Source organism: Micromys minutus, assembly GCF_963924665.1.
Source record: "Micromys minutus genome assembly, chromosome: 5".
NCBI lineage: Eukaryota > Metazoa > Chordata > Mammalia > Rodentia > Muridae > Micromys > Micromys minutus.
The window spans coordinates 84,704,928-84,777,016 of record NC_137974.1 but is presented as its reverse complement, the minus strand read 5'-3'; positions in this window follow the sequence as shown (position 1 = coordinate 84,777,016).

Sequence of the window (72,089 nt, the reverse complement as noted above, 5' to 3'; positions counted from 1 at the left end):
CTGCTGCTCTTCCGGTGAACCTCATTCTGTTCCTAGCACCCCATGGTGGTTCACAACCATCTATAACTCTAGTTCCAAGAAGATTGATGCTTTCTACTGGTCTCTGACTGCTTCTGCACAGGTGTGGTGCACATACATTCACACACATTAACATAAAAATAATTGTTTTAAAAGTAAAAGAAACGCTTTAGTGCTGACAAAATGGCTCAGCAGTTAGGAGTGTTTGCCCCACACAAGCCTGACAACCTGACTTTGGTGCTCAGAACTCACAGTGGAGAGAGAGAAGTGATTCCCACACATTGTCCTGTGTCTTTCACACGTGCATGGTTACACATGGACACACACACACACACACACACACACACACACACACACACACACACGTATGCATAAAGTAATGACAAATACAATGTTAATTTAAAACCTTATAAGAATCATTACACTTACAGGTGCAATGACAGAAACACCATGACAAGGACATGAGGATCAGTTTTCCCAGCGTCCACCGGACTGAATGCCCCAGACAAGGCAGCATGAAGAACAGCAAATATCACCGTGAGAAAAGTCAAAGTCACCATATATATGCTGTGTGAAAATCTATGTAGGAAAAAGAATACATCAAAGTTGTCTAAGATAAGATACACACATGTTAAAAATATTTTACTGCTATGTGACCAGCAAGTAGAGAAAATATTATTTAGTAAGAACTCAGTCTTAAGAAGCAAAATATTAACAGAGCTTGAGTCAAAAAGTATCACAGGAAGAACGAAAACGATATCTTATGGAAAGATTTTACAGAAACCCACTGAGCTGTGTCACACTTCCCTCAGGTCCCTGCGGTGTTGTGGGCATTCATCTGTGGAGGGAGACACAGGGCAGAAACCACTGGCTGAAACTATAACTGAATGACTATTACCAAGTATGTCTCTGAGAAATTGTCCTGCTCACAGGAGTGTGTGGAGGAAGGAATGTCACAGCTGCATTCTGGGAACAAGATCGACCTCACAGATGCTAGAGTCAGGACTGAGAGAGGAAGGGGAAGGGGAAGGACAGACTGTGCCAAGAAGGCCCCGAGGCAGAGAGGGCCATGTCACACTGAGAGGGTTTTAAACTCTTTTTTTTTTTTTTTTTTTTTTTTTTTTGTAAAATGAATAAATGACAGCATTCCTCCTACTGACAAATGTTATTTTTATCATCATTTTAAGAGGAGGATGTGTTCCTCATAATTCACTGCACCAGTGTCTTCTTGCACGTTTGTCAAGGCAGGCATCTCCAAGTGAACTTTGATTTGTTTCCTCAGAATACATTCTTAAAATGGAAGTATTGTGACAGAGAGGGCTCAGATTGAGCGCGTTGACTCCTGCAATCTTCCCCCCCCCCCACCTCTTCTACAGGATTGCTGAAGCCCTAAGGGGAAGGAGGTAATGGAGACGTACATTTTAGACTCCTTCTCTGCATAATGTCTGGTTGTGGGTCTCTCGACCTCTTCCCATCTACTGCTGGAGGGAGCCTCTCTGGTGATGACTGGACAAGAAACCTATCTATAACAGAATCCCATCAGGAATCATCTCCTTGGTTTTCTCCCCCAGTCATGTTTGATTTCACCCTAGGTCTCTTTGCTAAATAGTCTCCCGCCATCCTGACTACCCACATAATTCAGAGTATAGATTCCCTCTCAAGTTAAACCAAACAGTGGTTAGCCACTCCCACAAGAAGTCAGCGTGGACAGAAGGCACCAGGAGAACAAGGCCCACTGAATCAACTAAGCAGGGCTCACATGGGCTCACAGAGACAGAGCAGCAAGCATGGGGTCTGCATACCATATCCTCTGTGTATGTTACAGCTTTTAGATTGGTGTTTTCAGGGACTCCAAACAGTAGGAGCAAGTTTTTCTGACCCTTTTGCCTGCTGGCAGGATTCTTTAACTCCTGTTTGGTGCCTTGTCCAGTCTTGACATGAGGATTGGTTGTCCTCTCTTGGAGGCCTGCTCTTTTCTGAAGAGGAAAGGAAGGGGAGTGGGTTTGAAGGAGAGAGGAAGTGGGGGGAACTAGGAGTTGTGTGTGGGGGGGGCTGATTGGGATGTATTGTCTGAGGGAAGAATCTGTTTTCAATAAAAAATAAGATAAAATCTGCATTTTTTAAAAAAGTGAGTATGTTTGAGGCTCATTGCTGAAATAAGATCTAGAATCTTTACACAGTTTGTATTTTAATCAGAACATCATTCCTTGTGTCTAACACGATCACTGTCTTTGAAAGTTTTGCTGATTTGAGAACGGATAATTTCTGGGTAATACTTTTCTCTGGTACCCCGTAGTGCCTGTGAAGTAGCTTGTCCACACATCTCCACACATGGCAGTTAGCCACATTTCTTCTCCACTCACCCAGTGCACGTGTTCTGATGAAGCGTGTTTTCTTGAGCTAGAAGTATGCGCATGTGAAAGGTGTCTGTCTTTCCTCTGATGATCTTTGTATTATCTTTCCGGTATTTGTCCCCACATATAGAAGTAAATCAAATCTTTCCACACACAGTGTATACACACATACACACAGACACACAGACACACACACAGACATATGTCATGCAAAGTTCTGTAGATATCTGTAGTTAACCAGAATTACATATGAATTATGTATGGAGATATGTGTATATTCTATGTGAATACTAATGTATGGATTATGTGTAGAAATCACATATGTATGAATTAAGTGCACTGCATATAGCAAAGAAGAATGAACTGTATCGTGAAAATGTCTTAATGAAATCTATTGTTTCATATGCTAATTAAAAAGTTAACCACAAGACATGATGATAGGGATTATTAACTATATGTATTTTCATATCCAATTTTCAGCTGGCAACAGTGTAGGGGGATCGCTCCTGCTATCACCTCTATATAGATGATGAAGCCAAGGCTATGGTGGGCAGTCTCACGGCACTCAGCTAGCACAGGGCTCAGTCAGGTCAGACTCTGGCCATGGCAAATAGTTCATACTGCATGGACAAAAATCCAAAACAAAACAAAAAATAAAACAACCGATAAACCTCCATTTGCAACATGCAATACTCTTCCTTAGCTGGCAAACAGCCTTGTGGAGATCAAATAAGACAGTTTGTGGTAAAGCAACATCAAAAGAAGTCTTGGATCGAGTCCGGGAAAGGAAACAGGTTGAAAGCTGCCATAGCTCCTGCTGCAGCCAGGGCAGTGTTCCTGAGCGTAGGCCGCCAGCCAGCTCTGTTTGTAGGGGATGCTCCCTGTGTGTTAGATCGGAAAAAACACATCCCATCTCTTAGAGGGCTTTGTGTGTGTGCATGCATGCGTGAGTTTGTGCTTGCATGTTGGGAGGTATGTTAGTATCAGTGGGAAGTCACACAGGGAAAAAATACGGGTATTGAAAACAAATTTTATATTCTGCATACGAAGAAACTCTGTATGAGAATGAGCAAGCCTAAGTAAATCTGAGCTTGTGGGCAGCACAATGTAGGCGTATTATTACTTATTACTCCTCTTTAACTGAGAAACAACGTGGCATCTGGAAATCAGCAGCACCGTGACCTTGTCTTTCACTGTCTGTAGCTTTAACTTTCATCTCAGAAGTCACTGAGAGTCTCAGATGTTGCCAACAAACCTGACCATTTCAAACGCAACACCTTCCAACCTATGCCACAACCATATGCCATCAAGGCTTCTGGGTTGATGAGAACTTGCATCTTGAAGGATAGTGCGATCATTCAAACAAGTATAATGGCTACACAACAAAGAAATGATATCACTGTTGCCAATAAGGATCATTTCCTTGGTGCCCAGTCCCATAGGGCAGCATGGTGGCCAGAGAGGACCAGTGGGTGTCACATCTCATAAAACCAAAGGACACATGGTTTTGTATATGGACAATGCTGGTGTGGCGACACACATTACAACCGATGTCACCATCCACAGGGCAGCAGGGCGCAGTTTACCAGAGGTTTTCCTTCTGTTCTTCTCTCTCTCTTAACGATGCAGAAAATGGTAGCATGCCTTCCAACTTCTGATGCCCAGTGCAATGAAGGGTGAAGCCGTGTGAGGTATGAGCAAAGCAGAGGCTATGGGGGAGGAGACAGCGTGCCTCGTTTCTGTACCTATCAGTTCGTTTTGGTTAAAGGATGAGAGCCTAGCATGCAGGCTTTGAAGCCAGCCTAACCAGATTTTAAATTCGGGGGTGAGAAAGAAGCTGGGGCTGCTCGACTCACAGGTGAACGTAGGGGAGTGACAGCTCTAGACATTGTCATATCACGTGGTTTCTGAAAATCAACGGGACGGTATTTCTAAACACTGACATTCCTGAGCATCTGCCTTATGGCCGAAACCAGGGCTTTGATGGAAAGTATTGGATTGTTTTGGACACAACATTTGTATCTATTGATTGTGATTTGTAACAATGTAACAGCTAAACAGAATACTTCTGCCCCAAAACATGATTCTAGGATTGATTTTCTACCAAACATTTAAAGTGATGTGAGCTACAGAGACGTCAGGAGAGAAGCTTTGGCATCTGGAGTGGAATAGGTACCAGAGGTTTTCATTCTGAAAAGGGACAGAGGCTCCCACCATGATGGCATTAAAGACGCTGGACCAGTGTCACCCATGCCTGGGTGTCCTGCTTCCTATGTGACTTGGGACGTTACAGGAGAGGCAGATGGAGTCTGGCACGGCCATTTCTCAGTTACATCACCTGACTTCACTTAGGTGAGGATGAAGAGAGAAGATGGCTACCGAGTGACAGTTGTCTGCAAGAGACTGAGATCCATCCCTGGGCGGGTTAGGGAAGGGGATGGTCCATAAACTCTAAGCTGAGACTCATGAGGAGGTGATAAAATGAAGCTAAAGTGTATTCCACAGAGCAGGACAATTTTGCTAAGGCAAACTGGCAGGAAAGGTGGTGTTTGGGACAGTGGCATTTAGCTGTGGCTGAATATTACCTGGGAACTTTGGGGACAGCAGTGTCTAGGCTCAGGCTTCCTACCCAGTTAGAAACCTATGTGGAATCAGCATCATGTTCCTCCCACAGGGCTCAGTGTGTGGGGCCCACACGGTGATGTGTAAACTTTTGTTCAATGATTTTGATGAGCAGGACTCTTAGATTTCACTGAAGTTCAAGGGCAGAGAGAGGAATTAGAAGATGGCATTACTGCCTGGAAGGAAACAGAATCCCAGTCACCTGGCCTAGAACCTCTGATGACTCAGAGACTGACTGGCTCTGGAGAACTCATCAGGAGGCTCTAAAGCTATGGTACAGTAAATACACCGTTTTCTTCATCCCAGGTCTGTGAAAAGGAGGATCAAAGGAAAGACTTGGGGATGGGGATGGAGTCTCAGCAATACAAACACTGCCAGAAGCACAGCTCCGAGCACAGGAAGGTTAAAAAAAAAGCATGCCCCTCCCCCAACAAAGAATAAACCTACTGTGTGACCCCACCAGCAAACGTCTTTGCATCTCCTCTTATTGGTTCAACCTAGCCCAAGTCACAGTATGAGGAACTCCAAATCTGACACGACTAGCTTCCCAGAGAGCAGAGTCAGGAATGAGGTGGGGAAGGAACATTTGGAAATGGCAGTGGGGTACTGGGTCTATGGATGCAGTCCTAGGTAACCGCAGAGATTGAATCCAGGTCTCCAAGGGTACTGACAGATGTCCTAGCCCTGTGTTCATGAGGTTTTTACTCAAGTGTGAGGACATCAACGGCAGAGCAGGGGGAAATGGTTTCTTTTCTTCATGCTTTCAGGGGTCTCAGTCTGTTGCCTTGGGGCCTATGGCAAGGCAGTATGTTTTGATGGAAAACATGTGACCAACAAGCCATGTTCTTTATGGTGGCTAGGAAGCAAAGAGAAAGAAAGGAGGGGTAAGGTCATTGTGTCCTCGTGAAGCATATGATTCCAGTAATACCAGTCTGGCGAAAAGCCCTTAACATATGATCCTTGGGGTTCAAACCACAAGAGCCGGCCTGTGACTTGCGAAGAACTAAAGTACAGTATCCCGCAGTCCTCAGCCACCGTGGATCGTTCACAGTGGACAATGCGATGTAAGCAGCTGTTGGATGCTTGCTCAGAGAATTGGGACGAAAAGGAAGTCTTCACATGGTCAGAGCACATGCTATATTTTTATGTCATGGGGCAGTGGATGTGTAAGCAACCGTGCAAAGACCCTGTGAGAAGTATAGCCTGGCTTCAGGGTGCAGTAGGGAACCCTGGAATGTTTTAAGTTTTGTTAAATTAAAATATAGTTACATAACTTCCCCTTCTCTTTCATCCTATAAACCTACTCCTCTCTCCTAATTTCTCTAGAAAACATGGTGTCCCTCCCTCTCTTCCCCCCATCTCTGTCTGTCTCTCTGTCTGTCTCTCTGTCTGTCTGTCTGTCTGTCTCTCTCTCTCTCACACACACACACACTCACACACAATTTGCCTAAATATATAAGTACAATCTGCTGAGTCTGTTTAGTTTTATGTGTATCTGTATGATTTCAGGTCTGACCACTTGGTATTAGATAGCAAATTAGGGGGCATACATTCCTAGGGGAGACTATTTTGCCCTCCTGCAACAGTCTTTGGTTGCCTGTTTATCTTTGGGTGGGACCCTAAGACAGTTTTTCCACCTCCTCTTCCACAATGTTCCATGAGCCTTCGTACGGATGTTGTGTCGTAGATTCATCAAGTGGGGCTGGACCCTCACTGCCACTGGCTCTTCACACTTTGACTGCTGTGGTCTGAGTGATGGTCTCCTTTGCAAAACACTTTTCCCTGTTAAGGGTAAAAGCTACACATATCTGTGGCTTAAGGACAAACATTTGAATGCAGCAAGGAATTTTTGCTGGCTTAGTTTACTAAAGAGATAAGTGTAGTTTCTCTTCTAAGATTAATAACGTCAGGAGTCCCGGGTAGTTGCCTAGGTTTTCAGTACCAAGCGTGATTTCTTTCTGTAGATTATGCCTTACGTCCATTTAGACAGCTGTTGGCCAAGTCCAAGACAGGACCCACTGTTATATATATATATATATTATATTATATATAATGCCCTTAGCGTTATCCTGCTGTGCAGTCATTCTGTGGTTCATGGTACCTTAACCTCGCAGGACTATTGGTTGCTTCCTTCTTTAGAAGTTTGAATGTTGCCTTCTGCTATCGTGAATGACATATTTTTCAGTAAGAATGCTTTTTAAGTCCAATCTAGCTTGGGTCTTCCATTAAAAAAAAATGTCTAACTGTCATGATATAAAGAGTTAATGTCTGTGAAGGGAATTTTGATGTGAAGTGAATCGAGACCATCTTAACCATATTCTCTGCATGATTGTAGCCATGAAGATTGGGGTTGAGGGATTCCCTAATCATGATACTGACTTTGAATTGCACTATGTGAGCTCATTACTAATGTTCCATACTTAAGAACGCAGTCTTGTCTGAGAGTAATTTGTTACATGGCTGAGGAAGAAGACCAACTTTTTGGGACGGATTCAGCCTGGGTCAGTGTTAAAGCCCCCATTAAACTGTAGGGTGGTGGAGACGTTTTTGTGTGGGATTGGGAACAGGCTACATTTCCACAGTGGATGTGTGAGAGGTCAAAGGCCAACAGCAGCCACCCTGGCAGGAACAGAGGAGTGGGGGAGTCTCCTCTTCCTGTAACCAGCTGCTCTGTCCTGTGTGGGAAAGACTTCACAGGCTGTTCTGTGCTGGGCGCTCGTGAATTGGGGCCTATAGTTACCAGACTGTAGCAGTCTCAGTTGGAGATGTTTGCACAGTGTCTCTGATGAGAAATAAAGAACATCACATGCACAGTGGACCAGGCAAAGGGGAATATGATGATAGGCACATTTCATTTAACTCGACATAAATAAGCAAAACCTTTCCCAACAAAGGAACAGGACCTTGTGAAAGGCAAGCTCTCTGTTGTTACATGAACCCATGTCTGCTGGCTTCCTTTTAAGGCTAATGTTTAGAAGGAATTCCCATGCAGAGAGTAGGACAGAAGGTGGATTTGGTTATAGGAAAAATTGTCCCTTACAAGGATTGCAATTCATATCAAAGTCCACAGAAGCTTTAGTACCTCAGCATTACTTTATTTGGAGGTAGTGGGTCAATGGAATAAAATTTGGGGATTTGTTTTCTGTTGTGTTCTGTTGGAATACATTTTCACCCTGTAGCTCTGGATGGCCCAAAACCTCACTAGATAAACCAGGCTGGCCTCCAACTCACAGAGCCCAGCCTTCCTCTGCCTCATAAGCACTGGGATTAAAAGTGGGCACCACCATGTTTAGCCTAAGTTGTGTTATTTAAGGCAAATCCCAATACAATGTGACTGGTGTCTTTGTAGGATGAGGACACTGAAGTACAGACAGTCACAGGGAGAGGATGGCCACCAAACTCTAGGGTAGAGGCTGCTGTGATGGTTAATCTTGACTGTCTGTCCACTAGGCACCCACAGCAAAAACATCTGGACTTATTCACAGGGGCTTTTCCAAAGAGATATAACTAGTCAGAGAAGACTCACCTTGGTGGGCACCATTCCATAAACTAAAGTCTCAGCCTGAATATAAAGGGGAAAGAGAGATAGCCTGTGTGTCCATCTCTCTGCTGTTTGCTGTGGACCTCATGTGACCAGCCGCCTCATCCTGAAGTCAACCTCCTCCCTCCCTCACCATGATGGACTGCAGGTCAATCTGTGAGACAAGGTAGACCCTTCTTCCCTTGGTTTGCTTTGCCAGATAGTTTGTAACTGCCATGAGAAATAAAAACAGTATAGTCCCAGAGATACCAACCATTTTGATGTCATGATTCAGGTCTAGAAAGCCACCAGAACAGCAACAGAATACATTTCTGTTAGCTAAGACACCGGTCTGGCTTTTATGCGTGCAATATTTTTGGACTCTCTATTTGATTTGAAAAAAGAAATTAAAAGCTCATTCCCTGGAGTCCAGGATAACACTAAGGATAACAAACCTTGGCTTTCAATAACGAAGCAGGAGCCTTGGGTTGCAGCTGCATATTACTTAACTTCTTCAATAATTGAAATAGGAGGCTACCACCAAGAGGAAATCACTGGCAGGATATAGCCATTCATTAATGATACCTGTTATGGGCTTTCTGTATGCCAAGAGCATCAAATAAAAGCCACAGGGAGTCAGCTGGCCTGTTTGCAAAGTGCAAAGCTGTTGCACCCGCCAACTGGCATCATGTAACAGGCGGGCAGAGCAGAGTATCCAGGAAGGTAGCCACTAGATATCTGGGAACTAAGATGAGGGGGCTTTGGGTTCTTGTGTAGAAGATAGAATGAGTTTTCTCTGCAACCTTATCAGTAACAATTAATGAGCAGAAGTTTCTGAAGCTGATTTTAGGTCAGTTTTGGAGGACTCATCAAATTTTCAGCTTCAGCTGAAGTTGTCTTCCATTGTTCCACTAAGAGCGAGTGTATTTGTAAGCAATGGGGTATCATTTTGTGGGGTTGTTGGGCAGGGTCAGGTGTCATGAAAAAAGGAAAGACAAGAGCTTTCCAACCTGGTCCTTCTGCAATGCTGGAGAAAACTCATTTCACAAGGGGGTGATAGAAAGATGCATGAAGGGAGACATGTTAGGACACCATGTAAATAACCTAGCACTATTTAGGTCTTTGCGTGGCTCTGTCAGGGGAGAGAGAAGGAAGATCACATCACAGTTCAGACAGCGACTGTTCTGCCCTTTCTGAGCAGTCATTCTGATAGCTTCCCTGTGAACTTGACTTGTGTCTTCTCTGACTGTGGCCTTGCTCAGCCAGTGGAGAATCCAGCAGGAGATGGAAGAATTATGAAGGAGAGAAAAGGGTGTTTTCGTCCTCTTCTCTCTTCAACTACATGGCTTCTTTCAAAGTAGTCTCCTCAGTCAAGACACCCCTTTCCACATTTGCCATGAGCCCAGGTTTTGGGGTAGCCACTGTTATAGCCTGAATCCTTTGAACAACTGCAGTTGCTCTCCTGCCCTGTGCCACATCATCAAAAGAGCCTAATTATGTCATCCATAATTTTTCTTCTCTCCCTGATCTACACAGACTGTATGGAAGGGTTGGGTCAATGACAAATTGCACCCTGGTGTTTGGTTATTGACAAATTGTCTACAGAGTGGTACATTTCAACATGTGTATCAGAGCAAGATAGGTTGCTGTTTTGTGTGTGGCCAAGAGGAGTCAAGCTCCCCCAACCTCTTAGGTTTTCCCCTAAAATTCTATCAACAGGAAGTATTTCAAGAGTGAGACTCAGTTTGGAAATTCCTGTCACACACATAGGGAAGTAGAAAACCTGGAATAAAAAAAAAAAAACTTTCCTGATTTTAATTGTGGGATTAAGAAAAAACCCTCAGACTCTTACTCAGTCTTTGTACAAACCTCAAGTTACCTGAGTTTGTCCAATTCCGTGCAAAGTCAGGGCACAACATAAATGGAGTGTTGGCGCCATTCCTTTTAGCTGAATAAGTCTGCTCGCCCAACAGGGCAGTGGGGGTTGGTGTCTAGAAATGTCTATTCTGCAGCCTGAATTATTCAGGTAATCTGTCTGTATCAATCAAATCAGCTGGAGAGTAGCCAAATCTCCACTCTGTATCAGCAGGGGCCAGGAATGAATGTTAAAGAGGGGGTGGGTTGGGCATCAAATTCCATCCTCATAAAGATTCTGTAGGACACAGCCTCTCATAAAAACGTCTGAAGCCCACAGGAGTCTGCAGAGAAATTCTTTTTCTGGTGGCTCTCTGGTCTGAGATGTAGACAACCTGTGCACCTTAAAGCTTCCAAGCACAGGGACTTGGATAGACGTTAACTTTAGAAAGTCTGGAGGGACTAGGTTGGGCAAATCCAAAACTGTTTTCTTCCCAGTGTTGGGTTCATTGTATCCACAACACTTTCATCGCAGAGGCACAGCCAAACCCCAAATCTACACCCTAATATGAAGAAAAGATCTTCTGCCAAGTGTAACAATGGGCGGGGGCTGACATTCTAGCACCTGAATCCAGAGAGGGAAGTCAGGCAGAACTGAAAACAGCTAAAACAGCAGGTGTCAAGGAATGGATAAAATAAGACCGCTCTTCGAGAATCATTTACAGGGCAGAGGCTAGAGAAGCTGAGTATTTGGGACTGAATTGTGTCAGAACCAAAAGGAAGCTCTGACTAGCAAAGCCTGGCGCTGGTGCAGTATGGAGTTCTGCTGGAGCACGGGGCCATGGAGCCCCAGACCTGATGGTGTCCCCTGAGTTCTGGGTCAGAAGCAGGGCTAGTGGGTCCAAGTAACTCTGGAAATGGAGGTACAGTTCTGCCTACTCTAAGATTCCAGATCGGCTCCTTTCTTATTTATTTTCTCAGTCGAATAATGATCGGGAGGGGAATGGTATGAACCTCAGAGGACTCAGATGAGCTGGTATGGCCACAACTGAAGAGTAAAGGTTACGGTGCCATTTTTCTGGAAGAACCTTCTGTGTGATGAACCATGGCAAGGAGCTTTGGCCTGGAGACGTGTTGTTGTTGTTGTTGTTGTCGCTGCTGCTGCTGTTGTTTTGCTTTTGTTTGCATGGGTGGAGAGCAGATGTGAAGGAATGGGGGAGATGAGTGGGATTGGGGTGCATGATGTGGAATTCACAAAGAAGCAATTTTTTAAAAAGAAGCTTTGGCCTGGAGAGAGCAAATTTGAGTGTGGAAACAGGGGAGTGGCCTCTTCTTTTAACTTATTCACGTTACATTCCATTCACTGCCCCCCTCCTGGTCACCTCCTACTACCACTCTTCTCCTATCCCCCCCTTCTCCTCTGAGAAGATGGGGCCTCTTCTCTGTGAGGATAGGTGCTTCCTCTCCCACTGAGGCCAGACAAGCCAGCCCAGCTAGAAGAACAAACATCCTACACACAGGCAACATCTTTTGGGATGGCTCCAATTTCAGTTGTTCGGGACTCACATGAAGACAAGCTGCACATGTGATACACATGTTCAGGGAGTCCTAGGACCAGCCCGAGTGTGTTCTTTAATTGGTGGTTCAGACTCTGAGAGCCATGAGGGTCCAGGTTAGTGGACTCTGTTGGTCTCCTTGTGGAATTCCTATTCTCTCTGGGGCCCACAATCCTTCCTCCTGTTCTTCCATAAGAGTCCTCGAGCTCATCCACTGTTTGGCTGTGGGTGTCTGCACCTGTCTGACTCAGCTGCTGGATGAGTCAGCCTCTCAGAGGACAACGTGCTCCTGTCTGCAAGCATAACAGAGTACCATTAATAGTGTCAGGGATTGGTGCTTGCCCCTGAGATGCCGGTCCTGCTCGCATGGGGTCCATGTTGGCTCCAAAAATAGGAGAAAGGGCAACGCAGAAAAGTGAGAACATGGTACACTCCACTGGAGAGGAGCTTGGCTAGAGACACCTACCGTCCCCCGTAAAGTCACTCGGTTTCAATCTTATGCTTTACTCATCGTTGAGACACCAGCTTTCTCTCCAAACAAATCCAAGGAAAAAATGATAGAGTTCTCAACACACTAAGCAACCTTCCCCTTCCTTCCATTAAAAATAAATAAAGAACAGAAAATCTAGACGGTTGAGTGATTGTCACATACAACTGATCCCAATGTTAAAACATTTGTCTAGTCACTGGTAAAGTGTAGCTTTGAATTCCTTTTTTGTACATAGAGCAATTATTAAATGGATAGCGTTTTAGCTTGATTAACTTCTCTATACTTTAACAAACCCATGGGTGATGGAACAGTTCCAACATTGTGTTTGGAAGGTTTGATCTGAACGTCTTGAAGGTCAAAATTCGCTAAGAATCCTCAAGACTGGACACCCTCTTTGAATGTCAATAATAAAAGGAAGAAGGAAAACAGTGAACTGGATTTGTCCCGAGTTAAGGGCCGGGCTGCCACTATTCTCTCAGAAACACCTTCAGGGTCAGTTTAAGCAGACACCCATGCAGACACTGATATGTACTGTATTTAAGTCACCTCCTTTGGATTTTAGGTCAGCTCAGATTCAAACTTCAGTGAAGGAGTGACCAAGACACCAACAGTAAGTCAATCACGTTCCAGAGAAGCATGCATGCACATACAAGTCCCCTGGCAAGTAATGTGGAGATGTGGTGACACCCTTATTTGAGAGAAGAGTATTCCAAGACTCCCAGTGGACACCAGAAACATGAATAGTACCCAACCATGTATGTACACATGAAGATATAGGCGTTGTTTTTTTCCCTACATTCAGACTTACATAAAATTTTGTTCATAACCTACTGACGCTTAACGATAGTAGCTGATAATAACGTAAAATAAATGTGAAAATATGCTGGGACATGACTCAATCAAATACATAATAGATGATTCCTATCAGAGTAGGTCCCCTGAAAGGACAACTGCTAGGACTTTCCCCGTCATCCTCTAGAGGAAGGAACCGTGTCTCCGAGGAAATCACTTTCATGTGCAGGCCTGAGGACTACTTATGATGTCAGAACTATAGATGGTCTCCGTGGTGTTAGAAAAATGGATCTGAATTTATTTTGAAAATACATGTTGAAGACAAATAGAGAACACAGTATAGAAGAATGTTGATGTGGGTATAATGTGTACAAAGTCTCATAGGAAATGAAAATGACCAAGTCTTTTTGATCTATTTTTTTTTATGTTAGAGACAGCACAAAAAAAAATTCATCACTTTCAAAGTCATGCAACTTTCTTGTTAGTAGTGAGATGATCCTAAAAGCCCATTTTATCAAAAATAACTAAATAAAAAATTGAACAGAAGTGTTTGTGTACAGCAGCCACATTTGACCTCCATCCATCCATTCTGTTTTGAGAGTGCAGGGTGAGGTGCATAAAGTAGTAAATAAAATGGACATATTGTTCTTGTCCCCCATAAACAACTGGAGGGCATATCTGTAACAGGCTGACAACAGGAAATTTTCTACTATCTTGAAGAGAGCGAGTGTAATCACTCTATAGGATGTAAGCTACCCTGAGTCAGAGTCAGAAGGGTTTGGAGCCAAAAGCATGATGGGAGTCAGGATCCCTCAGTCCCTCTTAACATACACACATACACATAACATACACAGCACTCATGCATGCCCCCCCCACACACCCCAAACACAAATTACACACATAAACAAATATGTAGGACACACACAAAACATTCACACTCAGAAATATATAGGTACACACACATCTACAGATAGCTTACATTCAAATCACATACACATTCATACACACATATCACACACACACACACACACACACACACACACACACATCATGAGCACATTTAGGCCTGATGATGCTTTGAATGAGAATGCCTCCCATGCACTTATATATTTGAATACTTGGTCTTCAAATGGTGGAGCTGTTTAGGAAGTATTAAGAGGTGTGGCCTTGTTGGAGGAGGTTTCTCACTGCAGGGGGGTTGGGGACTTTGAGGTTTCAAGAGCCATTCACAGTTAGCTTTCACTAATTCCTGCTTGTGAATCGGCTGTAAGTTCTCAGCTTCTGCTCCAGCACCATGCCTGCATTTCTGCTACCATGCTCTCTGTTCTACTTCTTAGTGACATACAATAATAATGATGATGATAACGATAATAATAATAATAATAATAATAATAATAATAAAAGTAATTGTGATTTGAGTATGCTTGGCCCATGGGAAGTTTCACTATTAGGAGATGTGGCCTTGTGGGAGGAAGTGTGTAACTGTGTAGTCTTTAAGGCTCCTAGTGATTAAACTCCACCCAGTGCAGAAGAGACCCTCCTCCTGGCTGCCTGTGGAACAATTCTTCTTATGCCTGCCTTTGGATCAAGATGTAAAACTCTAGGCTCCTCTAGTACCATGTCTGCCTACACTCTGCCATGCTTTCTGTCATGATGATAATGGACTGAACCCTGGAAATTGTCAGTTTGTCCCAATTAAATGTTTGTCTTTATAAGAGTTGCATTGGTCATGGTCTCTTTCACACCAATGACATCCTAAGATGATGGCAACAACAATAATAGTAATAGAAATTGAACTTGGTTGACTGCATCTAAGTGTTAAAAGTTTTGATATCACAATTGCTGCTTGTACAGACACATGCCACACAACAGTGGAACAAGTTTTGAGAAACTCAGTGCTCAGCTGTTTCATTGCACCTTGAACACCATATCTAGGTGGTGCAAATCTACTCTTCATGTGGTTTGTACTGGCTGGTTTTGTGTCCGCTTGACATAAGCTGGAGTTATCAAGAGAAAGGAGCTTCCCTTGAGGAAATGCCTCCATGAGATCCAGCTGTAAAGCATTTTCTCAACTAGTGATCAAGCAGGGAGGGCCCAGCCCATTGTGGGTGGTGCCATTTCTGTGCTAATATAAGAAAGCAAGCCAGGGGAAGCAAGCCAGCAAGCAGCACCCTTCTATGACCTCTGCATCAGCTCCTGCCTCCAAGTTCCTGCCTTGTGTGAGTTCCTGTCTTGTCTTCTTCTGGTGATAAACAGCATTGTGGAAGTGTAAGCTGAATAAATCCTTCCCACCCCATCTTGCTTCTTGGTCATGATGTTTTGTGCAGGAATCCAAACCCTGACTAAGACATGGTCCAATGCAACCAAGAGACAACGTAACACAACACGTGTGAGGCAGCTGTTGGAACAGCACAGCATCTGGTTTTATTAAAAAGAACACACTGAGCTTAGATGACATCCAGTATAGTAAGCACATTGCCAGTGCTGTCATCTACTACCATTCTCCAGGAGGATGCTCTGCATAGAACTGCAGGTGCACAGCCAATTTGCTTTCACCAACATCAGCACCGATGTGGAGGAATGCCTTGTATTGAGCTGCCACTAGAGTTTAGCAATGTTACAGATATATCCATTATGGTTTCATGAGGCCACTGCAGTACATGCTGTTCATCACCCACCATGATGCTGTTCTGCAGCATAAGTTTGGATGCAATTGTTTGAACCACTATATGCACATTATAGATTCACACACACACACACACACACACACACACACACACACAGAGAGAGAGAGAGAGAGAGAGAGAGAGAGAGAGAGAGTATATCAGAATAGCACCTGACTCAGAAGGAGAAGGGATCTGGACAGGCCTCAGAAAGGCAGTGATGGTAGGTCTGTGGGGTGTATGAGTTTGGGGAAGATTCGATACCGGCCACTGTTACACAGAGACATAGGCCAGGGCTAAGTTCTTAGAGCAGTTGTTGACCTCATGAAAGGATTTGGCTTTATTGAAGGCACAGTGGAAATTGTGAGGGGTGAGGGAAAGGCAGACTCAGCCAGAGCTAGGGTCATTGATGGTCAACGTGTGGAAGGAAGGACGTTCAGGAAAGCCCCACATTTCTGTCTTGATCCTGAGTGAAAAATGTGAGTGACTTTGATGTTTCCACACACAAAATTGTTTTTGCATGTGCACTTCATATTACTTAAGGCACTTTGTGTAGTTCCCATGTTCTACCAGGAAACAAGAGTTTAATTTAATATTTACAGCATTTGTAGAATTAATTTAATAGCAACGTACTAGTTTGTTTCCCATTACTAGAGACACTCCATCGACATTAAGACTGACTCGAGAGCTGCATGAGCAAGCTTACAGGTACACAGGCTCAGCTACTACTGTATCCAGGAACCAAAGCATCCCTTGATCAATACTTTTCACTTCCCAGCCACAGTCCTGGGCAGTCCTCATTCTTTTCTAAGCTTCAACGTTTATCATTATAAACCAAAATCCAACATTTCAATATCATATGCAGTCTCAAGTTAAGAGAGAATGGGGGCTTTTAATAAACAGTAATTTCTCCCAACGAGGAAGTTTTTAAGATATCTACAAATCTGAGGTATAGTTAACTAGTTTTAGAATTTCTAATAACACAACTTGTCAAGATTACTAAGAGGTAACTATGGTCCTATTAAATGAATGTATTGCACTCTAAAAATTAAAAATTAATTTTTGTAATCCTGCTTGGGAAATTACATGTCTTCCAGTGACTCAGTGAACATGGTGCCTATGGGGGGATTTGCCAAGTGTATTAAAATTGTTTTCTATAAATAAATTTCAAGTGTGTTGAAAGTTTTCTATGTATTGAATTGGAAAGCTAACAAGTTGACATAATAATGTGTTTGGAGACATTTAATGAAATGTTTGAGAATGTTATTTTGGCTGCTATTGTTTTGATTTGCTTGAAATTATAGCTTTGCAACCAAGAGCTATGAGTTTAGTAGACTCACACTCCCATAACTGCTGCCTTTGCTGTTGTGGCCTTGGGTAGTTGATAGTTCTTAGTACCTCCACTTCACTATCTGTAAAATGGGGCTACGACTACTTAATTCTTCATCCATGTGTTTAAAATCCAGAGCTTTAGGGCAGAGTTTTCAGGCAGAAGCTAGCCAGATCCAAAGAGCTCTGTATTCTCTTTGTTTATCCCAGGGAGCACATTAGTTTAATTTTTTTACCCCATTATGTAGGGTCCACAGTTTGCACCAGCTTCTGCTAGGGGCTCGAAAAGTGTGTGATATATGTATCATGTTTCTATTTTTAAAATCACAAACAATTTGAATTTAACATAGCTTGCTGTAAGGGATGTCCAATGGGAGACTGTGAACCTACCCCACCTCCCTTAAGGGCTGGAAGAGGAGGAAAACAGGAAATGCTGGGGCAGGGGCTGTGCTCAGTGAGAGCTCAGGGATGGAGCCCAGCAAGTATCCCCCAGCGTTCTTCTCATGTCTTAGAACTTCACACACATTCTTGGAGGCAACTCCTTGCTCCTCAACCCCTCTCAGAGAGCTGTGTTGTTCCGTTGTTGTGGCCGCCAATATTTCCCAATCATAGGCTCCATCGAGATTTCTCACTTTGCCACTTTAATTACTGGTGAGAGCGATGATGGAGACTCACACTACACCCATCTTCCATGTCTCCAAGGAAGGTTCTAGATCTACATCCTCCCATCACTTGTAAATGTTGTCACTGTAAATACTTGTGTGTGTTTTATTCACCACAAAACCCATGACCATTTGTGCTGCTACAACCAAAGATCTCCGAGGTAATCTATAAAGAACAGAAACTTATTTCTCATAGTTGTCAAGCTGGAGAGGTCAAGCCCTCAGCATCAGCAGGTTCCTGTCTGGTGAGGTCTCCTTCTGGCTTCCAAGTGGCATCTTATTGCTAAGTTCTTCAAAGGGCGGGTTACAAGAAAGCCCAACGCTGGGTACAGTCTAAAGTCTACATGTGTGACTTCACAGAGGATATTTTCCGACCTACTTGCTCCTTATGGTGCCACCATTTATTACCATCCCATTGGCCATTAATTACCAGGACCTGGGCTTTGGGGAGGACACAGTCACTTGGTAAGATGAGATGTTTGCTGTCCTTGTTCCAGACCTAGCCTCTTCAAATCTTTACCCCCATCAAAGCTGATGTTTTCAAAATTAGCCAGGGGGAAACTCCCCCTTCCCATTCCCCTTCCCAGAGGAGAAGGGGATGGTGGATCAGGGAATGATCTGTATCAGGGGGTACTTCTGAGAGGAGGAGAGCTGATATTGGGGCATAAAGTGAATAAATAAATACATTTATTAAAAATCAAGTTTTTAATAATTAAAAAAATAATAATTAATTTAATAATTAATTTAATAATTAAAAAACAAAGGCTCTATCTCATTTTAACACCCAGACCAGGAACAGGACTATATATTTAACTCTTCATATCAGAATTAGTCCAAGGCATTAACATGTATATAGGATACAGGGCAACCAGCTTTCTTGAGAAAGGGCTCCAGGGACAGCATTATTCTGTCACTATGAGTAATCCCAGAAGCAGTGACCAATTTCCTTTGGGAGTTTGATAAGAAAAAGAATTCTCTGTCTGGATCCATGACTTGCTCACCAGATTCTACCTGCTTTATTATCTTTTAATGTTCTGAACCTACCAGACAGCTACACTTAGGATCTTTGTAATACTGATACCCATCATTGGGATAATCTGCTTTCTGTGCCTGCATGTCCCTCACTGTGAAACTTTGATTTTATCTTATTTTTTTTTTTTTTTTTTTTTGGTGATATTTTTCTTGATCGTTCCATTTAGCCTTGAACTGTCCAGTAACTCTAATCACTTCGGTGACCTCATCATTTGCATATATATATCCTGCTGTATATATTTTTGTCACTGTCCCCAGGCTTCTATTATTTAACTTAGGATTTATGATGGTGTAAAAGTATATCTATATAATCATTTTAATTTTCTCTCTTGGTATTCAATAATTGCATAAAATAGTCAACACACTGGACTTCATCTCTTTAGGCATTCACTGAGGGCTGTTCCCAGAGGGATTAGCTATCAGGAACTTCTGGTTTTCTTTGAAGGAAGGACAGATGGACTTGGGCAGTCAGAGCAGGCCTTAGAATGAATGTCCAGGAGTTCACAGGCCAGGGTTCAGAGGGTGGAGATGACACAGGTATTAGATGGAGCCTGTCCTGCCTGACTAATCACTGGACAATGAGAAGTTCAGTGCCCAAGAAGCAGAATGTTGTTTATCTGATTGCTGAGAAAAGAAACAAGATTCCTGACCGAATGACCCATTCAAAGAAAAGGTGTGTTCGAGGGTTGCAAGTGAGTGAGGCAGCTCTGGCTCACTGGGAGGTGTTGCGGGTTCCTCCCTCCAAAGAACTACAGTCTCTTCAAGAAAGTTCTAGAAGATAAGGGAAAGTAGACATGTAAGCATGCAAGGTCTTCCTTAGGATGGCAGGGCCTGTGCCTCAATGCTTGCTGCCCTCCTAGCTTTTATAGACTGCAATACCCCTCAAGGTGTAGTGCTGAAATTACAAGGAATGTTGTACATCATCAGAAGACTGCAGGGCCCCCAGAAGGCTTCCTCTGGAGCCCTCTCTCAAAGACTTCATTAGACTGGAATGGAACAGAGCCTGGAAGGATGGACAGAGAACCAACAGTTCAATGCCCTTGTACTTGTGTTGATGCTGGCAAAAAGGCAATCAAGCAGTGTTTCAAATAGTCAAGAGCAAATTAATGATGAAACCTATTTTCAGAAGTGCCTCAGAGGCACAAGGAAAACGGGCCCGGGATTTAATACATTATGGATAGTCATTCCTATTTAACAAGTGAATTAAACCATATCTCTCCTCTCACAGGAGGAAGGAGCATCTCATGGCTGCAGACGTACCTGTGGTTAATGCACAGGCTGGGTATCCTGGGAGAATCATCCCCTATCACTATGGGCAGCATCCTCTTTACATTGCACGGCAACTGTGATGTGACCAGAAAGTAAACGTTCACATTCCTACAGGTCCTGGGTATGACATGTATTGGTGGCCATTGTAAACACTGTGAGTGTTCATGAGAGCCAGAATTCGTGGTCACAGGTCATGTGAAGGATGCTGCATTCTTGGCCATTGTGGGACCAACATTAAGTATGTGGTGCGGGGTAGCAGTAGAAGCAGGGGAGAGTGTGTTGTCAGAAGTCGCTGCACCTGAAGGACACGAGCTGTTATGTAGAGACACAAGACTAGACAGGAGCCACAGATTGGACATAAAGAGCAGACATGGGCCATATACATGTGGACATAGACACTGTCCATCCTCCTCAGACCACCTTAGTGACTCAGCCTAACTCCATAAAAGACAAACTTTTATTATCTTTCTACACTAAATGTACACGCTCCGTGGCTTCTTAGAGATGCACCTACTCTTCCTGTATCAGCACTGGGAACAGGAATACTCTCCAGCTCTGCTTCCCCACAACCTTCACCATGTTGGGGCAGAGCCCGTGTTCTCTCTCCTCTCAGCTGTCCTACCGTCTCCCAGCCACGGTCCAGGTGTCTGTCCTGGAAGGAGAGTGCCAGGGGTTGGGAGGGAAAGTCACCTTCTCTCTTGAAGTCATTTCCTAATGATTTCTTTTATTGTAAGAATAAAATATAATTGTGTAAATAATGCATTTTTCAGGTGAATAGTCTACATTCAGACCCTGATAGATGCTCCATAGATAGCAGCACACATACACACACACACACACACACACACACACACACACACACACACACTATCCTGCTCAGTCCCCAGTCCAGGGACAGAACCAATGCAGACATCCTCCACTGTCTACAAGGGATAGGTCCTAGAACCAATGCAGACGCCCAAATTCTAACATGTTCAAGTCTGTTATAAACAATGTCATTATACTTCAGTATAACCTACACACAACGTACTCTGTACTGTGTATGTAAATAGCTTTTGTACCACATTATTTAGAAAATAATGAATATAATAAAATTACAGAAAAATAAATCTGTGTATGTTCAGTTGGGACACAACAAACCTATTTTGATTAGTTGTTAGTTGACTACACAGTCAGTATGCACAGTTATAAAAGCCAACATTTTGTACTTGGTGACTGTGGTTCTCACTCTGGCAGATTCTCATTGAATCTTCTTCTTCTTCTTCTTCTTCTTCTTCTTCTTCTTCTTCTTCTTCTTCTTCTTCTTCTTCTTCTTCTTCTTCTTCTTCTTCTTCTTCTTCTTCTCCTCCTCCTCCTCCTCCTCCTCCTCCTCCTCCCCCTCCTCCTCCTCTTCCTCCTCCCCTTCCCCCTCCTTCTTCTTCTTTCCCAGTAAAGCTGGCAGTGTTCTGAGCAGCCTTGTCATGGCTCTCCTTTCTCCACTTTTGCTGCACACGCAGGTCTGATGGTGCCGACCACAAATTAAATGTAGATCATCCGCTTTGCTGTGCACCTGTGCTCTGCCTTTCTTTCTTCTCTTCTCTTTCTGCTCTGTGGGTGTGACACAGGAGCCTGAGACACCGTTTGTGACTGTGAGGACAGGTCATTGCCATAGGACATCAGGAAAGGAGGCTTCCCTAAGAAGGAGTTCTGGACCCGTGTGGCCTGCCACATGGATGGCTTTACTTGGTGATTGTCAACTGAAAGGAGGCAATTTTGCTTCTCAAGGAGCATTTCCCACACCTCAATTCAATGTAAGCTGAATTCACCTTCTTCACTAAAGCTCTTCTTTTATGTTTATTCCTTGAATTCATCTAGAGGCAACTTGTACAGAGACTTTATCACATCCACTGTTTCCCATCTTGTATTTCTCTTGTCCATACAGCCTTACCTCTCCAGCCCACCAAGTCTGTTTTCACTTTGACTCCACACAGCCTTCAAACCACATTGTCCTCTCTTAGCTTCATAGTCTGTTTTCCACCCAGGCGCAGCTTGGTTCTGCATGACAGACAGACGGCTTGAAGAGGAAGACCCTGAAGACAAACAGGGTCTAAGAACCGGTATCAAAAGTGAAGGGCTCAGATGGAATTGAGCGTGAAACCTCGGCTATGGCTGTTTTCATGGCAGAGGACAAGCAGAATGATAAGAATCCAGCCAGTGCGGAAACACTCGTTCGACATAAGGAGGCCCCCTCAGTGGCGGGACACACGGACACTGCTGTAGTCCTGGAAGACTGTCGTGAGCCAAAGAAGCCAGGCTGTTTATCAATGTCACAGCCACCCAACACACAGCAGAACACACTCTTCTTGCATTTCTGATCATTCCGGTGTGCTCACATTTCTTGTCCTGGCTATAGACATGTGAGGAGACCGCACAGCCTGTACAATGATATAAAGACGTGATACTTAGTCATGAGTCCATGACAGCCGCTGTGCATATGTTTACTGCCCACGTTTTTATTGTCCTTTTACAGTGATTTCTTTCTCCTTGTATGTCTATAAAACTGCGCCATGCCACCTCAGCAGCCCTCTCACTACCTTGCTTTTATGGTATCTCGTGATTACATGAGGAGGCTGCCTGTGTTGAGGTTGGCATTCACCTTGTAGATTTGTGTGAGTGTGTGCTAATGTTCGCACACTCAGATCAGCTGTCGATATGTCTCCTGCTAAGCAAGGCACAACTGTTTGGTTCTAAAGCAATGTACCACCTTTCCCCGACAGGCTTTTCTTTCTTTAATTCTTTCTTTCTTTCTTTCTTTCTTTCTTTCTTTCTTTCTTTCTTTCTTTCTTTCTTTCTTCCTTCCTTTGCTTTTTTCTTTCTTTCTCTCTTTCTTTTTCTTTTCTTCACTAGTACCATTGCAAGTTAAAAATTCCTTGGCAATGAGTTGGTTTTCTGGGCAGTCAAACTGAGTTAAACAATAGTACTCCACAGACCTTGGGTAAGGGCTGATTGTGTCTCCATACAGCCTCCAGGAAGATGACAATTGGGTACACCTGCCTGCCAGAGCAGCTGACGTTAAAGCTGCAATGATTAACACCTAACTCCAGGAAGTTAACATCCACTGGAGATGAAAGAGAATTAGCTGTAGAACACAGGCTGTGATTTGGAACAGGGCATGTAAAGGTTGCAAGAGAGAGCAGCATGAAGGGCTATTGTATTAGTCACCATTGCTAAAACACCTTGACCAAAACAACTTGTTGAAGGAAGAGTTTATTTGGCTTAAGTTCCAGAGGGTCAAGAGTCCGTATCTGGCAACCTAAGCAGGAAGCTGAGAGCTCATACCATGAGTCTTTAAACTCTTAAAGCCCATTTCCAGTGATGTACTTCCTTCAGCAAAACCACACCTCCAAATTGCATCAGCAGTGGAGATCTTTGGAAGGCTCGCTTGAATGAAGTTTCTCCTCCCACCTCCTCCTAGTGATTGATTTTTGTTTCTTTCCAACTTGGCAGGTGGAACTGATGTCACTAAGCCCGGAAAGACAAAGTGAGCTTAGAAGAAGGATCATGAGCCACCAGTCTGGTGACTTTTTGTTTTTATTTCTCTCTCTCTCTCTCTCTCTCTCTCTCTCTCTCTCTCTCTCTCTCACACACACACACACACACTATCTTCCCTCCTCCTGAGTGTGTGGACAAGAGTTATCATTAGTCCATGATTCAGTTAATTCCCAGGATTTGGATCCAGCTGAGAGATAAGACTTTAACAGACCAGTATCCAAACTGTAGTAAGAATCCAGAACAGATTAGAAGGGTTTGATAAAGACCTGGAGTTTCCCACAGAGACCCTAGAAAGGCCACACCTTAGAATTAAACACTTTCCCAGGGATGGTAGGACTTACTCTAACTCAAGAGGACAACCATAGCTGACTTGCTGTAACAAAGCATGAAATAAAGTTTCAACAAGTTCAGGACCATCAACCAGTAACCTGATTTCCTGTTGAAACAAGAATAGCACTCTTCCAAGCAAAACATGCAGAATCTACACACAATTTATCATCTAAGATGTTTAGCACACAATTTAAAAGTTTACTAGACACATGACCAAAAGTAAAGTGTGAAGAACATTCAAGAACCAAAACAGCAAACAGGAAATGAACCTGAGATGAGCCAGATACTGTTTTGGCAGCGAGGGACTTTGGACCTGCTGGTCTAAAGATGCTCATGGAATATAGAGGAGGGAATGGGTGGCCTTTGAGAGTAAAAAGATATGGAATCTCAGCAGAGAAATTCTACTTCAACTTGGTAGAATTAAAAGGGAAACTCTAGAGCTGAAAAGTACATCTAAAATAATAATTCTATAGAAAGAAAATAATGATCCAATCTAAAAACCTAGAAAGATGAAAGGCTGAAGCCAATGAGTGGTAATCCATGGGATATAACTAGACAACTTTATCATACATATATTTGGACTCTCAAAAGGATAGAAGAAAGAAAATGATACAGTAGGCAGACTTTAAGATACAGTGAAAAAATATATCGAATTTGTCATGAAAACTCTTCTTGGAGTTCAAAGTATTTCAATAAGGCATTATAGCACCACTTTAAAAAAAACAGCAAAAATAAAAGTATAGATACAGAGTTGAAAAGCTGAAAACAAAACAAAACAAAAAAACAAAAAAAAAAAAAAAAAAGGAAAAAGCAAATCTTGGGATCATCAGACACAGTGTTATGGTCTGTTCTGGGCTCTTCACCACAAGCTTCCGTGGCCAGGAGAGAAGAGAGCCGATTGCCAACTGTGAGCCCAGATCTGATCCAGCAAAGATCAGCTTTTACAAACCATAGTGAAGTAAAAACATTTCCAGACAACTGAAAGATGAGAGAGCTTGCTGCTGATTCACTGGAAAAAAGAGAAAAGCAGAGGGAACCTGTGGGATGAGAAGTAGTGGCTCCCGTCATAGAGAACAAAGAAGAACAAAACTGTAAAGGTGTGGGTGCATTAAAATAAAATAAAAACACACTATAGTTTTTTTCTCTACTAATTAAAAAAACTGATTAAAACAGAACTCACTGATGAGTGTATGAAAGGGGTGTTGGGAAGGAGAGGCAATTGGAAGATGCTGTTCAGCTTCTCCACAGTTTTCTAAGACACAGCCCACACTGGATCTCTACAAACTCTGGACAGACAGGAATGTGTGTTGTGTTATCTATTGAAATTAAAAACAGAAGAGTAGGAGGCAGTTTAAGAGCAATTAAGTCAACGGTGGAATATTCCATTCACATCAAAAAAAAAAAAAAAAAAAGTCAAGAATATGAAGAGGGGATAAATTCACTGGAACAAGTGAAAACAGCCAACTAATAAGTTTAAATCCTAGCACATATTGTCCTACTTAGGGTTAGTATTGTAATGAAACACCATGACAGAAAACACACTTCCAAATCGCTGTTCATCACTGGAGGAAGTCAGAGCAAGAAGTGAAAAAGGACAGGAACCTAAACACAGAAGCCATGAAGGGGTGCTGCTTACTGGCTTGCTCATCATGGTACGCTCAGCCTGCTCTCTTATAGAACCCAGGACATCAGCCAAGGGATGGTATATCCCCCGTCTAGGAAGGTTGATTAATCACTAATTAATTAATTAATTAATTAATCCTTCATTAATCACTAATTAAGAAAATGCTCTACAAGCTTGCATACAGCCAGATTTTGTGAAGGCATTTCTTTCAATCGAGGCTCCCTCCTCTCTGATGAATCTAATTTCTGTCAAGTTAACGTAAAATTAGCCAACCCATATACCTAATTTCATTTGACATAAACTAAACAATTAAATATGGAGTCTTTAATACAAAACAGATGCATCCACACCATTTCTTGTGTGGTGAAGACATTAGTAGGATGATGAAGACACTCCACCAGCAGCCAGAAACATGAGGAGGTGGAATGGGCATTGGGTAGCAGTAAAGAAGCCATCACAGGCTATTTAAAGAGACAAAGGGTGTATCTGATGACTATACACACACTTAATAGAACATAGTGCTGGCTAGTTTTATGTCAACTTGATGTAGCTAGAATCATAAAGGGAGAAGAAATAGCTACTGAGAAAATGCCCTCACCAGATTGGCTTGTGATTCATTTTCTCAATTAGTGATTGATGTAGGAGGGCCCAGTCCACTGTGGGCAGTGCTATCCCTGAGCAAGTGTCCTTGGGTACTGCATAGAAGTGTGATGAGCAGCTCATGAGGAATAAAGCATGAAGTAGCACTCCTTCATGGCTTCTGCTTCAGTTCCTGCCTTGAGTTTCTCTCATAACTTCCCCAGATGATGAACTACAGTTTGTGAGATGAAATAAACCCTTTTCTTCCCCCCCCCCCCGTTGCTTTTGATCATTGTGTTTCACCACAGCAATAAAAACTCTAAGACGGGTGCCAAAATATGCCGTGTGAATGAAGAAAGTTGGAAGACATAGAATCTTATTCAGAAACTTGGACACTCTTCTTTTTGAGGCTGAAAGGACTGCACAAGGATTATTACGTAGCAGTTTTAAACATCTATCAACCTCTCTTGATTGGCAATGGCTGTATGATATACTTTCACTTTACATGCACAGGCAGGCTGGGTATTCATTAAGACCCCACAAACTTCAAAGGATTAGAATTATTTTCCCTAATAATAGTAGGACTGAATAGAATGTAAAAATACAAAAAAAAAAAAAAAAAAAAACCCTCAAACAAACCCAATTACCTTGAGATTAAATTAGACACATTTTCACACAACCCACAAGTCAGGAAAATTAGAGAGAACTTAACCTTGGTGTTGACAATGCCTCGATGTATCAGACTGCGGGGATCCCAGCTAACACAGTGCTTTACAGCAAATGAGTAGGTTCAGTGTTCATAGTGACAGGACAGAAGGAAGACTCAACGTCAACTAGGCTTGCAGTGCCAAGAGCCCTACTAAGAGATAAACCAAGCCTGAGGTGCAGGTCCACATGCTCAGCTACTGAATGGGGAAAAAAGCATCAGGGCCAGCCAGAGCCACAAAACAAGTTCAACAGCAGCCTGTCTTGGAGTAAAAAATAAAAGAGGTAAATAAATTAAAGCAAAGGGCTGGGCAGGTAGGTCAGTGGTAGAGCACTTATCTAGCACGCATGAATCCCAGGATTGCTAAGGTGAACTAACCAACCTATCAATAATGGCCATCAATGAAACCGGAACCATAACTATGGTAAGAAATCATATCAGTTCTCAGAACAAAACAGAAACAAACCTGTAATGAGATGGTGTGAGACAGTCCAGAAACATGACCACTGCACATCCTGCTGACTCTGAAGGAAGGTAAGCACACCATACGAAACTCCATGCTGATGAATTTGATAGCCTGTGTGCAATGTCCACGTCCCCTGGAAAATGTCACTTGAAATACGTGGCATATAAACAAGTAGGAAAATGTGACTAGCTCTACGAGTCAGGGACTTGAACTTAAAATCAAACACAACATTTTTCGAGCTCAGATTATCCATTGAGGAATTCTGTCAAACAGTTAAGGAAAAAGTGATCCCAATCTTAGAAAGATTTATGGGCCAGTGTAATACAAACACCAACATGGCACATGGGAAAAGGAAATTGCAGACTACGATCCTTCATTAAAATATAATTTTAAAACCCCCATTGACAAAATTCCAGCAATGGTGGGCCAGAGAGTGTTCTGTAGGGAAGAGCACTTTCTCCTTTAACAGAGGATGAAGATTTGGTTCTTATCACCCGCTTCCATCTGTAACTTCAGTTCCAAGGTGACCCAGTGCCATCTTCTGGTCTCCATGGGACTGCATGGATATGGTATATAGACATACATTTAGGTTACAAAACACTCATTCATATAAATATAAAAATAAATTAGTCTCCAAAAATACCAGCAATATATAAAAAGAACAAGAAAACAGTTCTGCTTAACTGGTGCTTGTCCTATTTGTGTTTAACATTAAAAATGGAAAGAAAAAAAAAAACAACCAAGGTTATTTATCATATCACTGAGGGGAGGGGGGAGCAATCAGTCTCATCCCAACAGAGGTTGACCAGCAGTTACCAAAACACATCAGAAAAGTCCTCAGCAAAGAACGAATACAAAAGTACTTCATTCCACTTGTGATTGGCCCTCCAGGAAAATTCCTTTGCTGCTTAATGGTGAGCTAAGGAATGCTGGGAACAGGAGTTATTGTGGTCCTAGGCAGGGTGAGAATCAAAGACTAGGAAATGAACAGCCACGACAGAGAAGGAAGGATAAAATCGACTGTAACCACAGATGATGTGACTGTTCATGCAGAAAATACCCACAATCGCCAAAAGCTGCTCAACGAGAAAGTGAATTTAGTAATCGCTAATATATAACGTGGATATGCTCAAACTAATTTTTTCACTCTCTCTATAGTCCATTTTATTTCTCTACTAAATTTCCCCCAAATAGCAAAAACTTTCAGCAATTTAGCAGAGGAATGTAAGACTTCTGTACAGAAAAATCACTGAGACATTTTAGTACCAATTTATATAGGTGAGTTAAATCAATTACTTAAATGGTTTGGAACAGAAACTGCATTTTTATCTACAACTTTAAGTTTATCTCTGTAAAAATCCTGCAGACTTCATTCCAGAGCTCCAAATGTGTTTCCAGATACACTGAGTAGAGTCACCAAGTCCTTTACAAACAATAATGTTGGAGCATCATCTAAGCTTGAGACTCCATAGGTTACATTGACCAAGAAGGTGTAATGTTGACATACTTATGGGTAGTTCAATGGGACCTAATTAGACACAATTATTTAGTCCATTGAATTTTAATAAATGTGTCAAAACAATTTATGTAGGTGATAATTAGCCCTTTAGAAAGAAAGAAGTTTTAACATCTATGAGTTTAAAACCAGGCTTATCCTGTGAGAGAATTCTGGTCTGAATTCTCTGTGTGTAGCCTGTGCTTGTGCCTGGATCCTCAGGTTCCTTATGAGTTCTAAGATAAGATTTTGTCTTTGAAAAGAAAACAAACAAAACAAACAAACAAACAAAAAAAAAAAAAAAAACACAAACATACCACTGGAGTTCGGTATAGACTTCGTTCACTGTGTTGGTCCTTTGGTTCAGTTCATGGGATATTTGCTTACTGTTGAATTTTTTGGCTTCTTTTCACCTGCGTTCTGTAGTTTTCAATGCATGGGTCTTATGTATGTGTGTGTGTGTGTGTGTGTGTGAGAGAGAGAGAGAAAGAGAGAGAGAGAGAGAGAGAGAGAGAGAGAGGGAGGGAGGGAGGGAGGGAGGGAGGGAGGGAGGGAGAGGGAGAGGGAGAGGGAGAGGGAGAGAACACAAGCTAGCTATTTGAGAATATCTTCAAACAAGACCACGTAGTCTTCCAAAAGGATACTTTTACTGTCCAGTTTGAATCTGTGTTCCTTTCATCTGGTAGGGCATTGGCGGTGGTGGTTGAGAGTGGCCAGCTGTGTCTTCTCTCATGATGGGGCAACTGACAGCCATTCTCTATTGATCATGCTGCTTGGGGGCTAGTTAGGGGTAATCTCTCTATCATTAGCTTGTTGATATTTTTAATTTTTATTACTCTTTGTATTTACATTTGAAATGTTATCCCCTTCGCCCACCCCACTCCCATCCCCGATCCCCCTTATTTTTTTTTAAATCATGCAACGTTGTGTAACTCTGTCAGCTCTTCTATTTGTACATAATCAGATGATCTGGTGGATTCCCTTGATTATATAATGCTCTATCAGAATGTAGGTCACTATATTGCTCCCGTTCTCCCTTCTGCAGTGGAAGAAGCTGGCCAAGACCACAGACGTTTATACTATGGGGTAAAAGCTCCATCTTATATTTCCTATCACTATTTACACTACCCGGAGACAGGACACTCACACTGTGTCTGCCCACGTGTGTACCTGTGGTGTGTCTTCATCCATAGAAAAACTCCCAGCTTCATCTAAAGGAAGAGGCACTTGGGGGTAATGCCATCTAATGCTATTCTATTATACAAGGCAGAGTTTCCAGCTTTTCTTAACAAAGCAAAGCTTAAAGGAAGATTCATTAAGTTCTGTGTAATGTGTGTGTGTGTAGTAGAGGAGGGGAAGCATGTGCACATGAGACAGTACCTAGGAGACTGGAGCGTTGGATCCTCTAGAGCTGTGAACTGCCCAGTGTGAGCATTATAAACTGAACTTAGGTCCTTTACAAGAGCAAAATGTACTCTTAACTACTGACCCATCTACTAGCCCAATGAAACAAAACCCTTAAGCAACCACAGATGATGGCCTTTCCCAGACTAACAGAAGCACATGCTTGCCTTTCACCTCGGTGACCACAGTGTGCACAATGTCACATGGTGAGTCAGTTTACTCAGTTGTCCCCGTGAACACGAGGCATTCTGTTTATGGTGGTGACTTTCTGTAATTATGTGGGTGTTTTTACTTTTTTGTCTCCTTAGAGTTTTAAGTACACGGTTGGAGTACACATGCTTTAAGAAGAAGGTACTAAAAATATTCTTGCTGTGAAATTTTCTTCAAATAAAGTAGATTTGAGAAGTTGCCTTTGAAATGTATTAAGTTACAGGCCCCGAGAATTCTTTTGTTGAAATTTTTCCTGTATTTATTTACCTGTTGAATTAAAACAGAGTACTTCTTTTTGAAGTGCTCTCATGGAAAGTATGGAAGGACATTTACGAAGACAATTTGTTTCGGTTATTTCTGTGAGGTATACAGCTTTTCAGATATGTATACATTTAACCAAAAGATTCATACTTAATTGACATCTGAAATTTTCTGTAATAATGTGACCTAAGTATGTAGCAAAACACAATGAGACTTTAGAACAACAACAAAGTTTATTAAATCAGAGAATCTAGAAGTTAGGATAAAATGAACCCGCTCCCTTCCCCTAAGACCAAGTTAGATGGAAAGCAATGAATATTTTTATGTCAAAATTATTTTTATTCACAATAAAAACAGGGAAACTGTCTTCTATGAATATTCAAAAAGGTGTTCTCTAAATACTAAGATTTGCACACAATCTTGCAGTCCATGGTCTTACGTCACAATTGTCTCATAAGCTAGGAAGACCTCAGTGGAAAGAAGACTTTACATGCGTGTTCTGCAAACCTGGTCCTACAGCTCCTTCACGAACACTGATTTCATCAGCTGGAATTCTCAGACATAAATTACTGAGGACAGGTTTGGCATTTGTTGATTGTCCATGTGGAGATCTGCAGGATTCCCTACTCTAACAAAGAAAACAAAAGCATGCAGAGGTTGTGGGGCCATGTGTCTGCTCAGAGACGTCCTTGCAGTTTAAACTCAGTCTTGCTTTTGATAATGTTCTAAATGTCAAAGACGGGAGTACTACTTAAAACTTTGACTCTCAATGCAAAATGATGACTTTGTAGTTCACCATCTGTTAGAAGAAGGATGAAGAAAGTGGTGGGGGATATGGCCCATGGAGGTGCGGCAAGGACTGGGGACAAGGGAGATGTCTCTGAGGGGCCCATGTTGAGAATCCCTTCCCCCTGAGGAACCAGCCACATGATGGTATAGTACAGAATAGAGTGTATTCAAGTCATGGGAGAGTTAAGAGGGTGGTAGAGGCAGAGAGAGAGAAGAATAGAGGAGTAGAGGCCGGCCATGAGCACTTGGAGTGAGAAGGGGGAAGGGAAGGGGAAGAGGAAGGGTAGGGGTGGGAGAAGGAGAGGCAAGAGAGCCAAGAGGCAAGAGAGAGAGGAGGGGTCAAGCAGCCCCTTTTATAGTGTCAAGTCTCTGGGGCGGAGCTTACCTGACTACTGGGTAATTGAGGGGTGCGGTATACCTGGCTGTTGCTAGGTAACTGAGGGGTGGGGTTTACAGAATCCCAACACCATCGCCTCCACAGGGCCTCAATTATCTTTGAACCCACTTTTCAGTGTTAGTTCATGCTCCTCTGCCAATTACCCCAGGAGATCATCCTGTGAATATCTTGTCTCCAATACCTACAGCAACCATGGTGGCTTCTCTGCAGTTGGTTCTCCCAGGAGCACACAATCGCACTTCCTGTGTTTCCAACCCTCCTGACTTGGATCCTTAGGAACAAAAATCCAGTTTTTTTTTCCCCGAGAGCAGTAAGCACTCTTAACTTTTTAATCACTAGAATAATAATAAAAAAAATAACTCCTACGAGTCCAGCACACTTAAGCTATCTCTCAAAACCACTACGTGTAGTCTAAGAAGCTCCATGCCTTAAGGGTCAGGCACAAAGCAGACGGACAGGACAGGAATACAGGTTAGATAATGGTGAAAATAGAACTTGTAGCTTTTGCCCAAATCCATGGCTCTTCTGTGGAGGGGTGAGTGCATTTGTTTACAGAGGACCTGGCCATCTTGCTGCCCCGCCTACCAGTGACTCACTGTCTGCTGATGGAGAGAGGCCGAGACTCCCCATCTTCCGTGATAAACTCAGCCCTATCCACACGCAGACAGCTGTTAGCTGCCCAGATAGTCTTTGAAAACTGTCCGCCCAGAAAGATTATTTCTAAAGGCCTTTCCCTCCCTCGCTTGTGGAGTTCATGTTCTCTGTATAACCTTGAATTCATTTCTGAGCCCCGGGATATAAGGACGCTCTCAGTACAAGGTAGCTGCTGTGTAAATAGTAAACATTGTGGGGATATTATTCTTCAGAGCAGGTTCAGACCTGCAGCAAACTGAGTGGCAAGCACTGAGATCTCCCACCCTCCATATTCTACCCCCCCATCAATATACCCACTACAGCGATGTACCTGTTATAGCTGACAAACCCGAAAGACATATTGGTGTTGCCACCTAGGTCACAATTTGCATTAACGGCTACTCTTCGTACAGCATCCTGTAGACCTGGGAAATGTACATTGAGATGTGCCCACCACTACCATGCCATATAGCAGCTTTGTCAACACACCAGCTTCATACCATGCAAAACCTACACATTCCACTGTCTTGTGACCCTGCCTCTGATTGCTGGTCTGCTCACTGTCGGTGGCAGTCTGCATTTTCCAGAATGTCACACCCACTGAGGAAGACAGTCTCTCGCTTCCTCAGACCAGCCTTTCCCACTTAGTATGCATTTGAGCTTCTTCCATTTTCTTTCACAGCTCAAGAACTGAGTTGATTTCTTTTTGACACTGAACAATATGCCGCTGTCTGGTTATATTATTTTTAGTGTTATTATTTTTCATAGTTGTACTAGTTCTTAGAAAGGAGGACCCTGAAGGAACTGGCTAACAGCCATACACCCACACCCACACATGTGCACATGTACACACACACACATACACACACACACACACACACACACACATACACACTCATCCACTGACAACCCATAACTGCATACGTTCCTCCCAGAAGGGAAGTCAGGCTGATTACAAACACTATTGCTAGGGGGGTGAATGCTATGCTTCTGCTGGCTTGGCATAAAGTACAAGTAGAAAGGGTCAGGGTTCATCACACACGACTTCTTGTCACTTTGTTTCCTAGTGCGTTCTTCCCCTTCCCAACCCCTAGTGAAGGCTTAGCTCAGTGGAAGCAGCTGAGTCCTCTTCCCTGGTAGTAATCAGGAGAGCATCTCTCTTAGTTTGCGTGGTGATGTATCCAGTTGTGGTCCATGCTTCCCTAGGGGAAACCCATTTTGCCTCTTCTGCACCTTTCTCCATGTCCTAATGTAGATCTCACAGGAAGGTTCCCCTCACAGTGCACGTTCCTGCCTGGATACCCCTTTCTGTGTACTCCATTAGTAAAGAAATGGGCTTGTAGCCAAAGCTACTGATGGAGTGAGTGATCTAGACCAGATGTCTGCCTCATCTCTGAAGTTTCTTTCTGGGGGTTTATCTTCTTTAAGGGCAAAGAGAGGAGCAGACCAGGTTCCAGAGCTGGAAGCACCTCCCTTCTCTTTTGCAGCAACTGCGAAGACCACACAGAGATCTGATGATGTTCTACCTAAGGAGAAACGAGTTGAGCTTGTTGATTTAAGGCAGGGCTCTGGTGGCATTCAATCAGTGCCCAAGCCGCACTACGTCCTCCTTGTCCAGGAAGATGAGATGAAGGGCATCCCAAGGATCTAAGAATCTGGAAATATATAGGCAATATCATATAAAAGATGAGCGGTTGATTCCTAAGCAGGGTCAGGCCATGGAGGACTGTGTGAGCAAAGTGTCAGGAAAGCCAGCCTTTCTGCTGCTCACCCTGCTCTGCCTTTTACCTAAAGCTCTGACCTCCTCTCTTCATGGTCACATCCTGGTGAGTGGCCGTGTTGACAGAAACCCCAGCCACCCCCCTTGTTGCCACTGCCTTTCCTCTCCCGGTGGTTTGAATGAAAACACCCCCCCACAGGCCCACACGTTTGAACACTTGGTCCCTGAGCGTGGCGCTCTTCAGGAAGGCTACGGAACATTTAGGAGGTTCAGTCCACCGTGGACAGGCGTTGACATTTCATAGTCTGGCTTCACTTCTTGTTACCTTTCTCCACTCCCTGTGGATGAGCGGTGACCCCTGCCTCCTGACTGCCCGGCTGGCGCGTAGTTTGACCCTGGCCGGACTCTATCACCCTGGAACTGTAAGCAAAAAAAGAACTCTTCATTGCCCTGCGGTTTTGGTCAGGAAATTTTATTACAGCAATGCAAATGATATCCTTCTGCTCTCCGTGTGGGTGGCAGCGTGCGGACTAAAACTGATTTTCGTTTAAACAGAAGGAGACGGTGATAGCAAAATCAGCGAGTACTCGGTGCGTGGAGGCAGGAGCTGGGCACACATTGGCACTTCACTCTCTCTTCTCTTTCCTGTCTGGGTGAAGTGCCCAGGGTGAACCCATACTCAGAATACTTTCCAACCCCAACATTTTCCAGAAGGCTGGTTATCTCTGAACTGTTAGTGGTTTTAGAACATGCAGTTAACTGAGTTCTCAGGACCTGTTGAATTGGAGCAGGCTCTACAGAAACCAAGCCGGACTCTGAAGACTAGCAGGACCTTAATTCTTTCCCTCATTTTTTTTTTTTTTTTTTTTTTTTTTTGGCATGAAAATGCCCTCTCTATGAAATTGGCCTTGACGAGTGGTCCCATTGGCCCTCTCATTTTCCAATAACCTGGAACCTTTCTGGGTGAACCACAGTGGGTCTAAGCACCTACCCACTGAACTTGGGAGCCATTTTCTGGATGCAGTCCAATTTAGATCTGGGACAGGACAGTGTGATCTTCCTCCCTGGAGTTTGCCCTTGAGGGAGACTGGGCAAGTTGGCAGGGACGGATGTCTCCCTTCCTGTGTTTCTTTTACTCCCCCATTCTGAGAACATCCTCTCTCCTCCCCTGTGGCTTGGCCTCTCCCTCTACCTCTCAGTAACTGGTCACTTCCTACCTGCTCTTGGCACCCTAGCCTGAGACTCTCTCCCTTTGCTTGTTCAAACTCCACAGGCTCAGAGCGCACCCCTATGTGGTCCTGCCAACATTAAGGAAAGCCGAGACCAGAACCCAGCCTCCAAACTTTGGCTCAGTGGTTCCCTGCTAATTTCTAGTTCACTCCCAGGACCTTAGAAATTCCATTTTCTCTGTTGCCCATCCTGTATCTGTTTTTCTGCTATCCTAAACTGAGCCAGACATGGAAATCCTGACTTTGGTTCCTTTTCCCTCCTCATTTATGGACACATGCTTGAACTTCGCTGGGGACATAGAAGTAAAGTCCTTGACCTCCTAGCCATTTACTGAAATGGTAAACAGTGACTGAAGACAGTCTTGCAGGGATCCTTGATACTCCCAGGATTACTGCTCCATTGGTTGAACAAATCTGTGTGGTGTGCAAAGTACTTTGTCCTTCCTAATTCCAAATCCTCAGAGGTTTTGTTATTGTTGTTGGTGAGGAGTTCAGCTTCTCTAATAGCATATATCCCTTGCTCATTCATTCATTCATTCATTCATTCATTCATTCATTCATTCATTCTTTATCCCTTGGAAGCAGACATATACTAGAAAATGAAAAGCAAATGATGCAGACAAATCTTCCAGACTCCCGTTGCCTTTCAGGAACTGATCATCTACCGAAGACCAGGCGGGAAGCCCGGCATCTGTCAGAGAGAGCAATGGGGTCATCTTCTCAGTGCCTTGAAGTCTCCGGGCATATTCATGCCTCTCACTACTGGTGACATCTTGTGAATGAGGACATCAAGACTTCAATGTGGATTTAAAATAAGAGAAGCAGAAAGCTCTTGATGAAAAAGAAGTCTCTCCAGCATCTCTTAGAAGCTGTTGAGAGTTTTGCTTTCTGAACAGGTTCTCGCCCTGCCCCCACAAATACCTACTAAGGTACAGTTTCCCAGCGATGCTGCCTGGTGTCAAGTATGTTTGCTGACGTGGGCAGATAAGTATACTAAAAGCCTAATGGGCTTATAGCTTCCATATTAGAGCAGGTCAGGACTTTGTGGTGATGCCAGAGCAGAAATGAGCTAAGAGGGAAGGAGCTGATTGGGCTGGGAAGAGAGACGAGGAAGCTAGGGGTTCTTTGCTCAGAGGCTTCAGGGATATCAGAGGATGTGGAGTGGGAGGCCTCGAAAGCACTGGCGTGAGGTCTTTCTGCCGTGGTCTCATGGGTAACTACAGCCGCTTCTGCAACCCTGTGGGCTGAGTGATGAACTCTTGCAAGTGAAAGCTGTCAGAATGAAGGTATAGGCAGGGCGGGGCAGTGGTTGGTCCCCTTGTTCCTCTCACATAAATGAGATGTTTATTTTCTTTTCTGCCCATTGATCTGGGGAGTTCTTTCCATGTAGCATTGAGAAGTGAGCACCTCCTGGTTACCACTGAAAGATGGCCAGGCAGTGGCTTGAGAAACCCTCACCACAAGCCAGAAAAGAGAATGGGGGCTGGGGACTCAAGGATCAGCGCTATGTGTTCAGAATTTGGAAGCGCCGAATCAGAAGGAAGCTGAGTCAACACTGTTCGGTATTTTATTTGTTTTACTGTGGAAATGTGTTGTTTTATGCCTTGTCATTGGCATTCTTTGTTTGGACTGAACATCTGCTGTGTGCTAGTCACTGTTTCCCACTCAGGTTTTCTCACTCTCAGTCTTCTGCATTCGGGCACAGCTGCCTTACATGGTTGCCTGGCTCTTATCCCCCCATTCCCTTAACTCAGTCCAGGAGGTAAAGGACATGACGTTTACCTCCAGTATAAAGCTTGCTCCAGGTCCTCGTATGAGCAGACATTTGCCCTTTGGTACCAGACGAACCCTAATCCGAGTGGCTTGTCCCTAACTTTGGGTTCAAGTGCTACCTAGCGAGTGTCAGTCTCCTGCCTCTTGGCTTATCTAAGGGGTAAGAGTGGCAGCCCCTGAGGCAGAAGAACAACTTGATTTGCAACACAGACATCTTAGAGTTTTCTGACCAGTAGAGAATGGGATGGCCTGTGCTCCCCGGGGTCACAGAGATGTCAGTCTCTAAAGTCATTAATCCTTGAGAGCAACAATAGAGCTCTCTCTCCCTGGAGTCAGGATGTTTGCTGGATAAATCACCACTGTACTCTGTGGGGATAGAGACCAGAAGGAAAGTGCTGTGTCCAGGGTGCTTAACAGTGCAGCTGCCAATCTTACCCTTGCTGTAGCCAGCCCACATCTATGTGGGGGAAAGAAGACTTTCTTTCTTTCTCTCTCTCTTTCTTTCTTTCTTTCTTTCTTTCTTTCTTTCTTTCTTTCTTTCTTTTTCTATAAGAAAAATAATATTCTCAGAACTAAAACCACTGCCTTGGTCTGGAAAGGTACCCAAGCCTGACCTGAAGGAAAGGCCCCTTGAACACTCAGAGCTGTTAATTCACTAGTAAGAATTTTCTCCCGGTTCGAAACTACCACATAGACAGGTCGGATAGCTCTGCCTGGAAATGCACCGCATGTTTACCCTGGGCCATCCTTTCTCAGCTGCGTCGTGACGAAGGGTTGTGGATTGTCATTGTTCCCTTTGTTCCCTCAGCTTGGAAAACAGAAAGCACAACATCCAAGAGACACAGTTTGTCCAGCGCTTACACACAGGCAGGGAGCCAAGGGTGGGGTTGGGAGGTGGGTGGGAGGCTGGGGTGCAGAGAGGATCTGTTATTGGTCATCTGGTGGGCCGTGGCCTTCAGACTATGTCCTTTCTTTTCAGTTCTGCTTGCGGGGAAGGAGAAAACGTCCTCCTGGCTACAGGAAGGAAGCGTGCGGTGTCACTTAACACCGTGCTCTCATTGGGTCTGCCTTTTTGTAAAACTTGGTCAAGGCTGTAAATTCCAGCTTCTGAAGACTGGTAAGAAGTCCTTCAGAGATTCTGTGTCAGGTGGCTCAAGCCTTTCTCTCTCAGATGATTGAACTCAGGGGAAGGGAATATAATCTTGACCCATCTACACCCCAGTTAACATCGGCCCCCACAATATAACGAAGGATCTGGACTTCCCATTGCCCAGGTCTACCTGTGGTCCCTTCTATGTTCAGCTACATAGACAATGTTGTGTACCAGTGGCCCACGCTACCAAATGCCACCAAGCTGTGCAGGTTTGTGGCCAAGGAGAATGAACCCCATTGTGCGGGGTCTGGTGTGTGGTAGACTGTTATATTCAGGGAGAGGGGGTTGGTAATGTAGGGAGCTCACATAGTGATGAGACAAATACTGAGATTTCAGGATGTGTCACCATGCCCTTCCTTACTGTTAACTTTGACAGTCAACTCCTTACTAATGAATCTACCTCCCATTACGCCAGGACCCCATAAGGATTTAGCATGATGCCTGATGAATGGCTTGCCCTTTTCACCTAGTTCTGTCTTGTGTTCGTTTCATTTTTGTTCTTCATACCTTCCTTGTTTATCTGTTTGTGTGTCCTGCAATCTTGGGGTTGTCAGTGTGCCCTGGCACTCTGGCCAGTCTCCCCACCTCAAGACTCCACCGAGAATATTCTTATAAATCACCTTACATCGGGATTATGTTCACCTGTTCCTTAGTCTCTCTGCCTGAGGAACACATTCAAAGACGCCGCACTCCAGTGCATTCTGAGACCATACATAGGACTGAACCCAATATATGTTATCTGTCTTGCTCTGCGTGTATACTCGTGATAAAACTTACCTGATAATTAAAGGCAGTAAGATATTAACATCAATAGCAATAAATTATAACGGTATATAAAAGTGACACAAATGGAGTCGTTCTCTCATATTTTATTATATACTATACGTTTCATCCATGACTCAACACATGGGAACTGAAACCACAGACATTTGAACAACAGACAAAGGAAAACTTGTACATAGTTTATTTTCTTCCAAACCACACAATAAACTCGGTGTTATCAGATTGATATAATTTAATCTTTTGATCGTAGTTATGACCAAATATTGTTCTTTACAAATATTGGGGACTTAAAAGAGAATTTTATTCCTCAATTTGACCCACATTAACATCCAAGGAGCAGGTGGCAATGCCTATTTTCAATGAGAAGCAGCAAAGCTGTGTGTTCTTGTTAGGGTACACTCACAAATGGGACAGGCAGGTCCTGGCTCTCGTCCTAAGACCTTACTCTGGGCTAAGACAGTCATTGGTAAGCGTAGGGGCTTGTCTACGAAGGTTTGCAAAACCCTCCACTAACAGTACCATCCTACTGACGTCATACAGTGAGACATCCTTTCCCACAGGTTTGCACCCACAGATGAATGGAAATCATTGAAAGAAAACCACCACATCTTTACCAGACAGTTTGATTTTCCTGACACCCTGAGTAAGACAGAGGCATGCCGACCACTTACACAGAATTCACATGAGATTACATGCCACAGTGCTCTGTAGAGAGCTTACAGGAGGATGAGAACAGGGCGCATAGAAACACCACACCACTTTATACAGGGGGCTTGCACACCCATGGACTGAGTGTCTGAGAAGGATTGTAGATAAACCTTCAGCATCTGCTCCTTGCTTCACACACTCTAGTGGGTCCTGCGCCTGGCAGGCCTCATTTCTCAGCCGCTTACCGATAGGCTGCATGCCAACAGGGAAATGAACAATGTGCCTTTTGTTGCCTGTCTCCTGAACACTGTACTCTTATTTGATGCAGCCTAACAGCACCCTGGCTTTCTTTGGCATCTACAACCCATTTTTTTAAAAATTACAATCAAAATATGGCTATTTAAATCCCTGATGCTCTTCTTAGAAAAAAAAAAAAACAATGCTTTTTCCCAGTTTCATTAACATACTTTGTTCTTTACATTTAATAATTTTATTAGATATCATTTACCAGCTCTTACTGGTGTTTTAATTAAAAGGAGGGTCATTTTTTGTACGTGAAATCTTCAGCTTTTGAATGTTTTTCAATATTATATTTCTCACATATGTTAGCTTCACAAAAGAAAAATTAAAAAAATGTTTTCATTTATAAGGACAGCGTGTTTTTCTTATAAGTCTGAGCATGATCTTTGAACGCCACATGTGTCCGTGTTCTGTCCATCCAGCTCCCACCCTCTCTTCGGTGGAATATTCCAACTACTTCCTCACACTTGTATTTCAGAAAGGCCGGGAGAGGTGAACAAAGGAACGGCCGGTGCCTGAGTGGTGTTGAGATCAGTCACCTGTTGTTGGCATATGGTTTAACTGAGAACAAAACTGTGACATCCATGGAAGAAGGTCACTGGCTATGTGCAGACATTTTGGAACGCATCGGAGATCGTCAGTAAACCTGCTGTTTGGGGTGTGTTGATTCTTCAGTAGAAAGAGATCATCCTGGCACCATTAGATACTGTTAACTGTAGCTGGATTGAGTTTTTCATTTTGACTTGCAGAGGAGGCGTTAGATGCAGAGAGGGTGCTACACAGTGTTAGTGGAAGGACAAAGGCAATGCATTAAAAGCTGCAACACTGACAGAAGAGAAGGCTGCATCAGCAGTACCAGGCCCATGCATGTTACCTCAGACAGACATCGTTCTTTATACAGAACGCAAGTGTGGTCCCACCTGTTTCCCAACACAGAAAGAAACATCATTTTCAGAACCTGACATTTTTAACCACTGCTGTAATGGCGGACCAGGAAACATCACCCAGTGTGTGTGTGTATGTGTGTATGTGTGTGTATGTTTGTGTATGTGTGTGTGTCTGTGTATGTGTATGTATGTATGTGTATATATGTGTGTGTATGTTTGTATGTGTGTGCGTGTGTGTGTCCTCCATCATTCTTATGGAATTATTCTAGGACTCGCTCAGATCACAATTATCTGTGAATAATAAAAGCTGTTATACAAAATGGAGTAGTGTTTTCATATCACCTACACACAGCCACTCATATGCTTTAAATTTTCCCCAAATTGCTTATAATATCAGATACAATGCAGACTACATAAAATAGATGCTATACTTTAGAAAATAGTGACAAGAAACAGTTTTGCAATAAGATCTGTACATACATAATTTTTAAAGAGTGCTTTCAGTCTAGATAGGAATATAGGTCATGTATATAATTCATATATATATAATACACACATATGATGCAGGAATATAGGTCATGTATATAATTCATATATATAATACACACAGATATGATGCAGGAATATAGGTCATGTATATAATTCATATATAACACACACACACATGATGCAGGAATATAGGTCATGTATATAATTCATATATATAATACACACAGATATGATGCAAGAATATAGGTCATGTATATAATTCATATATAACACACACACACATGATGCAGGAATATAGGTCATGTATATAATTCATATATATAATACACACAGATATGATGCAGGAATATAGGTCATGTATATAATTCATATATAACACACACACACATGATGCTAGGCAAGAACTCTGTCACTCATCTGCCTCCCTCACCCTGGCCACATGTCCAAAGTTCGCTATAATTTTGGGGGGCAATATAAAGAGTGAACCCCGCAGCCTGACGCATGATAGATAAGCGCTGAGCTGCACACGCCCGACCCAAGTACACAATCACTTATTTAAGATAAATTAGTAGACTCGGGATCATTAGTTTTAAAGGCATTAATTGTTTTTAGGGCTCTTGACACATATGGGCCAATTTCTTTTAAAGCTTTTAATTGCCTAAGCAGACTCGTTTCAAGAGTCGGTGAGAGTGAGTCACATTACCCTTTATAGCACTGAGTCTTATTCATTTATTCATCATTTACCCATTTTCATTACACAGTACATTCTAGTTTTAATTTGCATTTAAAAATAAACATGGCGACTTCTCTAGGCCTTATATAGAGAAGCTTCGTTTACAAACCACATTTGCTGATTACTCACCTTTATTGTATTTTATAAGGCTTTATCCTAATATTCTCCTTTAATAGATTTTGGCAGCTGGACCTTTAAAAGCTTCTGTGTTTATTTGTAATGCGTTACATCTAAAAAGATAAATTGGTAGAGAAATAGAGCTAGTGATCTCCCCATAAGCACTGGGCTCAATTTCCTTTCAAATAGCCATTCTCTTCCTTCAAGAATTCCTATCTCTTTGGCTGGATTACATGTAGGTGTATTACATAGTTAAGAATAATATCTGAGCATGTAAGGAAGGGCATGAGCCTGTTGGAGAAGTATGACTTTCTTTTATTCGACTACCAGAGCCTGATGTAGCTGGGTCTGCTATTGGAACTATAAGGCAAGAACTCAACCCTTGGGAGATAGAAAGATGGCTCAGCAGTTAAGAGCACTTTCTGCTCTTCCACAGGACCTGAGTTTGATTCCCAGCATTCACACGGCATTACAGCCAGCAGTAATTTCAGGTCCAGATGATCCAACGCCTTCTTCTGGCCATGGGCACCAGGCACATAGATGGTTCATAGACATACACATAGACTAAAGAACCCACATATTAAATATAAATAATAGACAGACAGACAGACAGGAAAAATTCTCAGCCACTGGATCCCAGTCAATAATTTTTTGAGCAATGGAGAGAGAACACTGGCTGCCAAACAGCTGGCCTTCTGGGAAATGCGTTGAGTCTCCTGTGCATCCGGTTCGAAGAGTACTTTGGTCTAGATGTTGTGTTTTCTTCTTCAGTTCACTGCCGAGTGTGTGGGGTGAGATGACTTCCTTAATTTTTCTACTCTTTATATAAGACTTCTTGTGGCTTTGACATCCATTAGTCTAATAATGACCTAAGGAACTCACGAAGGTCTGCTGCATGGATAAAAGCTCAGGGCACGCCATCGGGATGATCTTCCTTCCTTCTCAGAGGCTCTTCTTTCCTGTTTCAGAGAAATTCTGTCACTGTGTATTTGGTGACTGAGCAAGGGGTTTTGTTGAGATGCATGAGATGCAAAGTCAGTGGATAATTATAATTAAGAGATTTGATAATATGGATGCAAACATCAAAAGAAAGACAAAAGTGGAAAATAGGGCTTACAGATGAGAAGTGATTTAAACACCCTACCCCCCCAGAGATGCTTTAACTCTTTAAATCAGCTTTAAATCAGGCACATGTCCAAAGGCAACAAACAAAACCACAATGCTTCCAGAGCATCAGGTCAATTGTTTCAAACTCAGCCCCAGTCCACTTGGGAATACATGCCTTCAGGTGGTCAGGGTGGGCCACAGTGCTCTTTCCACTTTTCTCAAAGTGAGCTTTTTAGCAGGTGTGGGTCACATGCACACCCCCCCCCCACATACATAGCAAGAATTTCTATGTACTTATATCACAGAGCCTTAAGGTAAAACTCAGCAGAAGTTCCCAAGCGTGAAATCACAACATCAGGTGTAACTTGCTAATCAAGGATGATTTAGTTCTCTGTGAAATCTTGCCTCCCACCTGCCTCCTGCCCAAAGCCCACTCAGACATTGGGCACCGATTTCAACAACACACAGCTTGCTGCTCATCCGCAAATCTCCTTTCAGACGTTTCTTCCTATCCACAGCCTCCAGACCCGAAACCGGCAGCTCTGTGTCTTTAGGAACATGTTGATTTTCTTTTTCTTGTCACCATCTCCTAGAGAACACAATGTAACAGCTCTTACTCAGCACTGATTACATGAAGTTTTGTAAGGCATCTACAGATGATGCTAATTTTACTGAAACTGTGCACAAGATTAATGCAAACACCATGCCTTTTAACAACAACAACAAAAAAAAAAAAAAAAAAAAAGGACTTCGAGCATCTATGGACTGTGGCCTCTGGAATCAGTTCCTCTAGGTACCTCAAGGTATAGTAGGTGTTGGGAAGCATGCGGACAACTAAGGGGTATTCACAGTGTCAGCAAGGATAACATGTCTTGGTCACTTCATCAACTCTAGTGTGTACAAGAATGTGGCAGCTTGAGGACTTTTCAGGAAGGCAGCTTTTAATTCAGCAATGTTGGGGGGTAGCCTGCAATGTGGCCTCTTTGAAAGTTCAAACGATGGTGGCGGTGTATGGGATACATTTGGAACAGCAAGTCTTAAGCGATACATCTTTCCCAGATGTGTATCTCTTGTGGATATGGTTATAAAGTTTTAAAATTTAAGGACATATTTGGGCTGCTCTGTTCTCCGGGCATGATGTCTGCTTGCGTTGGCAACAGAAAGCCTTCTGGCCTCACCTTCTGACTCACCTGTCTCCCAGAGATCACCCCAAAGCTTATGTTAGTCTTCCTTAGCAACACCAACATTAAAGTCTGCTAAAGAATATAGAGGCCCCGATTAAAAAAAAAAAAAATCCACAAATCTTACAAGTGGAGTAGAACGTTGTACCAAAGAGACGCAGGCCAATGAACAGGCTGTTTTCTGGGTCCTTGTGAGCTCTCACTGCGGGATGAAGGGGGGAAAGGACAGAGTCAGCCAGTGTCCAGGAAGGGACTGGTCACCTCTGGTCCTCCCTTTCTTTCTAGTAAAGAGGATGGTTATATCCCACAGGAGCACAGGACAGAAGAGCAATTCCCTGCGTTGTTACTAAGGCTAGAGAGGGGTCACTGGAGAGGGAAATGTTATTGCTACCCACCCATCTTGTTCTCCTCTGGGAATTCCTGCTCAGTGACCTCATGAACGTTCCAGAGAATTGAAATCTCTTACTGAAAATTGAGGGAAGGAAGACAGTTTAATAAAAAGGGTTGCAAGCCTAAAAGGTTTTCTCTTCAGTATTTACGAAGCTTTCTAACTCTGCATCAAAGCAGGCCTTTTGTGAAAGTCATAAACTAAACCACACGTTGTCCTTCATCTTCCGGAGCTGGTGAACACGGTCACCTGGCTATCACAGGTTTAAGGAACTGATTTAAGATTCATTGTTTTTAAAGACTCATTTCATTAATATTAAAGTACATGTGTCTATGTGTGAGTTGTGCTTGTGAATGGGGATGGTCTCAGTGTCCAGAAGTGGGTGTCGGGTCCCCTGGAACTGGAGTTTTACATAACCATAGGCCACCTGATGTGGATGCTGGAAGCTGAACTCTAGTCTTCTTAGAGAGTAGCAAATGCTCTTAAACACTGAGCCATCTCTCAGGCCCCCTAAGGATTCCTTTTCTGACTTCCAAGGATCATAGTGGCAGTGCCCCAAGTGCTTAAATAGTATCATTTTAGTTTACTATTAGTAAAATAGCACCGTCTTAGTTACTTGTTAAAACAATATTTATTGTCTTAGAACTTCTCAGAAGCGGTCCTGGAGGTGAGCCAGCAAAAGATTTTCACAGAGCGTGGTGAGATGACAATGTGACTGGATCAAGAGAAAACACTGGAAAGCAGTGCTCACAAGTCCCACAGGGATCTGTGCACAGTGAGGCCCAAAGATGCTTCCACCAGGGGCAAGGGAGCTGCCATGTTTCCATACTCATGGCTGCCAGACATTGTCTAGGAGCGTTCACCTCTGGACAGCCTTCGGGTCAAGGGGTTTCCAGTGGTAAGCAAGGGCACTCACAGTACCCACCTCAGTGCTAGTTTATCACGAGGAGGAGCATGTCTCAGGACCCCTTCTCCATAATATTCCGAGACCTAGCAGGTAGTGAGGCCATTTGTCCAGCTTGCTTGCTTTCTTTCTTCCTTTCTTTCTTCCTTCCTTCCTTCCTTCCTTTCTTTCTTTCTTTCTTTCTTTCTTCCCTCTTTCCTTCCCTTCTTTCTTTCTTCCTTCATTTCTTCCTTTCTTGCTTCCTTTCTCTCTCCCTCTCTCTCCCTCTCCCTCTCTCTCTCTCTCCCTCTCCCTCTCTCTCTCTCTCTCCCTCTCCCTCCCTCTCTCTCTCTCTCTCTCTCTCTCTCTCTCTCTCTCTCTCTCTCTCTCACTCTCTCTCTCTCTCTCTCTCTCACACACACACACACACACACACACACACCTTTCTATACTTTCTGCCACTTTTATTCACCTGCTTCTGATTTCAGGAATAAAAAGAAATAAATAACAGGTATCCCTCCAAACTGCCACTATAGGCTCAGAAGCCTCTTCATTAAGGAGGAAGAAAACTGGGGAAACCATAGATGGCAGAAGCCATAGGAGGGCCTAAATGCAAATGCGTATGGTCTCAACTGCTGCATAGCAGGTAGGTAGCTTCATGCACTGAGCTGGTGTCTGCAGGAGATGTCCAGGCTACAGTCAAAGAAGGGAAACAGCAGAGATGCTGGACTTCTATGGGATTGCTGCACTAGAGTTGAGACACTGTGGTAGTGGCTGTTTCTGCTGTCCCAGAATTCAGGGCTAAGATTCTACAGTGTTTCAGATTTTTTACATGAACTGTGGTGGGATGGAGGCACAGTATTTGACTTTTTTATTTTGCTCCATAACATGTTAGCTCCGTGGTAGTAATTTTAGGGAGTCAGCATTTCCTCCTGAAATTAAAAGGGGAGATGAGTTATCATCTTGTATAGAAGACCTGGTGCTACCTGGAGCCCATACATTGAGATGAGCATGTATGCTCTTAGCAATTGCTTTGGTTTAAAATACGTACAGAAGCACATAGTGCAATCAGAACACCACCAGTGTTTGTGAAAATCTTATTTATTCCTCCCTGGCTGATCATCATTTAGAAACTCCAGGCTATGCAAGACAAAGGAGAATCCTTTCTCCATTCCTGAACACTGGGGCTGGGGCTCTTGGGCCCTCCTCACAGCCAGGGCACCCGCTGAGCCTAAGCAGGTGGCTGTCAGTTCCTAGTATATCTGGCAGACAGCAAACCCCAGGCTAAAGGACAAAATCCCCAGAAAAAGAGAACCAAATACTTGTGTTATCCAGGACGCACAGCTTCAGACGTAACCAGGCTGGGTCTGAGAACAGAGTAAAGCTCGCTCAATTATGCATAATATCCTTTCAGCTTCTGGAAATACTCTATAGTGTGTGCGCAGAGCTTTCTGAATGCCATTATTCTGCTGGGTGCTGTGACCTACATATTCTGAAACAGAATTCTGCAGGAAGGGTCTGGGCCGAGCAAAGAGAATTGAATATGAATCTTCCCAGTTGCTTCACCCCAGTTGTTATCAGCCAGATAAGGTCAGAGCGCATGTTAGACCTATTCTGTTAGGCATCAAGTGACCCACCCAGAGTCCTTGTTTTCTGTCCTGTGCCTTGTGTGACAGTTATGTGAAAAAGAGATACTAAGAGCTATGGGAACCCAGTGAAATCTCTATGAAGGTCCACTTCATGTATGGTTGTATGCTGCCTTGTGTCTATCCAGTGGGCTCTACATTGTGTCTTTTCAAATGGTCATCCATCCCTTTAGCAATATCATGTATCTCCAACACTTAGGAGAGAAAGGAAAGGGGAATCCCTTTAACAATATCATGTATCTCCTCATTGTTAGACTGGCCTCATTGCTTTGCAGCCATGAGAGCTGAGTTTGGGTCCTCAGAACTCAGAGAAGCCCATGATGGTGACACACACTTGCGACAAGATAGGAAGGCAGAGGTAGATAGATTCTTGGACACACCCGGGTCAAGTAGCCTGACCTATATAGTGGTATTTCATGCCAGTGATGAACTCTATCTCAACGACATGAACTCCCACCCAAGATTGTCATCTGACCTGTGCATACACACATTTACATTGATATGAACACACACTTAAGCATAAATGTATGCCTGTGCACACACAACTGAAAAGATGGCAAGAACCATTTCCTTCTACTTGCCCCAGGAAGGAAATAAAGCAAGTATCCTAGTACCTGAACACCATATGTACATTTCAAGCTCTCAACTTCCTTTTGGACTTGGTGAGTTTCCTATACACTTCTTTATACATTTATCTCTCTCTCTCTCTCTCTCTCTCTCTCTCTCTCTCTCTCTCTCTCTCTCTCTCACACACACACACACACACACACACGTTTTTGTGCACATGTGTATGCTATGGAGGTCAGAGGATAACCTATGAGAATTGATCGGTTCTACCATTACGTGGATCCTGGGGATCAAATTCACGTCATCAGCCACCTCCCTGGTCCCCTCATGTATTTATGTTCTTAAGTGACACACAGTAAAGGTTTTTAGATCTGAAATAGTATGTTAGTTCTGCTGGCGCCAACCTGTAAGTCTCCTGCTGAGGTGGCTGAGTCAGGATTCTCAGGGATTACAAACTATAGAGTGAGCTTCCTTCTCAAAATGAAATAAAACCTTAAGCATTGTTGCCACATATTTGCCCTTAACTTGCTTTTACATCTTTGGTTTGGGAGGTTGGGTCTGTGGGTCCAGGCTGAGCCCCACAAACTATCTCCTCTGGCACACAATACACCACTCTGTGAATGTACTACACATGCATACAGCCCTGAATTAGCCTTTTTTTTTTTCTAATTTTCCCCCTTAACAAACACCATTGCTACTAGCATTCTTGAATATGTCTTCTATTTTTACAGAGATGACAGCTTCTCTAGGGAACAAATCTGCAGAGGGATTGTTGAGCAGAAACATCTTCTACCTCCTGCACGGTGCTGCTAAACTCTACCGTTTTATTCCCACAAGCATTGCCTGGAATTGCTTAGAATCCTTATTAATTCAGGCACCTGCTGGATTTTGAAACTCTTACCAGTCTGGTGAATGTCAATGGTGCATCTCTACGGTTCTAATTAGTCATTTACCCATCGTCCATAAGCACAGTCTTTAATGGAGGGATGGGGATGGGTCATCACAGGGAAAGCCACACCTGATTGATTATCTCCCTTAATTGTTGCACATACGTGTTTCCAAACTTTCAACAGATGAACCAACTTCATTAAATATTTCCCCAAAAGAAAAACTCTATAACAGAATGGCTAATAATTCTTCCGTAGGATAAGTGTGTGAGGACATATATTGCCAAAAATGCTTTAGTATGTTTCCTCTCATGTGGAGGCGACTATTTACTACAGCTTCTGAGTCTGCCTCCTGGCTTGGACTTCCATTGATTTAATGTTATTTAATAAACAATACCAATTTAATAGACAATTATACATTGTTTAAATTTTCATGCTGTTTCTTTATCGAAGAGAAATACATTTATATGATTAATAATCATATTTCTTTTTTAAAGATGTATTTATTTTATGTATGTGAGTACACTGTCGGTGTCTTCAGACACACCAGGAGAGAGCTTCAGTTGTGAGCCACCATGGAGTTGCTAGAAACTGAACTCAGGACCTCTGGAAGAACAGTCAGTGCCCTTAACTGCTGAGCCATCTCTCCAGCCCCAGTAATCATATTTCTTATTTTGTAAGCTATTAACAGACCTAGGTGTCTGGTTTTTGCTGTTTATAGACTGAGATAGATTGAACTTTGGAAATCTTATTCTGTGAACAAAACTATAAGAACATTTCCCCACAAGCAAACAAATGTCTTTGTGTGATGGTCCAGGCCACAGTAGTCTCAAGTCACATGGTGCTATTAAGTGACAATTACATGGATTTAAAATTTCAGACTCACTTCAGTTTTGATTTCAGTTTGAACCAAGACACTTGATAATGTTTCTTAATAATGTCAAGACTGGCATTAATCAGTTTAATGCTGAAGATAAACAGAATTTTGCCAAAAGAACATTTTTTTTTTCATAAACCCAGGATAAGCCTTTAGCAGAGACAAATCCCACTGTACCCAGGAGCTGCTTCCAAAGCACTCACACGGGTATTCACAACACAACCTCGCGGTGATGTTCATAATTAAATGTGGTTATAGATGAGCACATAATTCAGGGCTGAGACAATCTCCACTATAATGTAGAGCCGTAAGCCACTCATTCTAGCTATGAGAAGAGTCATAATACAAGCTGTTAATGAAGCTCATTTGCAAGGGAAATATAGTGTCTCTGCAGGCTGAGTTGATTGCTTCCCTTAAATGGGAAAAAGATTGTCATCTTCTGGTCTGATAGGAAGGCTTGTAGTCTCTCAGGAAGACTATGCCTGGCTCAGAATCGACCTTTCCCCTCTGCATACTGCAATGAGAAGATTCGGGATATTGGCATGACATTTAATAAAATGGCAACAACTTTGCCAACATCTAAGAATTGTGGTAAATAGCTGGCTTAAAGTGAAATATTTCATAATTTAAAAAAAAATGCCACATAGAAATCAAGAGACCAAAAGTCCAATAATCTAAACATATGTAAATTTGGTTTTCTTAATTCATAATACTTAGATTCTATAAAACCACCATCAACACTGTTTTAGCAGATACCGAATACTCCTCCTTGAGGAAATACAGGAAGAGGTTCTTATAAATTCTGATCATAACTTTTGTCAATCGATCAGTCTATGACTACATGTAATACATGTTTCTTCCTAAAGTGACCTGATTTGTTACATATCACTGGATCACTAATACCCGATTCATAGCCAAGAATGTCATAACTCAGCCTGTAGAGGGTTTGTCTAACATACAGTTTCTTTGTAAGGTACATGGCCCCTTGTGGTGTGAACAGGCAGTACTTTCAGCACTGTGCTTTGAGGTCACTTAAAACAGATCGATACATAAAGGCACAGTAGGAAGAAGGATTTAGTGAAGAGGATCATTTTCTACAGCTTGGTTGGTTTTGTTTCTTCAGTTAGTTGGTCTGACATCAAGACTCTTCTTTGAGCTCAGTCTTGTCAGTCTAAGGAAGACTCTCATTTCCTATTGTTTACTCTGGAAGGCAGGAGCCTAGTGAACTTGGTCAGTTTTAGGGACTTTTGGCAGCAAGTTTGAGTTGTTAACCTTCCTGCTTAAGGAGCTTCCCTACAAAATGGAATGCTTCAATCTTGAAGAAAACTCTTTTTTTAAAAAACTGGATCTTCTCTGTATTTACATTTCAGATGTCATCCCCTTCACCCAATCTCATCTTCTTGCCCCTTCCCATTGCCTCCATGAAGGTGCTCCCTCTTCCAATCACCCTCTCCCACCCCAACACCCTATGGCATTCCCCTACAGTGGGAAGACGAGCCTTCATTGGACCAAAGGCCTCTCCTCCTATTGATGTCAGAGAATGCTATCCTCTGCTGTATATGCACCTGGGGCCATGGGTCTTTCTGTGCAAACTCATTGGTTGGTGTTTTAATTCCTGGGAGCTCTGGTGGTTTGGTTAGTTGATAATTTTGTTCTTCCCATGGAGTTGCAGACACTTTCAGCTCCTTCAGTCCTTTCTCTAGCTCCTTCATTAGGGTCCCCATGTTTAGTCCGATGGTAAGCTGAAAGCATCTTCCTCTGTATCCGTATGGCTCTGGCAGAGCCTCTGAGGAGGGATCCATATCAGGTTCCTGCCAGTAAGCACTTCTTGGCATCAGCAATAGTGCTTGGGTTTAGTGGCTGCATATGGGGTGGATCCCCAGGTGAGGCATCTCTGGATGATCTTTTCTCCAGTACCTGCTTGGAGGAAACTCTTACACAACACCGATTAAACCAACATTGGAGCCCTGTGTAAGAGTGTTAATGGTCTCCAAAGGTGACTTCTCTTCCTGATGCCTTAAGCCTTTGTGTAACCATGAGCTCTCCCACAAATATCCCATTATTTCCAGTTCCTGAAATAATGACTCTGAGACTTATAATTTATGAATAAATGCCTAGGACATAAGCTAGGGCTTGTTCCCCTGCTAGCTCCTAACTTGATGATGATGATGATTATATTCTACAAGTGCCATGTGTCTAGTTACCTCTCTTCAGTTTCATGTGTCTGTCTTCCCAGAGTTTGGGGCAAATCCTCTTCTTCTTGCCTGATTCTTTCCCAAAGTTCCGCTCTACTTACCAGAACTCCCGCCTCCTATTTCCTGTCCCAGCTAATAGGCCATCAGCTTTTTTATTGATAGGTGATACTTCCACACAGTACACAAGAGAGTCTTTCTTCACCTCTGTGAAAAAGAACTTTGCCAATGTGACTAAGGGTCTACAAATGGAGACCACTGATGTCAATAATCTTGGGCTAACTGAGTGGGGTCTCTACAGTCACAACCATCCTTGTAAATGGGCAGTCTGGAGCACCAGGTTGCTGTGCTTTTGTTTTTGAAACTTAATGGCTATAAACCAAGGAAATCGGGTAGTCTTGAGAGGCTAAAAATGGTCAGGAAACATTCTCTGTTAGGCCTTGTACTGGCTGGCTTTGTGTCAACTTGACACAAGCTGGAGTTATCACAGAGAAAGGAGCTTCAGTTGAGGAAATACCTCCATGAGATCCAGCTGTAAGGCATTTTCTCAACTAGTGATCAAGGCAGGAGGGCCCAGCCCATTGTGAGTGGTACCATCCCTGGGCTGGTGGTCTTGGATTCTATAAGAAAGCAAGCTGAGCAAGCCAGGGGAAGCCAGCCAGTAAGTAACATCCCTCCCTGGCCTTTGCATCAGCTCCTGCTTCTTCACCTGCTTGAGTTCCAGTCCTGACTTCCTCTGGTGATGAACATCAATATGGAAGTGTAAGCTGAATAAACCCTTTCCTCCCCAACTTGCTTCTTGGTCATGATGCTTGTTCAGGAATAGAAACCCTGACTCAGACAAACCTCCTCAGGGCTCCATGGCTGTGCTAATGCCTCAGTTTCAGCCATCTGACACCTGTTTCAGAAGTCTGACCTTAGGTATAGATTGCTTTAGAACCATATGTGTGCTAATGTGTTACAACAGCAACAAGAGTTTCATAAAGATGTCTTTTGCTGGAGAGGTCAGAATGGAAGAGTGAAGACATAAAATCTATCATGATAGACTTGTTCAACCACTAAACCAAAGAAAGGCCAATGTTTCTTAGAGAGGGAGGGAGGGAGGGAGGGAGGGAGAGAGAGAGAGAGAGAGAGAGAGAGAGAGAGAGAGAGAGAGAGAGAGAGAGAGAGATTTCTGTTCTCATCACTGAAGGAGTTCAAGGTCAGTTGCCAGAGATATCTGGGAAGGGATTTGTGCTTTTGTGTGGGTGGGAGTAGGAACAAAGAAAAAGAATTAGTCTGGAATGTTCTATCCAATGTTTCCCAAACCCGAGTTTTTATTGCTTTGAATTAAAAAGGCCTTTTTTTCTTTTTTTTTTAAAATTAAAAAAAGGTCAAATAACAAATCCTTTGTTAAAACACTGGGTCAGGTTTTTCTTTTGTATTTGGAAGTTGCCAAGGGAGCTTATAATCCTATATTTGAAAAATGTCCAAGGAGCAGAAGGGATTCACCACACAGGGCACCTGTGAACCAGGCTGGTTTCCTCTTTCTTACTAAAGGATTTTATATGGCTACAAAGCAGTCCAACCTACTCAGAATGAAATCATGAGCTTCAGAACCCCTCTGTTCTGCTGCTTTCTGCTCAGCCACCGAGACAGTTGGGCCACAGAGGGCAATGGAAAAGTCCTATGGGCTCTGGAGCTACAGGCCCTACCTCTGAAAAGTCAAATCTCAGGCTCACATTCCATGTAGACCAAGCATAACATGATGGGGACCACGTAAGCCTTAGACTTTTGTCTATAAAATATAGGGTGGGGGTGGCACTGAAGAATTCCATACGATTGAATGAGCTAATGAATAGGAAGGCACAGCGAGAGGACCTTCGGCAAGAGTGGAGGACCCTTCTTGTATCATGCCCTTTATAGGTCATTTACATGACGACTTCCTGAGTGTGGGCTCTGTTACATGTAGTTCAGACAGGGAAGGGTTTCCAGTTTTTGTCAGCTGGCTTCTTTCATATGTTAATATTTTGAAAGCTATTTCCTTATCTCCTTACTTTCATATGTGTGCACGCTTGTGCCATGCGTGCATGTGGAGGTTACACAACAGAGGATGTCATGTGGGTCCCAGGGATTAAACTCATGTAGCCAGGTTTGGTGGCAAGCATCTTTGCCCACTAAGCCACCCCCCAGGGCCCAGGTTTTAATGTTGCCGCAGCTCTCTCCAGTCTTTCCTCTCCTGACACAGTATTTGGTTTTAACATTTTGGACCTAAGCGGTGCTGAACACGTCCAGCGTTCCCTCAGGAGGATCTTGTGCATTCCCATGACATCAGCCCCCTGGGAGCTGTGCTTGGATGCTGTTTGACAGTGCCCTGAGTTTCACCTGCTCTAATTAAACCCCCATTGTAAAGCCCTGAGAGGCAGGAAACATAATCAACTGTGGTGTCTAGAGGACAGGCCTTAGGGGGGTGATTTGCATGAGGTAAGGTCATAGTAACGTGAAGCAAATTAGGAGACAACACACTGTAGCAGAATGAACAACTAACAACTTGAAAACCAAATTCAATTTCTTCTCCCTGTCCCTTACTGCTTCTAACTGAAATTAGAAACTGATTTCTACCACCATCTGGCTTAGGGTTATTATAGATGTAGGTTCCCATCTACAATCTCACCAAGCCACTTCCCAGCTCTGGGGCACTTGTCACTGTTTTCAACTGTGTTGTCACGAATGAACCTACAAGTCTGGTTGTAGTCGTTTGAATAGGAGTGGCCTAGATAAGCTCATGTTTGAATGTTCTATCCACAGTTTTGGGAACTGTTTAGGATAGATTAGCAGGAACAGTTCTGTTGGAGAGGTTATGTCATTAAGGCTTTGAGGTTACAAAATGCCATACCAGCAACACCCCACAAGATTATCGCCTGGGGATGTGGATATAAAACTCTAAATACTCCTACAGTGCTGTGTCTGTCTTTCCTGCCATGATGATAATGGACAAACCCTCTGAAACTAGAAGCAAGTTCCCAACTAAATGTTTTCTTTCATAAGAGTTGCCTTGGTCATGGTGTCTCCTCACAGCGATAGAAGATAAACAAGACATCTCATATGGGTTATGATTTGTCCCGAGTTCCAATCCTTGTGATGTGTGACCTAGAGACTGGATCCAAGCTTATGGACACACAAGAGGAATGTCACTTGCCCTGTTGGCAGGAGCTGAAATGACAAGTTTTTATCACAGTGACAGTGACCCACCGTCTATTACTACCCACATGTCTACTCGTGAGCTAGAGTGGGCCACCACCATAGAACAGCTGTCCCCACATCGCAGTGACACTAGGCAGAAGTTCCAAAGAGCTGGCTTGCATCTCTCTGTGTGCCTCCAGCCTGGTCTGTGGCTGTTGACAGACAATGACCTTCATGTATGTGCACACAGACTGCTGGTGTGACTGAGAGAAATGGAAGATTCTTATGTTCTGGTGGGAATGAAACTGGAAGGTAGTTGGAGACAAGAACGTGGCAACGATTACAGTTTCAGAGAATGTTTGTCCATTATTATCAGGACCGAGTCGGATACATTGCAGTTTGAAGAGTTACACGGACGTCCCTGCCTTTGGAGCCAATGGAAAGGCCGGAGTCAAGGACCATTAGTGGCCTCCAGGAGTTAGAAAAAAAGAAATACGGGAATGGGGATTTTCCTCTAATCTCCAGGAAGAACTGCCAACACCGTGTTCTTAGCCTGGTAAGGTGTACATCAGAAAGCCAACCCATGCCCCTGTGTTGTATCAAGATGCCAAGTTCACACCAACCTCACAGTAACAACACAGAATGGAGTTTCCTAGAGGGAGCTAGAGCTACGGGTAATTCCCATTCTCCAGCTGGCTTGGGTTTGGCTTACTAGGCCTTTTGGTGTCTCAGTCAATAGGTGACCTACTTCTCTTTCTTGGTCATGCTTGGCCACAATGAGAGAGCTGCCCTTGGAAGCAGTAGAGGGTCAACGGACGAGGGAAGGACACAAAGTCAGTTATGCTTTCGGATTTGATAGATTTAAAAGGAATTGGGTTCAGATACCCAAGCAGGGAAAGTTGGAGGGTAGAAACTTTGCATATGTTGAAAGGCATGGAGCCTAGTGTCAGGTCTGAGATCCAACCATGTTCAAAAACTGAAGGAAGCCCTCAGAAGAGTGGTCCCAAAAGCCAGAATGAGAGGATGCCCTTTGCAGAGAAACATCCTCTTATAATCCTGCTTGGTCAGTGCAGAGACACATTTGGAAAGGCTTCTGGCAGTAGGGTGCCCATACGTGAGCTCTCCAAGGGCAGTTGCTATGGTGAAGCTGGAGCCAGTCAGTGTCCAGGCTTCACATGATAAACCCTGGGACCTGGAGAATATTTGTCCCTGTCGTTGTCAGTTGTCTGTTTATTCTTAATATGTTTCATTTGTATAGAAGTCTCTGTGGCCAAAGCAAGCCTGGAAAATGCTCTCCAGGCACACAGCATAGGTGATGAGACACAGAAGGAAACACGGGTCCTGTGAGCACCGTCGAGTGTCTGCAGAGACCGTGCACAACGTTAAGTGAAGAAATCCCCAGTTCTCTCCTCCAAAAATCCACCTCACCCTGGATACTGTGAGTGGATAGATTTATAAGTGAGGCTGAGCGCCTGTAGTTGCGAACCACGAAGACAGCATGAGCCATTCCAACAAAGGATGGCACATCGCAGCAAAGTGTCATGGGTCCATGGGGGGAAAACCAACATGGGCTGACTGTCCAGAAAGGCAGAAGGGAGTTTACTGTGGTGAAGGCCTGTGTGCTCTAGAGCAACTCAGATAAGATCATGTGCTGCTCCAGACAGTGATGGATCATAAAGAGAACGAGACATAAGGAAGAAAGCCTGTAGACTAACCTGAGAGCTTCAGCCTGGTGGGCTGGCTGCTCAAGCTAAATGGCACACAGTGGTTCTGGGATGCTACTGCCAGGTCCCATCTTCTCTGTACAGTCTTTGCTCTGGGTCACTGATCCTGTTGCTCAGGAGTTCCACCGCACTAGCCAATGGGGATGAAAATAGTCTCACAACTAAGCAAGGACTGGGAGGAGCACCCAGGAGAGCAGAAAACCATCATCTTCCTCACCATCCAAGCCCAGAGCAAAAGAATACACAAGGCCACTGTGTAAAGCAGGCATATCTGGAAGGAGAAGGCCCTTGGAGGCCTTCCTAGTCTGAGCCTCTGGTTTTTGTTTTATTATGATTTAAAATGAATTCATTAAATTAGCTTACAGACTGCTGTCTGGGAAGTGCGACCATGGTGTTCTCATCCTGAAAAGCTGAGCGTCTAGCTGCCATTCAGTCAAGAAGGCTGGATGTCTCAGAGTCGGGTTCTGGAGTTCTGGAAGATTCTGGGAGAGCTCCTGGCTTCCAGTCTACACTGGAACCTTTAAAAAAAAAGATGGTTCTAAGGCCAGAAAGGAATGTAGCAGCAACAGGACAGATGAGCTTCCGAGAAGTGCGAGTGATGTCAGCAGGCAGAGGGAGTGGTTTCCATAATTTGGGGCTCATACACTTTTGAAATATGAGGCCTGTTAAGAAACTAAGCCCAGATATAGTCTTTCCAACAAGACCAGGAAGATAAGGAAGCAGGTTGAGTGATCCACACTAGGCAAGCCATTCTGAGTTCCTGCCCTGACTCCATTCAGTGATGATGGTGATGGTGATGATGATGGTGATGATGATGGTGATATAAAGAATAGGGAAAATTAACCCTTTCCATGCCGAGTTGCTTTTGGTCATGGCATTTCATCTTGGCAGTAATAATTCTAAACGTGGCAGCATTATACAGGACAGCTGCATCATTAGACGATTATCATCCTGTCTCCCCATGGCTGTTGTACTATAAATTATAGAATTAAGAGAGTTTGGCCGGTTTCAAGATAAATGCTCACTCCTTCTTCCCTTTCTTGCTTCTGCGAGGGGAAGTTTCCTAGCAAGCAAAGTCACACAAAGTAGCAAAATGCCATATTCTGAGACTCCTGCTCTTGAGTTTAATGCCTGAAGTCATTTGAACAAATGCCAAAGTATATTCCAATGAGGTCTGTAGGCTCTTCAGGTCTTGTCTTTATGGGGGTGGGGGCTGGAGGTGGGGTCAGACAAGCCAGAACTTTTCTCCAGGAAGTTCCTACAGACATAAAGATTTGACAGGCAGAGGAGTTTGTCTTTATGACTGACAGGTACACGTAGAAATATAAAGTGATCTGAAATATAGTTTCAAAAATGTCCAGTTAGTTATGGGGCTGGTGAAATTGCTCAGTGCAGTGGATAAAGTCTTTCCTGTGTAAGCATGAGGACTCGAGTTCAAGTCCTCACAACCCACATAAAAGCCAGGCACTGTAGCATGTATCTGTAAAAGCAGGACTCCTGTAGTCAGAGAGAAGGTGAAGACCAGAGAATGCCCGGATGCTCACAGGTCAGTGGTCCTGCTGTGACCTGAACAACACCAGACTCTCGCAAACTAGGTGGAAGACCAGAGTGATACTTGAGGTTTTACCGTTGACTTCCACACACGGGGTCACATGAACTCACACACATAACATATAAAATACATATTCAGCTAAAACTGAATGAGATGTTAGCCTTGAACCTTTCCAGACTCTAAGAGATTCCATATTACATTATTACTAAAACCTACTGAGATTCTACAAGTCAAATATAAAAAACATTATATTGCTTTGGAAAGGACAGCTTAAATACTCTTCATTTCAATGATATAAACTGGGATGGAAATGAGAATATCATTCACTAGTGAGCTTCAGAAATCTTTTAAAATCTCTAACTATTCTTTAAAGGTTAATAAATATTTTGAAAACATCTAAATATCTTGGCTCTTTGATGTATTACAGGCTTACCACACACTATTATTTGTGTATACCATCTACCTGGCTGTAATAATTGGATTTTTTCCTATAATATTTTGGCATGCTACCTTCTTTTGACTAAGTAACTAGATGCAACTATATTTTGCCACCTTCATTGTCCTTAAGAATATGTAAAATTATCTTTAAAACGAAAATATTTTCTCATCTTTCATCACTGTCACTTTGAAGTCCCGTGCCTCACTTTTTATCCAGGATCCATGGGACATGTAAGGGAGAGGATGAACTGATGGTTGGTTCAGACCCAGACCTTTCTGTGATTCCAGATTAAATGCCAGAGAGAGAGAGAGAGAGAGAGGGAGGGAGGGAGGGAGAGAGAGAGAGAGAGAGAGAGAGGGAGGGAGGGAGGGAGGGAGAGAGAGAGAGAGAGCGTGCACAGGCTGAGAATCTAGAAAGAACTTGGAAGTCAAGCCCAGCCATCTTAAAGATGCAGGAACGAACAGGAGACATTCCCCCAGCAGCCTGTCCAGAGGGCTATGTGAATTTAAGCCAAACAAGTGGAGCAAACTCAGAAACATTTCTTTTCTGTGAATAAGAAGCTATCCTTCCAATATTTGGCAAGAGTCAGCTTGAGGGGGGCTGGCTGCTGTGGTGTTGGAGTGTCTTTTCTTTCTGACCCAAAAGTTATTTTTGGTGTCTTCTGTCTCCAGGGCTGATTTCAGCCCCGCCCCCTTTTATTAAACAATGGCTGGACTTGCATTAGCAAATTCCTGTTGCTGAAAGCTTAATTGTTATTCCATTTTGCCAATTTAAAAATGGACATCTCTGGTTTGTTGCCCTGGGCATTGGTCAGAGGATAGTATCACAAAGTTGCCCTGTGTGATGTGGGCTCGGGAGCAGAGCCTGGGTGTCACTGGTGCTCATGCCTCTGCAGGGCTCAGGGTTGCTCTACACAATGTCTTCCTGTCCAGAGGAACATAGAAGAGAGGTCAGGCTAAGTTTACTAGCTTGCAGAGTTAGGGCCCATCATCCTTGCTGTGTGTTTTTTATGCCATTATGAGTCAAGAGAGACGCTGATCGGCACATTGGTCTGTGACCTGTTCTGCTCTCCTCCCTCATTCAGAAAATCTACACACAGGTGAAAAGGTTTGGTCAGTCAAATGTGGTACAAAGTCAACTAGGCTCCAGAGTGGACCAAAGCCTTCTCGTTTCATACTGCATCCAAACAGAAAGCAAATATCCGTTAGTGTGGATGGACAAATGTCTCCATCTAACAATTGCTAATTAGCAGTGTCTCACCTATCACCAACCAAATAGATGTGGCCCAACACGAGTATTCCAAAACCACATCACAGAAGGTTTCGGTCATAGAACATCTCAGCACATAGACAGGCTCACACCGGAAGAGCATGGAAGCCTGCTTGTTCTAGAGACTAAGTAGCAGGCCCTGGGTAGAGGCAGCTAGTCAGGCAGAGGGAAAAGTCATCCTGCCTTGAGATGCGGCCAAATGAAAGCCTGCATCTGTCAGAATGTTTGTATAAATAGGAAGCTTGCATGAGTCCATAAATAAAATGAAAGAGAGGAAGCAGGCTTTCCCAGGCCTCAGGTCACAGGTCAAGTGGCTCAGCAGCCAGCAGTGTTCAGTCACACAGAAACCTGGCCACAGTCCAGACCTCTCCTCTCTCGAACCTCAGCCCTGCACGTTTCCAACATCCTCTCTGCAGACTTCTTCGAAAAGCACTTGCAGAAGCAGTTGTTTGTAGAGTTGATGACGGGGCCCGGAGGGGGATAGGACAGGCTGAAGGTCTGGACGGAGGGTGGAATGATTGGGACAGCATGTCCCTGTCCCCGTGGGAGGACACTGCATCTCTCAAAAGAGAGGTCCCCACCTCAGAGGGACTTTGATACTTAGCTTTGCTTGTAAAAGCTGTGTCTCCATCCTGTTCCCGCCAAGCCTTTGTGGATGCTGAGAAGAAGAATGCCTTCACCCCACATGGGGTAGCTACTGTTCCTCTGGAACATTTCTTGGGACTATTCATGGAAGAGGGATGATTTCTATCTCATTAGCAATGGGGGGAGGGTAAACAGCTCCTCCATCAATTCCGTCAAAGACCACAAGCACAGATGTGATCCTCTGGCACCCTTGGGAGTGTGTCAAGCTTTTGTATTTTCTCTCATTTTTCTCACTAGCGGAGCTGAGGCCATCCCTTTCATACTTCCAAAGCTGACTTACGATAATTATTAAACCTACAGGGGTTATTCACTGGCTCCTCGGCCTTCTTTTCTGGATTGACTTCCTTGAAGTTCAGGATTATAATTCCATTTGCTTGATGTACTGTGCTCAGCTCATCCAGAACATCCAATAACCAGCAAGTGGAGAAATGGCTGGTTGTCTGACTGGCCCAGTCTATAGACATTAAACATCTGCTGTCTGAACAAATGGTTTCCAGGATCTGCAGGCAAAGGGAGCTTTCCTGACTGGAAGCCTATAAGCTTGGTCTGCTGTGGACATGCACAGATGAGATGTAGGTGCTAGTAGCCACAAATGGTCCAGTGATGGTGTCTACAGGAAGACAGATTAAAGTGAGCACTCTACAGACAAGTCTAAGTATAGGTTAGGTCAAAGAAGCTAGACATGAGCTGAAGGCAAGGAGAAGCTCTGGGGCTGATCCCAGGAGAATGATGTTTAATGCAAGAGCCTTGGCTCAGTGTGAGTAGGTAGCCCCTGTGAGACAGGTAGAAAGCTGAAGGTGCTGATCCTACTTCACACCATTTCCAGAACGAACTATTCCCAGGTGAAGAATCATGTCCAGATGTTTCTGTAGATCTAGGAGGAAGTTAATGGGAGAACTAGTTAGTGCTGTGGTTTGGTATGTTTGTCCCTCAAAGGTTGCTGTACTGGAAGTTTGTTCCCCAGTGTGGTAGTGGTACCTTTAAGAGGCGGGGTCTTGTGAGAAGTGGTTAGTCATTAGGAAGGACTGGTGCTTTTCTCAAGAAAGGACATCTTGGCTTGCTTCCTGGAAGAGCCGGTTGCTTTAAGTATGTCTGGACTCTCCTCTCACCCTTACCTTATGTCTTGCATGTGGCGCTGATCTTTGTGACTCTGTGTCTTTGAGTCCTTCACCATGCATGAACAGGAGCAGATTTTGCTCTTGAATTCAGAACATTGAGTTGTATAACCCTTTTTTTCTTTTAATAACGTATCCAGACACAGGCACTTTGTCATAACAACACAAAAAGGGCCAAAATGGCCAAAGTGTTCAGGAAGGACATGTGGTTTTCTATGGTTATGGCAAATAAATAGCTTCACTATAAACTATTCTTAAGCTGCTGCTGACACAAGGTTCTCAGTAGGTAGTACAATCTTACAGAACACACACACACACACACACACACACACACACACACACACACACATGGTTTATTGCTGACCAAAAAACATCAGTTCCCAGCACATAACTATTTGTAAATAGTTTAATAACATAACATTTTAAGAACAGATTATTACTTAATATCATTATAAAAAAGATGCCAGGCCAAGACATTTTATAGATGAGTCCTATAGAAAGTTAAAGAAATAGCTCATTTTCTTCTTATACTGACTTTCAAAAGCTACTCCAACATTAGCCAAACATTTTCTGTAAAAGGTGAGATAGTAAAGTATTTTTGTGGGCCAACAGGCAAAAATGAAAATATTTTATAATTGTCTATACAATTGAGACCATGGGCACTGGCTTGCTGTATTTGCCTGGGATTCTACATGGGGTAGGCACTGAAGCCATACTCTATCCTCAAAGACCAGACGGACATCTTGACAGTGCTCCATGGAAATGCTTTGTGGCCACATGCCATGGCTGCCTCACACCAGACAGAAGTACTTGAGGAGAGGGACAGCTGTGATGCCCAGAGGAAATAGCAGGTAAGAAAAGCACCTTTAGAACACTGTTGTCTAAGGTTTACAAGAGCTGCTAACCTAGCTAGGCTCTTAGCAGCACAGGCTCACTGATCTCAAGAATATAGCTGAAATAAAATGTTTTTTTTTTTTTAAGTGTGTTTTCAGATACCACAAACAGCACAATCTGGTTTTGGCTGAGAAAAACATATACCGCGAAGTCATGAAATGTGTGAAGCAAAAATCTGTGGCCTTGGTTTTTCCCAATATTAAAGTTATTTCTATTGCCTAATATCCCCCAATAATTAGCATTTTCTGCTGGAGGATCACGCTAAAATAGATACAGAAATATAAGCAGTGGATATCTAAACACAGTAGCACAGTAGGCCCATAGTCATGAGCTCTTTATCCACAGGTTCTACCATCCACAGTTCTTTAGAAAAAGAAAGCACACTTGTCTGACCCGAACATAAACACATCTTTTATTGTCATTCCCTGTGCAGTAGAGCAAAGCAGCCACTGCTACGACATAGTGCCTTTGACTCAAACAGGACAGAGATGCTGCACAGGTACCCGAAGACTGCGTGGGTCTCAGGCCAACACCGCACCTTATATACCATATGAATGTATGATATAGGTACACCATATGAATATATACCATATGAATGTATGATATAGGTACACCATATGAATGTATATACCATATGAATGTATGATATAGGTACCATATGAATGTATGGATGTATGATATGAATATTCGTGGAGCTCAGCGTCCTCAGGGGTCCTCACCACAATCCCCTGTGACTCTGCTGAAGGAGAGCTGTGATCCTGGGTAACTGTTGGCCTATGGGCACATCTTGGAGATGAAACAGTGTCACGTGTGAACAGCCTTATCATTCACATCAGTCGTTCAAGGACATAAAACAGTGTTTGTAAAGCTGGTAGACAGGAAAGAAGAGCAAAGAAAGGGGTGCCCACAAATTGTATAACCATGAGCTGGCAGATGTGGGACCGAATCATTGGAACCAGAAAGGCAGTCAGACAAGACAGGCAGATGAGACAAGGTCTGCAAGTCAAAGGGAGTCACACATTAGTTGGCTACCAGGATGAGTAAAGGAGGAAAGACTAGTCATTCTCACACTGGCCAAATAGGCCAGAGTTTGCCATGGCCTGTGGTCTGCAGAGGTTAGCTAGCTGAACAGTGATGTGTTTGGATGTGGGGTGTGATATAAAGAACCTTCAAGAAGAGTCTGAGTGGGCGAGAAATCCTGCCTGGGACCGGCCGACAGATACATGGAGCTGTCGCCCTGAATTTCATCTGTACATTTAATTAATATGTGTTAATAAGACACGAGGAGGAAAATGCTTAGAAACTGAAGGGAGAGCACAGGAAACAGTATAGTCTCACTGTGACCGCCCCAAGCTCACTGCAGTGGATTTGGATATTTGTTAAGGAATGGAAAATAAAGATATAATAAAATTCTGTCCCAGTCCCTCATTTCATTTTCTCTCTCACTACTGCACACCCCAACCATCTCTTTTCTTATAGTTAAAGTTGTTTAAAATGACTAATATTGCTAGAGCTGATGGTTCTGCAGGTTGGTTTTTTTTTCCCCACTTGATGCTACATTTTTGCACTAATTTAAACACAATGTTGCCTAAGTGCTTTAACTTGCATACCTGTACAGTATGTGTGTATACACCACACTACACAAACATTCTAGAATCGATTCCTTCTCTGGAGAGTAAATATTGGTGCCTGCCTTGGATGTAAGTGGCTCAGTGCTGAGCCCCTCTATACATGGTCTGATATATGTGCCAGTTTTCCAACCCTGTAATGAACTATATAATAAAATCATCTTAGTAAAGTGCAAAGGTTTATTTTGGCTCCCGGACCTTGACATTCTGTCCCTGCCTGGTTGTCTCTGTTTCGCCAGTGACAGGACAGTCGTGACAGGAGTCACAGTGGAGTGAAGCTTCTTACCCATAGTGAAGAAAGAAGGGGTTGGGAGAGAGAGAAGTATAAAGAAGAGGAGAGGAGGGGAGAGGGGGAGGAGAGGAGAGCAGGGAAATGGAGTGGAGGAGAAGGAAGGAGACAGGAGGTGAGAGGGGACCACAAAGTGGGAAGAAGAGAAGAGCAGACAGAGGAATGGGTTTGGCCAAACTACATAAAGATGTCTTTAGGAATTGCACCACAATGTATGATGAATGGAAACCAACAAAACATTTTAAAGTCTAAAAGTAAACACGGCCAAGTGCATAAAAGAAGGTCCCTGGGAGAGAATGAGAACCAGGAAGCACCCTGGAGCACATGCTCCTGTGCAGAGAAAAAGGCATGGTGTATTTCATGGCCCCACCAGGCTTTTCTTCATCCCAAATAACCTTGCTTCAACTTTACACACACACACACACACACACATACACACACACACACACACACACACACACACACACACACACAAACACACTCACGCACAGGCACACACACAGGCTTAAAGTTTTTGCAACCTACTTTTAGTAAGGGTCCAACTTCTCCTCTGGCCCACAACCCAGCAGAGGCAGTGGAGAAGAAAATTATCAGGATATGAGGGAATTAGACCTCTTCAGCCATAGTTCTCTGGGGGTGAGCTCCACCTTCATTATCAGCAGTTCAGTCCCCATAGCAAACACCAAACGACTCTGCAGATGCAGACCAGTCCTAGGAAGGCAGACTGTGGGCACAAACCTGCAGCTGTAGTTCAGTCCTGAAGAAACCATGAAGCTCACCAACCAGCCTGAGGAGAGGCCGCAGAAGCAGCCGGCGGCCACAGGAAGCTCACCAGCAGTTCTTGGGCAAGCTTCTCTCAGTGGCAGCTCTACCACAAGTTGAGCTCAGCAAAGCTATGTTAGGCAAACCAATACATGCATGTAATTAGCAAAGGCAGTGAAGGCAAGGCAGAGCAAACCAAAGCTCAGGGCTCGAATACCACTGTCTGTGTGTTATATTTATACTCTTTCATCATGGATCCTTTCGTATATTTGCCATATCAAAATCTCATTTCACCTGTGTTTGCTCCAAGAACACATCCATTGACATAACTAACTTTCCAAAGAAACTAGAAGTTTCTGTTACAAACACACACACACACACACACACACTCACGCACTCACGCACATACACACACTCAAACACACACACTCTTACACACATTCACACATACAATCACATACATTCACACATACACATACACTCACACATACATTCACACATACACACTCACATATACTCACATACACACTCACATACACATTCACACACACTCACACACAGTCACACATGCACACATTCACACACTCATACACTCACACACATTTACACACCCACCCACACACACACACACACATACCACTTAAAAGAGAAATCACATAATATTTGTCTGAGTTCCACATTTCACTTACTGAGACGCTCTCAGTTTTTTCTTTGTGGCTGACTGAAAGATTGTCACGTGTCTCCATCACATTTCTTCTTATCTATCCCTTGGTTCCTGGACTTGTAGGTTGATGCCACACCTTGTGCATATTGTGGCTGATGCTCTGTGGGGTGCTTACAGAATCCTCTGTCATATGTCAAAAGTGGCTTGGCTGGATTATAAGGCTTTTCAATTTTCAGTTTCTTGAGAAACCAGGTTTCCACAGTGGCTGGTTGGGTGTGAACTCTCGCCAGCAGCCTATAAAATTCCTCTTTCCTGTATCCTCACCAGCATTTGTTGTTACTTTTTTGGTGATATTTTGTTGATGGTCACTCTGAGAGGGGCGAACTAGTTTTCATGTGCATTTTTCTAATGGCTGAGTATGGAGAGCTAATGGAGTCAGTCCTTGGCTCTCCATATATCATGTAGGGTTTTCCTCTGATACTTTCAGAATATGGAATCTCAGAGTAAGCCCTGGGTCCATTTTGAATTGATTTTTTTGTACCAGGTGAGCAACAGAGATGGAAATTCATTCCTCCATACATGTTGATATAGTTTTCCCAGAATCATCTGATGAAGAAACTAGCCTGTCTTTTCACCACTGTATGTTATGGAATCTCAAAACTCACTTGTATAAAAATGCATGAGTTTATATCCAGGTCTTCTGTCTTATTCCATTAGTTTATGTGTCTGGTTTTGTTTTGTTTCTGTTATGTTGGCTCCATAGACAGAATTGAAACCAGAATTGAATTGGCTGATTCTCCCACCATTGTGCTTTTGGCAATTCAGGGTCTATTTTGATTCCATATTAATTTTGGACTTTTTCTTCTGTAAAGAATGTCATCGGAATTTTTAAAGATATAGTTTTAAGTGTGTGTGTGTTTGTGTGTGTGTGCACGTGAGCGTGCATGCATACAAGAGTACATGAATGCAAACATTCTTGGAATTTAGAGGATGTGAAGCAGGGATTACAGATGGTTGGGTGCTGCCCCATGTGGATGCTGAGAACCACACTGAGACCCCCTGGAGTATGGTCTCTTAACTGCTGAGCCATCTATAAAGCCCCACGGTTCTGGGATTTTGGTGGGCGCTGGGATGACTCTATAGCTCACTTTGGTGACATAGTTATTTTTGTAGTATTGTTTCTACTCTTTCATGAGCACAGAAGGTCTTTCCACCTTCTAGGGTTTTCAGTTTTATGTTTTAAAGTTTTCAACCCAAAGTCTTTCACTTTTGATACGTTTCTTTTGAAGCTGTCCCCACCCTTTGTCTTTCCAATTTTACCCCCTGACACTGGACAGGAGAGAAACAAGGACAGAGGGGAGAAAGGGATTAGAAAAAATTCCCTGAATCTGATTTCGTCTCTTTTGTTTCTCCTTTGACCACTGCTACTAACAAACTGCAACCAATCTACCTAAATGACCAACAGCCACACACACCTCTCAAGACCCAAGAATGTATATAAGTTCCCAGAATTTCAGATGTCACACAGTCACAGAAATTATCTGCAAGAGCTCAAGGCAAATCACTGTCAGCTGCTGCGGATGAGCTGAAGCAGGCCCACAGCCCACACCTGGGATTATTAACATGAAAGCACATCCTTATAATATTTCTGTGTTTTTAAAGGAAACAAAAAAATCCCAGAATTTTCACTACAGGTGTGTGTGTGTGTGTGTGTGTGTGTGTGTGTGTGTGTGTGTGTGTGTGTTGATTTCATATCCTATACTTGTTAAAACTTTTATCACTTCTAAAAACTTTCTGTCAGTCTTTAGAGTTTGGCTTAAGTATAGGAGCATATCACAGGGATAATCTGGCTTATTACTTTTCTATTTAATTACCTCCCCATTTTATTTATCTCTCTTTTTCTTATAAGTCTGGCTAAAGCATCAAAGACTATATTGAGTAAGAGTGGAGAAAGTGGACATCTTTGTCTCATTCCTGATTTAGGAAAACATAATTTAAGTTTTTCCTCACTTGGGACAATGCTGGTGACACGTTTGTCATGTACACCCTTTATTATGTTAATGAAAATTAGTTCAGGCCCTAGATTTTTATGGGTTTTTATTATTAAGGGATGTTGAATTTTGTTAAAGGCCATTTCTTTGTCTATTGAGATGATCATTTATTGAGCATTTTTTGTATTATGCTCATCAGGGAGATTTTCCTATAATTTTGTTTCTTTGTTGTGTCCTTGCCCTGGTTCTGTATTGGGGTAAATTCTGGTTTTGTAAAATGAGTTTGGTAGGTATATGACTAACTTGTCTCACTGCTATGACACAGTATCTGGAAAAACAACTTAAGGTAAACACTCTCCTGGAGAGGAAACTGAGGCAGTGGTTCACATTGTCTCTAGAGTCAGATCCGGACTGACAAACAGTGGTGCCCAGCTATTCATTTATGCTGGGACTCGGGCCCTGGAACTTGCCACCCACACTTGGGGTGGGTTTTCTTAGCTCAAGTGACCAAATTTAGAAACTCTCTCACAGAGATGTCCAAAGGTTTCTTTTTTGTTGTTGTTGTTTGTTTGTTTTTTCCAATGGAGATTCTAAATCCTATAAAGATGTCAATCTAGATTAGGTGCCTCAGCTTTTCTTTAATTTCTCTTGAAGGAAGAGTTTGAGAATAGTTGGACCATTTTTCTTTAATGGTCTTGAAAAATTCGGCAATAACACACTCTGACGCTGAGCCTTTTACATATGAGGTACAGTTCACTACTGCTCCAAATCTCTCAAATTTTTTTGTAATAGATCTGTTCATTTTTGTAGATACTATATGTGCAGAAATCTACCCATTTCTTTTAGTTTTTTTTTTAGTTTATTAGAACATAGATTTTTTTTCAAAGTATGCACTGATGATCCTCAGAGTTTTATTGATAGCTGTTGTAATAAATTCTTTTACATCTTCAATTTTTGTTAATTCTGGTCCACTCTGATCTTCTTCTGGTTAAAGGTCTGCTGACCTCATTTATTGTCTTAAAGAGCAATCCCTTTCTTTCATTGATTCTTCTATTTTTTTCATCCCATTGAATTACCTTCTGCCATGATCTTTATTATTTATTTTTATCTATTGATTTTTGGTTTGGCTTGCTCTTATTTACCTAAGACCTCGAGGAGCATCATTATTTATTTAGCTTCTCTCTGATTTTTTTTAAACATAGACATTTCTAGCTATACACTCTCCTCTCACTATTCCTTTCATTATAGCCTGCAGGATTTTGTGTCTTGTGTTTTTATTTTTATTTGATTCTAGATTTTAAAAATCAATGGCGCATATATCGATGGTGTAAAAATTCAGTGGTGTATATACCTTTCAGTCTTCAAGAGCCTGTGTACCTCACTGAGGGTAATTCAATTCTTAGGTAGGGCCTCTTGGGCTAGATGAGGAAGATAGCTGAATGTGAAGTAGGGAGCAAGTCAGTGAGCAGCATTTCTCCACAGTTACTTCCTTAACAATCTTAATTGGCTTCCTTCATTGATGCACAGTCTGTAAGATAAAATGAACCCTTCCTTCCCCGGGCTGTTTTTGTTTAGAGCGATTTATCACAACAGGAACACTCGTTAGAACATTGTCACACTTCCTAAGATTGTCATTCGGTTGCCACTGAAGCTCTGGTGCCTTTTGGACAGCATGCTCTCTGAGGATGGCTGCTCTCCCTGAAGAGCACTACAGCCAGTGAGCAGATGCCCTCTGCCCTCTTCTTCTACCTGAAAACGCCACTGTTTCCGCAGAATATGTCATTCAACATTTTCTTCCTGAATTTTATTCTTGTTGCTGTTGTTCATAGGATGCGAAATAGGATGTTGATGAAAGCTAATCATTTTTTTTTTTACAAGTGCCTTTCATTTATTTTAAGGACACAGAAATCTTCCTGGAAGGAACGAAGAGAGTTTCAGGACTATGTAGGCCAACAGAATGAATGGACCAGAAAAAAATGCAAGTGATCTGATACAAGCTAAAGGCCAGACACAAGGTAGTACTGGAGGACGAAGACGCACAAAACACAGTCAGAGACAGCCTAGGAGCTACTTTTGCCTTTTCTTCATTTATGGACATCAAATGGACCCTCACCTGGAATGGCTTCATGAGCCTTTTTGACATTGGAAATTTCCCATCAAACACGGTGTTTTGACATGTAAGCACTGAAAGGCTGGTCAGTATGGGATATTTGATTTGATTTGACCATATCTCAAGTGGGCAAATAGCACATTCACACTAATTGTATCAAGTGGTTTTGATGTAGCCTGCAAGGGTGAATTCTTAATTTTAACAGTCCAGTGGAATCACCTGTGACACTCTCAAAACTTACCGATGCTGCCCACTCTCCTAAAGGCAACCAGGTCAGAATCTCTGGAAACATACCTGAGTTTTTACATCTTTTGAGCCCTCCTTACTCTGTGCAATGAGAGTCTCCAGAGGCAACCCTGAGGGACATGGAGCTCAAAGGAGCTGCCCCTCAGTATAACTGAGATTGTCTCCATCCCAATCTCTCCCTCCAGCTCCAAATCAAACAATAAGACCAGAATAATGACACAGAAAGAGGTGCAGACTCCTTGGAACCTATAAAGTTTATTGCTGGAAATAAATGTTGGTGAAAAGCAGACGTTCTTCTGATACATTTCCTTGACGAGATGTAACAGGACACAAGAGTGTTTGATTGACATGAGGCTCAACAACCAGCTTTTCTCTTGGTGGAACTATTGATTTATTATATTCCTTTATATCTGTGAGTGTGAAGGAGAATTCTTGTTCTACAACTCTTACACTTTTAGAGAGATGAGAATTATCCTTTGGCAGTGATGTGATGCACCTAACTTTATGTTCACCAAGAGAAAACTGTGGTGATGAATTTACAACTGTTTGACAATTAAAATCCATCACCCTACACATGGTATATGCAGATCTGATAGCAGGAGAGCTATTTTAGAAGCAGACTTTTCCTCTTCAAAAATTGTACAACGTAATTCTTTAGATTGCTTTCAGAAGAGGGAATGCTTGGAACCATTCTAATGAGGTCTTGAGATGAGCTTGGGAGAATCAGTTTAGTTACATATGAAGAGTCATGCTTCTGTATTCTTTCCCCAGAAGCCACACTTTACTCTGCACCTTGGTCACATCCTAAACTGTGAACTTAGTAGCTACGTCCACTGTTGGCAGTCTCCACAGGATCTGGAGTGTCTCCTAAAGACTATTATCCTAAAGGCTCGGTCCTGGTAATGTTGCACTTTCAGAAGGCGTTGAAGTCTTTGAGAGGTAGGGCCTGATAGAAGGAAGTCTGATTCTCAAGATTGTACCCTTGAAAGGGATGTCGGACGCTTACACTCTCTTTATTTCTGGGTCACTATGAAGTACACATACCCCTCTACCACATGCTGCTCTCATGATGTTCTATACCATATCTCTTAATGATGGAGCCTCGAAACTTTCCCCTGAAACCTTTATGAGCCAAAATAAGCCTTTTTATCCTGTGAGCTGTTTGTCCCAGATATATCAATCACAGCAGAAAATTCCACCTGACACAGAAGTATCTGTAGATGTCTGATAATCATCTCTTGTGGAAAACTCTTTGGGCCATGGTGCTTGTAGAATGTCAACATCCCTTCCATCAATAATGTGACTTCAGCTGCCAAACAGGTCCACAGCACAACTCCGTGTATTTCTCTTTATGAATGCACAGAGTACAGGTAGTCATAAAATAAGAGGAGATGGTAAATTTTGACTGTGAATAATCTCTGCTTTTAATATGATCATTTAACTTGGAGTTAGA